We start from the raw sequence: 72,089 nt of genomic DNA, 5'->3' as shown, positions 1-72,089 counted from the left end.
GATCTTCGAGGCCGAACACCTTCACAGTCTGTTTGTCTGGAGGAGCGTTCAGCAAACCATGCTTATTGACCATGTCCTGAGCAAACTGACTATGTCTATCAAGGATGTAACCGAAGGATGAAAGCGTTTTCATGATGTAGTCAAAGCGATAACGCATCTCCAGTTCCTTTCTGACATTGACCTTTCCCTGTTCATCCATGGCTTCCTTCCGTATCATCTCTCCCACATTGGAAATGCTATATCCGTAATATCGCTTACGGTTCTCTTTATCGGGCACAAATTTCTTCGAGAATACATACTCCAGGATTCGTCTGTCCAACTGGAAAGCTATCTCCCCAATCAATCTCTTACTGGACTTAATTTTCGCCAGTTTCTGACAACGAGACTCCGTCAGAGTGGGCTTAAACCCCATCACATTGTCAATTGGACGGTGTAGCACATTGCTGTGAGCTGAAAGAAAATAATTCAATTTTTTGTTTACATGTATCAAATATATGATTATAAGCTAAAATACCACACAAAACCAAATCCAGTTACCGTATATTATACTATAAGTTTTATCACAAGCATGATGTGGTAGGTTTGGTACCTGCGACCCGAGAAGCCATGTCAGACTGCTGTTGCGAACTTCGGCTCTGCTCTAAACTATCTGAAAATACAGAAACAAAACAAAACTAGAACCTGCTTATATTTATAAAACTATTACAGACACACAAGACCAACTGATGGGTGTGGAGGTAGTTATATAGGATCGACTATTAAACGAAAGATTTAGTCACAGAGGGCCAACTGTCGGTGAGCGAGGAAGTCACACTTGACCAACTGTCTGTTGGATGAAGTAGTCACACAGGTACAACTTTCGGCGAATGGGAAAGTCACACAAGACCATCTGTCAGACGAGTTATGATGTCGCACTGGACCATCTGTCAGACAAGTTATGATGTCTCACTGGACCATCTGTCAGACAAGTTATGATGTCGCACTGGACCATCTGTCAGACAAGTTATGATGTCGCACTGGACCATCTGTCAGACAAGCTATGATGTCGCACTAGACCATCTGTCAGACAAGTTATGATGTCGCACTGGACCAACTCTCAGACAAGTTATGATGTCGCACTGGACCATCTGTCAGACAAGTTATGATGTCGCACTGGACCAACTCTCAGACAAGTTATGATGTCGCACTGGACCAACTCTCAGACAAGTTATGATGTCGCACTGGACCATCTGTCAGACAAGCTATGATGTCACACTGGACCATCAGTCAGACAAGCTATGATGTCTCACTAGACCATCTGTCAGACAAGTTATGATGTCGCACTGGACCATCTGTCAGACAAGCTATGGTGTCTCACTGGACCATCTGTCAGACACGTTATGATGTCGCACTTGACCATCTGTCAGACAAGCTATGGTGTCTCACTGGACCATCTGTCAGACAAGTTATGATGTCACACAGGACCAACTGTCAGACAAGGTGTGATATCGCACTGGACCCTCTTTGAGACAAGCTATGATGTCGCACTGGACCATCTGTCAGACAAGCTATGATGTCGCACTAGACCATCTGTCAGACAAGTTATGATGTCGCACTGGACCATCTGTCAGACAAGTTATGATGTCGCACTGGACCAACTCTCAGACAAATTATGATGTCGCAAGTTGATGATGGACCATCTGTCAGACAAGCTATGATGTCACACTGGACCAACTCTCAGACAAGTTATGATGTCGCACTGGACCATCTGTCAGACACGTTATGATGTCGCACTTGACCATCTGTCAGACAAGCTATGGTGTCACACTGGACCAACTCTCAGACAAGTTATGATGTCGCACTGGACCATCTGTCAGACAAGTTATGATGTCGCACTGGACCATCTGTCAGACAAGTTATGACGCCACTCTGGACCAACTGTCAGACAAGCTATGATGTCACACTGGACCAACTATCAGACAAGCTATGTTGTCACTGAGTGCCAACTGTCGGCGAGCGAGGAAGTGGCACAGGACCAACGAACTGTCCGGTAAGTGAAGAAGTCATTCAGAACTAACAGTTGTCAATCACATAACTGTATGACGATAGCCTGTCTGCTCCCCACCCATTTGGGGTATTTGTTTTCTCCTCTAAGGACCATACGGTGTTTGTTGTCAAATTTTACATGATTTTCTAATTCAAGGATGGTCATATTTTAACGCAAATATAAGTTTTTGTTTCTTCGAAACAGTTGTGCGGTTATTCTTTACATAGTGATCCAAACTGGAGAGTAAATAATGCCGACATTTATAAAAAAAAAAACATCTGTTATAAAGTCTTTATATATAAGTCTTGTCAGGAGTCAGTTAAAATGTTGTTGTCAGATCTGGTATCCTTAGCAAACTTCTTAATTTACCAAGTGGAAATAGTCCAGCACAAAGATTTTTGATTTTTTTGTTTTTTTTTTTTGTTTTAAGGCACAGGTTGACTCCACTTCCCTGTCATACGCTGACACTTGTAGACATCTAGTCTTCCTGGCCTCAAACACAGGCGGGCGATTTTTAGACAATCTCTTTCTTTCAAATATTTAAATAGTGCTTTTGACTGCCCATATTTAATCAATCAGGCCCCACTAGTATAAAACATCTCAACTTGAGATTTCCTCAAGCCCAGATTTTCCTCAGCTAATATCTCCTTGCAACTATCTTGTATAAAATTCCTCAAGGAATTTCAGGACATCCTAGCCGATGCCTTCCTCCTGTTCCTTGAGAAAATTTTATACAAGCCGTTTTGTAGGAGATATCAGCTTAGGAAAATCTCGACTTGAGGAAATCTCAAATTGAGGTGTTTTATACAAGTGGGGCCAGGTGTGTTTTTCAGTACCTGGTCGTATTTGCGGTCAATTCGTTTTAATCAATTTGATTGCCAGAAAAGTCGAATAAACGTTACAAAGTGTTTTAAACAGAATTTTAGCTCTCTTCATTTCGCACAAGTCTGTACTATGTTTTGTTTATATCTAGAACAGTTCAAAGTACATTTAAAGAATATTTCTATCTCTTGTTTTACCTACATTACCCAAACAAATCTTTAGTCTATGTTACATGCATAAGTGATTGTGATTTTTCATACTGGTGTTGTATCGTTGTTTTGCATTCTGTAAGTGAACCCTTGGGTCTGGAAATAAATGACTTCCTTAATGCGATCTCAGGGTACAATGAGATTTTTTACTTATTTATTTTCTTTTATTGTTATTGAATATATATATATATCTCAAGTGTATCACCTTATGAGCAATGACAGTTGGTTTTCGCTGAAATATGCACATAAAGAGGTTAATTACTATTTATAAAAAGGAAATCCTTATCTGTTGGTCAACAGTCTCAATATGTAATTTTTGCGTCAAATATGATAGCACCATCGCCTCACAACAATTTGGCTTTCCGCCTAAATCAGTCGCAAGGATGTTGGCGATTAATGTCACCTATTTCTTAATTCTGAATAGACTTTGAGTTATCAAATAACATTTGCTACACCAATAACAAAATCCGGTGCTGAAAAAAGGGATTTTAATCACTGTGTCACCACTGCCCCTGTCATTTCGGCACGGCATCGTGTGTTCGTGTTTACAAAACGAACTGCCTCGTTTTCAAAACTATTACATAACCTCATCAGCGCTAAATTTGAGAGGGGATTCCCGAACGAAGAACTCAATAACAAAATTAATGTTTTTATCCTGATATCCCTTAAACGATAAAACGCAAAACATGGCTGCGCTCGCGGTCTAGTTCTACAGAAGAAAATACAATGCAGCGCAAGACATCGATATCGGTATGTGGCTTGTTTCGCTTCCTTCTCGCCAAACTTACGTAATTACGAGATTCTGTTTTCCATTTTTTCTCTATCTCTACAGATCTTATTTAGTTGAAATAATTGCTCTGTCAATGTATTATCATTAAGATTTGGGTTGCTCTTTCATTAGAATCTGCGACAGTGTAAACATCTCTTTCAAAATTTAATCACAGTATGAAGTAACAGATTCCGCGGGACAGGTATAAGACAAACATTTTAGCAATAACAGCTAAGGTTAAATTTACTGATATTCAATTTTCACTTGGGACACAGGAACCAGTGCAATCTAATATACGTTTAGAATGATCGACATCTGTGTGACCTCGTTTACTTTTACTTCGATTTAGAGCTACTGAGTAAGCTTCTACTCGTTACATTTAACCAAAACCTACCTGTGTATGGGCCAGCGTTTTCAGTGCTACCCGGCATTGCTGGTCTGACTGGCGTGGACGTGGCTATCGGGTCGCCTACAGCTTTACTGGCAACGCTGACAGGAATGCTTTGTGCTCCAACGGAACTTCCAGCACTTTGACCAACGCCTAAATCATATTGGATACCATCTGAATAACCACGTTCAGACTGATCTCCGCCAAATTGGCCAAGACTCGACGGAACACTTCCATATCCCTCACTTCTGGTTTGATCAAGGACTCCACTGACCGCGACACGCCTGTCTCCAACGCCTACACTGAAGGAAGACCCAGGCATCTCAAAGCGTGATTGATATTGACCTTGACCTGGTGCAATCTTAGATGTATACTCCCCAGGGGCTATTTGTCGCGATAATAGATATTCCAGGCCATCGTCAATGCTCGACGCCGAATCCGGGTATCTTTGATTTGATATACCATCTGCTCCAACCTCTTTGGTATTACGGAAACTGGGACTTTCCTTAGAATCTGTGGAATTTCGGAGATTCGGACGTTCTTTAGTTCCTGTGGTATTTCCGAGGCTGGAACTTCCCTTTTCTCTATATGACTGCACACTTCCTCTGTTAGTGGTAGGGGTGAGTACTTTATTCCTCGCCTCTCCTGTCGAGATAGAGGGCTGGCTGAAGGGTCCATTTCGTGGTATAGGAGATTTGTTCGGTGGAACAGGACTTCGAGATATTTGACGATTATTAGCGGGTGACGGTGAGCTGGGAACAACATTTACGGTAGGCACATCATCAGTGTAGTTACTAGGGGAATAGCGGCGAGGGGTGTCTTTCTGAGACGTCCCAGAGGCTTTTAAATACTGAGCGCTTTTTCTATCGCCATGCTGTGGTGTCGGTGTTGACGGCTTTACTTCCTTACTTGGACTATGCGTGTAGTGGCTGTCAAGGTGAACCAGATTAGAAGAATGTTGACCATGTGGATTTGGAACAGACACGTTTCGGTTAATCTGACTGTTATGTGTATTCCCTTTCGACCCTGTTGGAACTTGCTGGTTTATAGGGCGGATCTGCTGAATTGGTCCCGGCGATATTGGCCTGAACGGACTGACACGTGATGACGATTTCAATTTTGTATCGTTGTTATTCAGTATATCTGATGAGAGGAACTCTAAAATTGAAACAAACACAAGACTTTCTTTTATGTTCTTATTTTTTTTCGACATCGTTACTAGTTGTTCTTCTAGCTGGAACTTCTAGATTGTCATTATTCACGGTGTGTGCTAAAGTGAAAAGTTGTTAAATGTTGAAAAGTTGAATTGTAGTTGAAAGTAGGGTTGATGATGAAGAATTCCAATTCTTGTTTGACGTATTTTAATTTTTTGATATATGTATCTATATACAACACACATTTAAACTATATACACTAAAGAAGTCAACAGTGTGGTAAGCATTTGCAATAATCTGGCCTTTACGAAAATTCAGTAGAGTTGTACTAGCTCGGACAAAATCCCGAGAGAGCGGGCGTCCCGCCAGTGAGGATTAGCCTCTCTCCTGTCAGGCCTCCCCTCTTCTTACTAGCAGACAATGATAGGTCTATTTATAATAGATGTTTGATAATGTGTAAAACGTGTCATGTACTAATCTGGTTGTAAGATTACAGTAGTATATAAACATATTTATAGTTCAGGGTAGCGTATTAAAAACTTGGAATTAAAAGAGATTATACGCCAACAGTTATCAAGAAGGGACAGGTAAAGTTTGTAGCTTGTGTTTCTTGTTGTGTGGAGGAGTGTTCCAGCGATTTACTTCTCTCCTTACAATCATTCTTGATGTTACAGAATTCCTGTTTAAATTGTTATCTGTTACAAGAGATGATTCAATGTTGACTAACTCATATTTAGGTTCCTCTAGTTGTTCAAGTCTCTAAATCCTAACTGTCGTATTGCAGCAAAGTTTAGTCACATCACTGTTACTGGAGAGAGGATCTAACCGAGGTAGTAACCAGGTAAGCTTTATTTTTTAAGAAATATTGGCTATAATATACACTTCAGTAAAACTAGGATTACAACTTAATTAAAAGTATTCCGTTGCAACATAACATCATCATATTTTCTTAAGGTGAGAATTTTACATACTATTGGCCTGACCAGTCAGCTGCTCATCACTCCAGACCAATAGACTAGCCAGTACGTGAGCCGTCCTCCGGGTGGCATTCTCACTCATGGTCACCAAGCATTGCCGTAGCTCTTCGTTTTCTTTTTTCAGACGGGCGTTCTCTTCTCGGAAAACTCCATCGTTCGAATCCTTCAGACGAACGTTCTCCGGCCTGAAAACTTCGGCGGTATTCGGTAATGTCCGATCAGTCAGATCGTCAGAAGCAAGTGTTTGAAACCTTTCATTCCACACCGACATTCTCTTCTGTTGGCATGGCTAATTCCGCTTCGCCAAACTCAGAATCCCGAAAACACGTATCTATGGACCAGCGGTGACGTCACAATCAAGACAATTCGGCCTACACCCAACTGTGACGTCACTGTTCTGACTTATTATCTCGTCTAATTTTAAGGCGATACTTTTTTGTCGCAGTTACCTTTAAACCTGAATATCTAAGTATTTCTTCAATACCGATAACTCTAGATTACCGTACCGGCTTCTGTAATGATGACTAGCATCCAAACCATGGGACTATAAACCTAGCAAACAAAACTGAATATGAATTATGGAAAAGCTAAGTGGAGCAATCGAGCGTAGAGTTACCCAGTATGCCTATTAAAGACTTAAAGATTGTAATCAATGGTACTTCCATATTAGGCATTTTTCGGAAGTTAGCGAAATATAATTAGGGATAGACTTATTTATACCAAGTCACCGCCTTAAAGACTTTCCTGACAGTAATGTAGCGGCCTGGTATACGCTTTGTGGTAAAAATAACCCTGTCTCCAGGTAAAATGTCACTGACATGTATAATACATGTAGATGATTACCGTCCAAGCTGACACAAACCCATTATATTGAAACATAGCGGTCGGTCGTAGTTACAACTTACGTAAAACATTTTGGTGTGCACGAAGCTCTTTATTCATGGTGCAAATTGGATAATAAATCTAGATTTTACTAAACACGCGTATTGCTGTGTAACTCCATTGTTTTAATGTGGAAATACACACACAGACGACATCTCCCATCTCTCCGATATAGATTCCGTGCAGTGTAGAATAGCAAACATTTTCTATCTGATATGGTTGGTCAGTGAACAGGTTAGGGTATAGAATAATGAGGTTTTTCGGCTTACAGTCAGTATGAACCATGTCTGATATATATTCCTGTAGAATTTGTTGTAAACGTGATTTGATGTTTGGGGTTGCCATCAATTTCAATTACTTATTCACTTATTTACTTATTACGCGGTTATAAATTGACACTAAAATTGAATTATATTGTGTGTTGTGTCATCGTTTCCAAATATTTCGTGACTTTTATGATCACTTATTTGCTAGATATACCTATTCTATCCTGCTGTTTCAGCTATTGTTCTAAATATACTAATCCGGGGTTGCGTTGTTATCAACAATATAATAATAACGAGTATATTACCTCATTACATCCTGTTATTGCACGGGGTTACTGTTCTGGTGCTCTTTTCTTATTTTTCTATGGCATTTCAAGTAGTCTATTTCATATCTACAAGTGAACAGGTCTTGCCAAAATGTTTCCGATCATTTGAGATCTATAAAACGATTAGATTTTTTAATGTGTTTTAATACATCCTTAAAATTACAAGTTGCATTGGAAATGATTTTTTCGTGACTGTACTGCTATCTTCTTTTCCCGGCAACTGTAGTTGATAGTACTTGTGGTAATATACAGAGAGGTAAAGAGTATGTGTGTTGTAGTAGGTAAGGCAGAGGTTTTGTATGTAGTAATGTGGAGTCTGTATATCATAAAAGGGAAAAGTCTGTACGTTATACCACATGTAAAGTGATTCACGGTTATGTTTTTCTCTGTACCATTAACCTCGGTGCGGGGGAGCCCGGGATAGTTACATGCGAACGCGCCTGTGACACTGAGGAATGGGTGAATATTTTTAATGCAATTAATTACGTTTACACCAGGGATCTAGCCAATAGTATACTTATTTAGAAAAAAGCATGCATAATGGACAACTGTCAGAAAAAAGCCCAGCTTTCATTTGACAAAACCCTCATCATAACAAATGAATACTTAAACCTATGCGAACGTGCCTGTTTCAGAGTGGATGTTAGAAGTGTATGTGTAAAATATTTGAAGTTGCCGTGTTAAGTGGGAGATAGATGCTGTTTTTCATATTGGAGAAGTCCGAGAGTGTACTAAGGTGTCTTTTGGTAAGTAAATAGAATTCCATATCTTATTGGGTCCGTTAGTGAGATCCTGTTAATGGAAGACCGAGTGGCTCGGACTGGTCATTTCAAAGGCTTTCGCGTTTCTAAATGCTATTTCTGGCGAATCTGTACTGTTAACAAAGGCGCTAACGTATCGCATACGCGTGTGTGCCTTTGAAAGCAGCGCGAGCGCACACACAGCGCATTGAATCTGACCTAAAATAATAGATATTTTCGTGCGTTAAAACACTAGCTGGCACGAAATCTCTTCTCAGTATTCTGTTTATACGGCGAACAAGGCGACAAATACACATGCAAAAAAATGCTGCAGTTGACACGGAGAGAACTGGGTCACCCGGAGTAACAGTAGAATCCTTTAAGGGTGGGTGGGGACATTGTCAAAGAAATCATGGAGTTAATAGCTTTCTAACGGCAAAAAGGGTCCTGTGGTTCGCTCCTGAAATCTAAACGTATTCGAGGCAGTGTGTTTTAGTTTACAACATAATTGAAACTAGGACAAACAATGTTTTGAGGTTACGTTACATATAATGAGCAGGATTGGCACGGCGTTGGTTTGAAACAATTCATAGACAGAAAAACGTTATCACGAGTGCAGCAGCTTTTTTTGTGTATTTGAAAAAGAGAAATTTAAGTTTTAGCCAACTTGCTCACCGTCATCAGCAATAAAAAAAATCTTATTTATACAAAGGAGATATTATATTCCATTGTGTCAGTAACACTAAAACACATTTTCATGTTTTATAAAACCATGGTAAGGCTGGCGAGTATGACTTGTAATGAAATTACGTGCCTAGAAGGAAATTACCCCTGCTTGGAGGCTGCTGTGTTGTTTAATTTGTCAAAATATAGTATACTTCGAATAAACCAGTGCCTAATAACGGACTTATCATGCTATTTTTCGATACATTTCTCCTTTAAGCGTTTTCAAGATGAATACGGTCTTGTCGAATTATCATTATGTTTTAATCTAAACCATATGTAATTTGTGCCGAATGTGACTCTTCATTTCGTTCAATTAGATAAATACAAAATTATAATAATCTTTGTGTATATTTGCTGTATTGTAAGATAAAAAAATATGTGATATAAACTTAAATTAAATATCATGTTGATTTGTTTGTAGACCAATCTTACTAAAATGCAGATCCTAATTCTCTATCCATTACTCTCCATAAAGGATTTCTTCAAATCCTGGACTTCGAGGATAGTTTGTCGTCAAAAATAGATGTAAGAGTTGTCTCTCTTCGCTCAGTTGCAAATGATAAGTCGTCCTTTGTATCGAGAATAGGGAGATGACGACATCCGGTAGCGGTTGCTTCACCGACACGATTTAAAGTGTTTCGCGACTTTAAAAATTGAATTCAGTATGATATGTGTAAATGATCTGAGTTAAACAGTTTTTCATAAATTACAATTAAGTTGAATCAATTCATGCATTCGCCTCCACGGTCATTTCTTCTCTAGTCACACACAAACTACTGTTGTCTGTTCTCTAGTCACACAAACTACTGTTGTCTGTTCTCTAGTCACACAAACTACTGTTGTCTGTTCTCTAGTCACACAAACTACTGTTGTCTGTTCTCTAGTCACACAAACTACTGTTGTCTGTTCTCTAGTCACACACAAACTACTGTTGTCTGTTCTCAAGTCACACACAAAATACTGCCATCTGTTCATTAGACACACACAGATTTTACTATCAAGTGTTCTGTATAGTCGCACACAAACTACTTTTAAATGTTCCGTATTTTCACACACAAACTACTATCAAATGTTCCGTATATTCACACACAAACTGCTGTCAGATGTTCCGTATATTCACACACAAACTGCTGTCAGATGTTCCGTATATTCACACACAAACTGCTGTCAAATGTTCCGTATATTCACACACAAACTGCTGTCAGATGTTCTGAATATTCACACAAACTATTAATTAGTGATCTTTAACGTAACATGCCAACTGCCATCAAGTGTTCTTTATTGTCACACACAAACTATTGATAAAGAAATAAAACATTTGATTGTTTTGATTTTCTCAGGAAGATGAACCCAGAGATCTTGAAACATCCTTCAGAGGGAAAGCCATTACACTCTGATAGTAGTGACTCGTACGTCCATGACGACAGCAGAGGCGTTACACGTGAAGTATGGGCGAGGAAAACCGAATATATGTTATCTCTGATTGGTTACTCAGTAGGTCTAGGTGTTCTCTGGAGATTTCCTTACCTGTGTATGAGGAACGGAGGAGGTGAGTAACACGTGACATATATCAAACAAGATTCTGATAGCCAGGATAAAATCGGACGATTAAGGAAATATCCATATAGGGAAATTTTGAATCAAACAAAGCATCTGAAGCATAATTAACATCTCCAACAGGCCTAAGTATAATTAACGTCTCCAACAGGCCTAAGTATAATTAACGTCTCCAACAGGCCTAAGTATAATTAACGTCTCCAACAGGCCTAAGTATAATTAACGTCTCCAACAGGCCTAAGTATAATTAACGTCTCCAACAGGCCTAAGTATAATTAACGTCTCCAACAGGCCTAAGTATAATTAACGTCTCCAACAGGCCTAAGTATAATTAACATCTCCTACAGGCCTAAGTATAATTAACGTCTCCAACAGGCCTAAGTATAATTAACATCTCCTACAGGCCTAAGTATAATTAACGTCTCCAACAGGCCTAAGTATAATTAACGTCTCCAACAGGCCTAAGTATAATTAACGTCTCCAACAGGCCTAAGTATAATTAACATCTCCTACAGGCCTAAGTATAATTAACGTCTCCAACAGGCCTAAGTATAATTAACATCTCCTACAGGCCTAAGTATAATTAACGTCTCCAACAGGCTTAAGCATAATTAACATCTCCAACAGGCCTAAGTATAATTAACGTCTCCAACAGGCCTAAGTATAATTAACGTCTCCAACAGGCCTAAGTATAATTAACGTCTCCAACAGGCTTAAGCATAATTAACGTCTCCAACAGGCCTAAGTATAATTAACGTCTCCAACAGGCTTAAGCATAATTAACGTCTCCAACAGGCTTAAGCATAATTAACGTCTCCAACAGGCCTAAGTATAATTAACGTCTCCAACAGGCTTAAGTATAATTAACGTCTCCAACAGGCTTAAGCATAATTAACGTCTCCAACAGGCCTAAGTATAATTAACGTCTCCAACAGGCTTAAGCATAATTAACGTCTCCAACAGGCTTAAGCATAATTAACGTCTCCAACAGGCCTAAGCATAATTAACGTCTCCAACAGGCTTAAGCATAATTAACGTCTCCAACAGGCCTAAGTATAATTAACGTCTCCAACAGGCTTAAGCATAATTAACGTCTCCAACAGGCTTAAGCATAATTAACGTCTCCAACAGGCCTAAGTATAATTAACGTCTCCAACAGGCTTAAGCATAATTAACGTCTCCAACAGGCCTAAGTATAATTAACGTCTCCAACAGGCCTAAGTATAATTAACGTCTCCAACAGGCCTAAGTATAATTAACGTCTCCAACAGGCTTAAGCATAATTAACATCTCCAACAGGCCTAAGTATAATTAACGTCTCCAACAGGCCTAAGTATAATTAACATCTCCTACAGGCCTAAGTATAATTAACGTCTCCAACAGGCTTAAGCATAATTAACGTCTCCAACAGGCCTAAGTATAATTAACGTCTCCAACAGGCTTAAGTATAATTAACGTCTCCAACAGGCCTAAGTATAATTAACGTCTCCAACAGGCTTAAGTATAATTAACGTCTCCAACAGGCTTAAGTATAATTAACGTCTCAAACAGGCTTAAGTATAATTAACGTCTCAAACAGGCTTAAGTATAATTAACGTCTCAAACAGGCCCGAGCAAGGGAGACATTAGGAGGAAGAAAGGCATCCAGAAGAGAACAAATATGATTCCAAATTAAGCTGTCTCTTCGATCATACAATTGTGGTAGTCAGTAGTCTTACACCCTTCCTGCAGGGTTACCCAGTTCGGTTTACATCTAACAGAGTAATGACCATCCACACTATAGACTATTAGGACCTAGGGCCTAAATATCGTTTGAGTTCTTAATAAGTTACATAAATCATCTTATTAACTGTGTAAGATAACTAGAACTACATTGTACATGTAATGTAAATATGAAAAATATATAAAACATCAACTGCCATCCGGTTTGTGTTCTTCAAAACTGTAAGTTTCCTTAAAGAACTTGGATAAAGTTACTTCTCACCTGTAGGAAAACCTGTAGGAAATGTGAAAAAACTTAAATTAAATTCACAATTTCACAATAAAGCATATTGAGAACCTTCCATCCATGAAATATATATAATTCTACCATAAGTGCGTCTTGATATAAAGAGTTTTTAAAAAATGAGAGAATACGATACCCTTTGGCCACTGGGAAAGGGGTTGGGGTGGGGAAGTAGGGGTGGGGTGAGGGGTGGGCTACATGATTCACGATTTTTGTTCATCTTTGGCCATGTTCGGTTTAAGTATCATTGCTTTAAAATGTTTATAGGTTCAGGGTTCATTTGATATGTCGGAAATGTCAATTGTTACTTGTTATTCAGGCATTCCTATTTTTTTTTTCCGCCGATACATCTAGTTTGTTTTATTTGCGCTAATTCCTCAAACGATGCAAATGTCATTGATTAAACTACCTGTTTACCATCTACGTCTTACTACTGCACAGACATAATCACTTCGTGTATTTGTAATATAGGTGCACCAGAAATGAATTTAGTGCATCTCTGTGAAGAGCCAGACGGTCAGCTCTTTTGAAAGGTTTTTGCCGGGACCTGCCTGACTATCTTTTTAAGAACGCAAGAGTCAAACGTGCTAAGAAATAATGCTTTGGAAACGGACTTTAAAGTATAGAAAGCGACCTATTCAGGACCATTGGATTTCATGTTTTAATAACTATCCTTTAAATGGTTAGCATTACAATTCAATCGGTAAAGCAGTTGGAAAAGAAAAGATTAGTTATCGAGTGCTAAAGGCCACGGCGAGACCAAAATGTTCACCCTTAGCCATGTTCGTTTTGTATGGTAACAGAGCGGTACATGGGTACAACATTGTGTGACATCCTGGTAATCACACTGTATGGTATCAGAGCGGTACATGGGTACAACATTGTGTGACATCCTGGTAATCACACTGTATGGTATCAGAGCGGTACATGGGTACAACATTGTGTGACATCCTGGCAATCACACTGTATGGTATCAGAGCGGTACATGGGTACAACAAATTTCGACCCATGAAGATAATTAGCTATCCGGTATCAGCTATACATTCACAGCTCATGATGTGATATTTTGGTAATCACGAGACTTCAAGATCTGAGATAATTATGAATTAATATGTCTACATTGACTTGTTACAGGTGCCTTTTTGATACCATTTTTCTTCTTCGTGTCTGTTTGCGGGTTCCCTTTGTACTACATGGAGTTATGTCTGGGACAGTTTTCGGGGAAAAGTCCCCTGGTGGTTTGGTGCATCTGTCCGCTGTTTAAAGGTAGGCGATCTGTGTACATTTGACTGGCGAACTATATAGAGTACGACGTTGTAGTAATGTTACGACAAACTGACATTAACGTTAAATATATATTAGTTCATAAAAAATAGCCAGCAGTATACAATATTTCCATAGTATTATGAGATATACGGGAGGATATTTAGATGAAGACCTGGATGTCACAATATATAAAATAACATTGGTTATTTGCAGTCATATTTGGTACCAGTATAGTTAACGTGATATTTGTCGAGGCTATTTAGAACGTATTTTTTTCAGGTTTGGGTTTCTGTATGGTGATCCTGTCCTTCATTGTGACGTGGTATTACAACCTGGTAGTGGCGTGGGTCTTGTGTTATTTCTACTACTCATTCTACCCGACTCAACCCTGGGCCTCGTGTGACAATCACTGGAACTCTCCTGAGTGTGTAGTTATTCGCTCAAATTCGCCAGCACCGTCCAATTCATCACTGACAGATCAGAATGTATCCAACACTACTGGATTAAATGGAACGCTCACCAATCTGACCCAGTCACAGGTCCCTGTTGCTTCTAACGCTACGTTAGATAAGGCACCAGTCCTACCGACAGCGGCTACAGAGTTCTGGAGGTATGCTTCTGATGTACTGCCAGTCAAAAGTTCAATCTCCTTTAGATTTAAGTAGTAACAGTATGGAGGTCAGTGATCTTTTAGAAGAGTATCAGTAGGATTCGATGTCAATATATTACTATAGAAACATTCGGTCGGATTTTGAAACTATGGATAGGGAATTTTCCCTTGACTCCTATAGGATACTTAAAATTGAGTCAAATTACCAGTGACTTTTAGACGAAAAATATTCTTGTCGTCGTAAGACGGTGTTTATTTAGATCCCTACACATCGTTCTTCTTACACATCCTGCCTTGTAGTAAATTCCAAAATATCGAACTGCTAGACATGGAGAATCTTAGACGTGTAATATACAGAGAGAAGGAAGGTCGGAAAAAACGGACGATAAATACCTCGGTCACTGTACTGTCCAAGTCTTGTATCGAAAAATGTCTCCACTTGTGTACACGTTTTTTATACAACGATGACCAAGCTATTGTAAACAAATTAAAACTAGTTATGACAAAATTACTATACATTGGCCGGGATCTGCATTATACAGAACACCGTGGACGTATCCCATGATACTAAAAGCTAACTTCTGTAGACTTTTGATGAACGTTATCTAGTGATATTCTCTGCATTGTTTTATTAGGAGGGATGTTTTTCTCTACCTGCCTAGACTAATTCGACTTTACTTAATGACTAAATTGTCTGGTAAAATGTACAAATACATCCCTTCGAGCTCGTGCTATCGATGTGTTGAAGAGTGTCGTAAATTTTCTTATTTTCTTCATGATAAAATTGATAGACTGTCTATGTCATTTTTGGTAGGTACGGTATCCTGGGTATATCCCCTGGAATTGACCAGGTCGGAGGGCCACAGTGGCACCTGGTGGTCACCATTTTCCTTGCGGCTGTCATTACATTTCTTTGTGTGGTGAGAGGTGTACGCTCTGCCGGTAAGGTAAGACAAAAAGGTTTACACCAAATCCATCTCTGATGACAAATTTAGAAGGAAAGCATGTTACCTTTACTGATTTTCAATTGACCATTCAATATGTTGGACGATGTTCGAAGATTATTGGGCCACTAAATTATGTTTTTATAGTTTTGTCACACCGAAATGCGATACTGTTGATTTTTAGTACTGCAAAATGAATTAAAGTGAACGTCAGGAGGCATACCCTGATCTTTAAGAAATCTAAAAATTAAAAAAAAATTTAAAAAGCGATTGACATCATTTGTGAAATCTTGCCCTACGAAGATATGGATATCGTAACTTGTAACAGTGTAAGATGCAATCTACTTTACGCGTGTGTGTTTCTCCGCCAGGTGGCGTACGTCACGGCCATTCTGCCATATTTTCTCCTGTTGGTGCTACTGATACGCAGTCTGACGCTAGAGGGATCACTCGAAGGTGTCATATATTTCATAAAACCAGATTTCTCCAAGCTGCTAAATTTCCAGGTAAAATTAAATGTAGGTCGTGTAAGTTATTGTAACATCGGTACATACAATTCGTTAGGAATGGAATGCAATTAAGTACAGATGGCAAGGATGTCTACCCTGTATTGGTATATATGATTTATTATAAAGTGCAAATGGGGTATACTCTTCTCTATGTGTTGAATTCTTCTTTTTTTAGAAAAAGTTTTACTGTTCATGTGTCAGTATCGATAAGAGGGGAATTGAGAAAGATTTACGGACGAGTTATTTTATTTCAAATTTCATTCTTCTTCTTTTTTATTTTCTTATAGCAAAATGTAAATCCTGATTAATTGTAATATTCAAGGTGTGGTTCGAGGCGGCCCTGCAGGTGTTTTTCTCGTTGGGTCCTGCCTGGGGAGGTGTCATCACCATGGCTAGCTACAACAAGTTCAACAATAAAAGTTTTAAGTAAGTTTATCCATAAATCCGTTTTAGTCAACGTGTTTTTATAACACGTTGATGCCATTGCTTTTCGTTCAATCGTTTCAACGCCCAATTTCAAAGTTATTTTATTTCGTATGAAATGGCATATTGAATTGCATTATACGTACTTATGATATCACATTTCATTTGTGTAAGATGGCGGGAAAACTTCATTACAATTAAAAATCACATTACACGGAACACTTTCAAAATGGCGAAGATCACAGCAAATAGTTTATCACATAATATTCTGTGTAACAGACGTTTAATTTGGTTGAGGTTTTAAATATTTTTTAGATTTTATTCCACGAATAATTTACTGTGTTGCAGCGATGCCGCATTGGTCTCCATCATGGACACATTCAGCAATTTCTTCTGTGGGTTCGTGGTATTCAGTATCCTGGGATTCCTAGCTCACCAGTCTGGTAGTACCATAGAAGATGTGGCCGAATCAGGTGATTATCATTTTCATACGCGCGTATCGAACAGAATACGATTATTAAGAAGGCGATGTAATTGCCATGACCGCACACTAAAACAATGTTGCCTCCTCAGGGCCGGGCCTCGTATTCCAAGTCTATCCCGAGGCCATATCGCGTCTGCCCCTTCCCAACCTGTGGGCAGTCCTCTTCTTTGTCATGCTTATTGCTGTGGGTCTCGACAGTCAGGTATTTTTGTGCATTGTAATGAAAAAAATATCGGTTATTATAGAGTGAGTATGTTTTGTTGTAATTTTGGATTCACTATCAAAATAAAACATGTCGTAACTACATCAATTTTTTTATGATTGAACGGTAGAAAAATTAAACACACTCATTATTAAAATAGTTTGTTTCACTGTCAAAAACTTTTGAAAATATTCCTTAATTGAGTATAATCACTTTTTTGAGTATCAGCGTAGATAATAAAGATCAGTCTCTAGAGTATATTGTCTTATTCATAAAAATTGATATAATACTGTCGTTACAGCAGTATGTTTTGTGGGAAGTTATACCTACCACTGTGTAGTATCGTTTATAAGATAGTAATTATATGTTCTACAGTTTGCTCAGCTAGAGACGGTTTTGGGAGGTCTACGGGATGTATTCCCAGGGACTCTGGGGAAAAGGAAGAACCTACTTCTGGTCTCAGTATTCGTCTGTTTCTTCCTACTTAGCCTTGTATTTGCCACCCCGGTAAGTGAACACCAAGTAGCTGTGTAGATGGTGTAAGTGAATACAATGTATTTATCAATTTAGCAGTTAAACTTTAATCAAGGTCTTGTTTATAACTTACAGGTTTGTCATATCTTGTTCCTCACTTTTAAAGATTGTACAACAGACACTCAAATGAATAGTACCTTTTAATACAATATCACAGTTAGATAGAGAAGAGTCAAACAGTGAATTAAACTGCATCATAAAGCTGCTCCGTCCTTCTAGGACTCGTCAGTGGTTCTAAAAGCCTAATGCTAAACCTATGAGGTGACAGGAAAATAAAAATTGATCGAAAGAAATGTCATAATCTAGATAAGGAGGTGTTGTGTCTACTGTTTAGTAATATGTTAAAAATACTACTGTTTGTTATGATTCTACATAAGTTTTTGAATTTACACAGTAAATGAATTCCAATAAGTAAAGTGGAACTAGCCAAGTTTGAATGTATTAGCCATCATGACAACTAAAAAACATACAGAACAGACATGTTTAAAATTTAATTCTGTATTTCAACTACATGTAATTAATTTTTAATCTGATGAACAATATGATCACGGTTTATATCATTATTTTAAAAATATCAGTGCAGCTATTATCATAAAAAGAGAAATAATTGAATACTGGAAGAAACAACTTAAAACAAAACTGTTATTGTGTTTTTTCTTCCTGATTGAGTTATCTACCCTGACATCTGAAAATACTTTGAAAAAACTTTTTCAATAGATAAGAAGTTAAAAATGTGTATAAAATAACTTTGCATTCAATGCTTTACGAGTTAAATTGTTTATAAACACAGTATTTTTAGCTCTCCTGACTCGTAGGGCCAAGTGAACTTATGCTGTGGCGCAGCGCCCGTCGTTCGTCCATCGGCCATCGTTCGTCCGGCGTCCGGCGTCAACTTTTTCCTTTAACCAATTTTTTTCTCAATACTCAGTTGACCAAATGTTTTAATATTTGGCTGGTATGTTCATAGGATGAGGCCTGACAAAGTTTGACCTTGACATATATTCAAGGTGACAGGGGTCAAATTTGTTTAAACCTTTAAACGAATTCTTCCCATGAACTTAAAGGTCTAGAGGAGTGATATTTGGCTGGTATGTTCCTAGAATGAAGCCCGACAAAGTTTGCGAAAAGAAATGGCCTTCACATATATTCAAGGTCACAGGGGTCAATTTTGTTAAAAACTTTCAACGACTTCTACTCATGAAGTATAAGGCATAGAGGGATGATATTTGGCTGGTATGTTCCTTTGTTGAAGCGTCTTCCTAGAAGAAGGATATATATAGCTGATATGTTCCCAAGGATGTAGCTCGACATACCAGATGAGCTCTGCAGACCAATTGGGCATTTTGATAAAAAAATCAAATTTTGGTCGCCATGGCAACATAAGGATGCAAAAATACATTACTGTAAAATTTCAACACATAAGATTTTTCAGATTCCTATTATATATTCTGGTGGTTGACTAAATTGTTAATTCTGTTATACAAAGCTTTTCTTATGTAATGAAATTTGGGCAGACAGAAATAAAATTTGCTAATTTCAACCGTGAATCAGTAAATTTCTGGCATGTACATGTCCTTAGATTCCTACTTCAATAGTTGACAATGCCATGAAGTTTGAAATTTGGTTACTAGAAACATTACTCTTTCTAGTAACACTTATCGGGATTCAAATGACATCAGTGATATTAAGATTGAAGTTAGCACTTCAGTACAAGATGTAAATCATGAGTTTAAGACCACTTCTATATGGATGTTTACAGGCTGGAATGTACATATTTGTATTGGTTGACTGGTACGCCACGGCTTACTGTTTCTTCATCATTGCCATCTGTGAGTGCCTCGTCGTCGGCTGGTTCTATGGTGAGTCGCAATCTTTGTCCGTCTCTGATTGTCGGTCTGTCCGTTTGTCGATATTTTCTTTCTTTCATATTATTGACCTTAAGATGTTGGAGGTAAAACTACACACAAGGAATACGATATAACTGATTGTTGGTACGAACGAAGAAACAATAAATAGGCTTTACACTTTCGTGTTTTGTCTTCAAATGAATTTCCGGTGATATTATATTGAGGTCAATACAAGAATTTTTCTGAAATGTTGTTCGACTGAGTCTTAAGGAAGGAATAGCACCCTAGAACAAAGTCGCGTGAAAAAGTAAAACACGGACAGTAAGAATTATACTGTTTTTAAGTAGGTTTAGATACGACAACCAGATTCATACGAGATAGGTCATACATAAGATTTACTTTGTGAAGCATGATGTTTTAGCATAGTTTCTATGATGTTGTCATCTTTCATTAAATAAGCTGCAGTGTTGTGTACCAACAAATACTTGTTACCAGCTGGTAATAAGTAAAAGTAATTATTACTGTGATAAACATATTTAGTAATACACTTCGAGTGTAAATTAATGAGTAATGATTGATTGCAGGAGCGGAGCGGTTTAGTCATGACATCCAGATGATGACGGGTAGGAGTGTCCACTACGTCATCAGGTTATCGTGGTGTATCATTACACCTATAGCCCTCTTTGTAAGTAATCTTAGTCCGATAGACTTATCTTGTCTGTTCACGTTGGAGAATTTTAGATATTATACATATATATAATTTTCATGTATAATTTCTTTAGCGTTCGGTGCATTGACAGCGTACTCAAATTCAGCAATATGTGCGTCATATGTTCGCATCATTTACTTACACATTCCTACAACCTGAAGATGAAAATCACTTAAAAATATTCAACTATTTAAGCATGAATTCTACATGGATCACGTACGCGTGATGTTCCGCTTCAATACATTGGTAGCTGTTTTGTTTTTAGCTCGCTTGTCAAAGACAACGAAAGCTTATACTTCAACCCGGCATCAGCGTCAGTGCTAGTTTCTTAAAAAGCCTGCTTTCTTTTAAATGTTTTGGACTTTTAATGTCAAATCCAAGATTTTGGTAGAAGTATTGTAAGGTATCAGCATTTATAAGTGCAGTAGGCTACTGATATTTAATTGGGGAGTACTGAGGGAGTTAACTATTACATATCTGTATACGTGTATCAGGATACTGACATTTGGTTTTAGGGTTTCTTTGTGTGTATGTATATATATATATATATTCTATTACTTCATGGATTCGTCATAAACTATTATTGAGAAAAAAGTGGGTTTTTTTATTATTTTTTAAACATTTTGGACCTTTTGTGTCAAATCTAATGTAATCAAAGCTAATGTAATCAAATCTAATGTCATCTGTTTGGTGCCAGTGTTGAAAGACATTATTCCCTGTTCAAATAACAGTATATTGGAATATGGATTCTAGTTGACGTAACACATGCCATTATGTTATGTTTTTTCTATACTCAATATGTTATGTGGAGGTGAAATTTATCCTTAACATAATTTTACGCTAATCTTTCAACCCTATTATCAACAGATAGCCTTGCTTGGAACAGTTCTTGCCTTCAAACCACCTGTTCACAATGGGTATTTGTTTCCTGAACACGCTAAAGCTATTGGGGTTGTTATAGGATTGGTATCCATAGTACCCCTCCCAGTGATGGCCCTTCATGGGTTCTACTGCACATCAGGATCACCAGCAAAGGTAGGTAATAAAGAAAATTCTCCTGTCCGAGATAAAGCTTCGTCATACCGTCTAAGATAAGTAGTAAGGTTCTTTTAAATATCCTTGTATTTTACAAACGACATACAAACTGAATAGCCCTTTAGAATTAGATACAGTATAGGAAATAAACTGCATTATACCATTGTTTCTACTTCGTCAGCGATGCTATGAGCCTAAATTTCTGAAATATAGAAGGCGACTGAAGAAAATGAAAAAAAATCGAACAAGGTTTGAAAAAAACCCCCAAAAAATCCCCAACAAAATCTTAAGTTCATACTGTTCAATATTGAAGAGATATCACAGGAAGGTAGCTATTTATCCTTTTCCTATCCCGCCGACTACTCCTGATCCTTCTCTCCCGCCGACGATTCTTGATCCTTCTCCTCTCCCACCGACGATGCCTGATCCTTCTCCTCTCCCGCCGACGACTCGTGATCCTTCTCCTTTCCCGCCGACTACTCCTGATCCTTCTCTCCCGCCGACGATTCGTGATCCTTCTCCTTTCCCGCCGACGATTCTTGATCCTTCTCCTCTCCCGCCGACGACTCATGATCCTTCTCTCCCGCCGACGATTCTTGATCCTTCTCCTCTCCCGCCGACGACTCCTGATCCTTCTCTCCCGCCGACGATTCTTGATCCTTCTCCTCTCCCGCCGACAACTCCTGATCCTTCTCCTCCCCCGCCGACGATTCTTGATCCTTCTCCTCTCCCGCCGACGATTCCTGATCCTTCTCCTCTCCCGCCCACGATTCTTGATCCTTCACCTCTCTCGCCAACGACTCCTGATCCTTCTCCTCCCCCGCCGACGATTCTTGATCCTTCTCCTCTCCCGCCGACAACTCCTGATCCTTCTCCTCCCCCGCCGACGATTCTTGATCCTTCTCCTCTCCCGCCCACGATTCTTGATCCTTCACCTCTCTCGCCAACGACTCCTGATCCTTCTCCTCCCCCGCCGACGATTCTTGATCCTTCTCCTCTCCCGCCGACAACTCCTGATCCTTCTCCTCTCCCGCCCACGATTCTTGATCCTTCACCTCTCTCGCCAACGACTCCTGATCCTTCTCCTCCCCCGCCGACGATTCTTGATCCTTCTCCTCTCCCGCCGACAACTCCTGATCCTTCTCCTCCCCCGCCGACGATTCTTGATCCTTCTCCTCTCCCGCCGACGATTCCTGATCCTTCTCCTCTCCCGCCCACGATTCTTGATCCTTCACCTCTCTCGCCAACGACTCCTGATCCCTCTCTTCTCCCGCCGACAACTCGTGATCCTTCTCCTGATGACGCTCTCATTTGGAAATACTCTATTTCTTTGATGCTCGTATTGTGTGATTTGGTTTTGTTGTTGTTTACCTTGTTCACATTTGCTTACGTTGCTTTCTTTGATCGACTAAGATTTACACGGCGAGTGCCGTAAAAGAAGACGACTACGTTACCCTTCCGGAACACCTAGTCTTATTCTTTAGGAGTTTCATATTTCTGTTGTTGTTTTGTCCATGCTTCATTTGAATTTTGTTGTTTTTAAGACAAACGTCTACAGATAAACAACCAAAATTTGTCTTTTACTGTTGCAGAGACTGAAGGTTTTGTTGAACCCCAACCAAGAATGGGGTCCTAACAACAAGACAGTTGGTTCTGTGTACGAGTATTATCGTAATCAAGGCAGTCTCTGGACGCGTGCCAAGACCAACGTTTTTGGAGTGGGTCACTGATGCCTTGGCAACCTTACGACAAACATCTTTATTTACGGAAGTGTGGCATATCTACGCTGACGAGTGTATGATACATCCACAGTGAGGAGGGCAGGACACACATTGACAGAGAGGAGTGCACGACACACATTAACAGTGGGGAGAGAGTGACACACATTGACAGTGAGGAGTAAGTGACATACATTGACAGTGGGGCGTGAGTGACACACATTGACAGTGGGGCGTGAGTGACATACATTGACAGTGAGGAGTGAGTGACATACATTGACAGTGGGGCGTGAGTGACACACATTGACAGTGGGGCGTGAGTGACATACATTGACAGTGAGGAGTGAGTGACATACATTGACAGTGGGGCGTGAGTGACACACATTGAAAGTAAGGAGTGAGTGACAAATCTATCATGCCGACTGCACAACACATATTAACAGTGTTGAATGTACGGCATATCTGCAGTGACGAGAGTATCGCTCGCATCTACTGCGACGGAATGATGAATCATCTACGGTGACGATATTACGAATCATCTACAGTGTCGAAAGTCCGACGCACGCCTTTAGTGAAGAGAATACTACACATATATACATTGTCGAATTTACGACATATTTATATTGACGAAGGTACGACATACATTTACAGTGAAGAGAGAGTAGCATTTCTAAAGTGAAGACAGTACAATATTTCTACAGTGAAGACAGTACATTTATACAGTGAAGAGAGTACGATATGTCTGGAGTGAAGAGAATGTGACATACATTTACAGTGAAGAGAGAACGATATGTCTAAAGTGAAGAGAATGTGACATACATTCACAGTGAAGAGAGAACGATATGTCTAACGTGAAGAGAATGTGACATACATTTACAGTGAAGAGAGAACGATATGTCTAGAGTGAAGATAATGTGATATACATTCACAGTGAAGAGAGAACGATATGTCTAGAGTGAAGAGAATGTGACATACGTTTACAGTGAAGAGAGAACGATATGTCTAAAGTGAAGAGAATGTGACATACATTCACAGTGAAGAGAGAACGATATGTCTAACGTGAAGAGAATGTGACATACATTTACAGTGAAGAGAGAACTATATGTCTAGAGTGAAGAGAATGTGACATACATTTACAGTGAAGAGAGAACGATATGTCTAGAGTGAAGATAATGTGATATACATTCACAGTGAAGAGAGAACGATATGTCTAGAGTGAAGAGAATGTGACATACATTTACAGTGAAGAGAGAACGATATGTCTAAAGTGAAGAGAATGTGACATACATTCACAGTGAAGAGAGAACGATATGTCTAACGTGAAGAGAATGTGACATACATTTACAGTGAAGAGAGAACTATATGTCTAGAGTGAAGAGAATGTGACATACATTTACAGTGAAGAGAGAACGATATGTCTAGAGTGAAGATAATGTGATATACATTCACAGTGAAGAGAGAACGATATGTCTAGAGTGAAGAGAATGTGACATACATTTACAGTGAAGAGAGAACGATATGTCTAAAGTGAAGAGAATGTGACATACATTCACAGTGAAGAGAGAACGATATGTCTAACGTGAAGAGAATGTGACATACATTTACAGTGAAGAGAGAACTATATGTCTAGAATGAAGGGAATGTGACATACATTCACAGTGAAGAGAGAACGATATTTCTACAATGAAGAGAATACGACATGTATAGAGTGAAGAGACTACGACATACATTCACAGTGAAGAGAGAACGACATTTTTATAGTGAAGAGAGAACGACACATCTTCAGTGAAGAGAGAACGACACATCTACAGTGAAGAGAGAACGACACATCTACAGTGAAGAGAGAACGACACATCTTCATTGATGAATTTATGACAGATCTACATTGATCAGTGCACGACACGGTGGCTGGTATTCTACACATCTGAGGAGAGTACTACGAACATCTACAGTCATGAGTACAGGGTTTGACAATTATCTTCCATGTAAAGCGTACGATATACTGCTATTGTGTCCAGATTCTTGAGACGATACCGTGTGATGAAAGAGAAACTTTACATCTATATATATTTTTTGCATTAATCAGAATGTTTATTTTGTACGTAGAACATTAGCTTCTAACATATATTTAACAAAGTGTTAAAATGCTTTGTTTTTTTTTATCTCGCCATCATCTGATAGTGGGTTTTTCAAGTCGCGTTTCGTCCTCTGTTCGTTATGGCATTCCATCTCGTCATTCCCATCAATTGCTCTAATATGGACCATTGTGCGTGCTTCTACAAATGACATTTTGAAACTGATCAGGTATGGTCGATAGGCAGCAGCCCGGGAACACTGTATGTAACCCTTTACATGTTTTTTTTCTACACCCGTTGCCATATAGATCTTTTTACGAGTTAAACCTCTTTGTCGCTATAGCGTAGTATTGACTGTGTATTTATGTTTAGTAGCTGTGTGTATTGAATTGTTTTACTAATCGAGAAAGATATTAAGTAACAGATTTGTTTGTATCTTAAAAAGATTTTTTGAGCTGTAGTCTATTGCTCTGATAGAGAAAATACTGATATGAACTTTCTAAGAATTTACTAATATGTTCCCAAACAGTATGTTATATTTATCATATTTAGTATAATAGATAGTGAGTGGGAAAAGTCCATCCAAAACTCTTAATAGTACAATAAAGATCATGGCGCATACCAATGGCTGTCAGGGATACACCAGATATTTTCTTTTTTCTGAAATTTTTCTTTTAATTTTGATCAGTGTGTTTATATCCTATGTATTCTGAACTAAAATATTCCCACCATTATTGGACTTTTTACTACTAATATGATCAGGGTCACTTCTCTTAGAGTTAGTAATATCATTATGTACTTCAAGGTAAAAATACACGTTTTTCGTACATGTGTGTGATGAGGGTTTTATTCGTTTATTCAAGGTAACACGTACTATCAACACATTTACCTTATGTCCAACACAACAGTTCATTAGCAATACTGATGAGGAGATGATAGTAGAGATGATGATGTGGATGTACAGTCAGTATAGGTAGTATAGTAAATGTAGTATAGTAAAGATAGTATAGTTAAGGTAGTGTAGTAAAGGTAGTATAGTAAAGGTAGTATAAGTATAGTAAAGGTAGTATAGATAGTATAGTTAAGGTAGTATAGTAAAGGTAGTATAGTAAAGGTAGTATAGTTAAGGTAGTATAGATAGTATAGTTAAGGTAGTATAGTAAAGGTAGTATAGTAAAGGTAGTATTGTAAAGGTTGTATAGATAGTATAGTTAAGGTAGTGTAGTAAAGGAAGTATAGGTAGTATAGTAAAGGTAGTATAGTAAAGGTAGTATATGTAGTATAGTAAAGGTAGTATATGTAGTATAGTAAAGGTAGTATAGTAAAGGTAGTAAAGGTAGTATAGTAAAGGTAGTATAGGTAGTATAGTAAAGGTAGTATAGTAAAGGTAGTATAGTAAAGATAGTATAGTGAAGATAGTATAGTAAAGGTAATATAGTAAAGGTAGTATAGTATAGATAGTATAGTAAAGGTAATATAGTAAAGGTAATATAGATAGTATAGTAAAGGTAGTAGTATAGTAAAGGTAATATAGTAAAGGTAATATAGATAGTATAGTAAAGGTAGTATAGATAGTATAGTAAAGGTAGTATAGTAAAGCTAGTATAGATTTATATTTTTATGTTCCTTGGCTTCCAAAGATGTTATAATATTTTAGAAATATTTAGCTAGATATCAGATAAATTCCTTAATGAGATTTCCCTTCAACACAAATTTGACAGATATATGGTATCGTAATTGATGTCATGGTGTTTGCAATGTTCTAGTATTGCTCATTCTCTGCAGTAAACTTATTTTTAATTTATTGGAACATGTACCTATGGATAATTTGATCCTTTAGTCTTAACTTGGCGTTTTTGTATTACATTCTCAGTCACAGGAATTTTTCAGAAGAACAACTGTTCTAAACCTTGTACAAAAGACAAACAAATGGATAGCACATTTCAATACAAATTTTGAAAGATTACGTGTATATAGTAGAGTCAAATTATAAAGTAAAGTGCATCACACAGCTGTTTCATCCTTCTAGGAATCGTCAGTGATACTACATCATACAGCTGTTTCGTCCTATGACTCGTCAGTGATACTACATCATACAGCTGTTTCGTCCTTCTAGGACTCGTCAGTGATACTACATCATACAGCTGTTTCGTCCTTCTAGGTCTCGTCAGTGATACTACATCACACAGCTGTTTCATCCTTCTAGGACTCGTCATTGGTGCTACATCATACAGCGGTTTCGTCCTTCTAGGACTCGTCAGTGATACTACATTATACAGCTGTTTTGTCCTTCTAGGACTCGTCGGTGATACTACATCATACAGCTGTGTTTCGTCCTTCTAGGACTCGTCATCTGTGCTATATCATACAGCGGTTTCGTCCTTCTAGGACTCGTCAGTGGTACTACATCAAACAGCTGTTTCATCCTTGAAGGACTCGTCAGGGATGCTACATCATACAGCTGTTTCATCCTTGAAGGACTCGTCAGTGATGCTTAGGGCCTAAATATGGAAATCGAAGAGGCAACTGAGGAAAATCAAAATTGATCGAAAGAAATGTCAAGATGTAAATATAAGCATTGGCTCCACAATTCATTATGTTTCATAATTTTTATATACTGCCCCCAGTACATGTCTATATTTACTTTTTCAATATAAATTAAAATGTTTCTTTCATGTTATAAGGTTACTGAGTTCATAAGTATTGTCAACCGTCCAGGATTAGCATCTCTCTATACAAAATTAGATATAGATGCGTTAGAATCATGCAATAAGAATCGAACTTTACCTTACAGCTGTTTCGTCAGGACTCGCCAGTGTTGTTAAGAATCTAAATTTTGAATCCCAGGAGACAATCGAGAAAGATAAAAAAAATATAAAGAAACATCGTAGATTTCACCATAATTGTTCAACACAACTAAGAAATTCAGAATACTGAATTCTGACTCGAGAGATTAATCTCCTTAATGCTAAGGAATCGGCAATTAAATATTTAAATTTGTCTCTTACTCTCAGAAAAAAAAAGAAATAGCACAGCAACTTTAAGAGGCTTTAAAAATATACCTTTTTAATTTTGTATCAATTAGTAAATTTCAGTGAAATAGCCAAACATCGTCTAATGAAGGATTTAAAACATTTTTGTTTTCAAAATATTAATGGTGAGTGTAGAATTCTTAAAAACTCTTCCTTCCGCACAAGGATATTGTCCAAAGCTGAGGCATTCCTTGGAAAATGAGACTCGATTTTGTATGAACAGTGGAATTCCATTCGGCAAAAAGGCCGGGGTCTAATAGGGGAATTATTTAAAAAAATAATATTCCTTTCCGAAATTCTTTGTTGAATAGTTGAATTAGCCAGGTGAACGATACATGCCTCGTGTGCCTTTTGTTCACTTAAAAAATGTATTGATTGTGGTGTATTGAATTAAAAAAACCTCTTTTGATTGGGTTTATTATAATGAATTTGATAAATCGTGTATAAGATTGTTTAGATGCAATGAGGTATAGTTTTTCCTGTGAGAAATTGACAATAAGAATTAAGAATAAACCCTGTGTCAGTATCACATTATATAGAGACTACAATATTTCTGTAATTAAGGCATTCTGTCAAATTATATAGAGACTGCAATATTTCTGTAATTAAGGCTTTGTGGTATAGCTTTCCGTAAACAGAAGTATTTACCGACAACCTTGATGATATCAGATTTTCTAATTTTATGGCTCCATTGATAATATTCATACTTTTAAACCTAACTTCCAAAGTAACCAGATGAAATTTCTTATGATTAATGTAGCTTACGTAATGTTTCGATGAAAATTATTTTCTACGCCAAAAGTTTTCAATAAAAGCATTTTCTTTGTCAATTTAAAGGTTATTTTATACAGCAATACTGTCTGTCTACTGTTTCTGCTTTTCTATTAATGTCATAAATTGTCAGATACATTTTCGTCTTTGTAGCCGGAGTATAACAAACAAACTTTACAAAAAACTACCATGTTTATATTTGTACGTGAAGTAATATTTCAAAACACTTCCATATTGATAATAATTGATTCGAACTTTAATATTCCTTGCAAATCTTCGAAAACGACGTATCGACAAGTCGACAAAAGAGCAATACTCAAAACCATAGAATAAAATAGTAAAATAAAATGGAACTTGATAGACTGAATAAAGATAGGCAATAGCGGGCCTCGTTTTAACATTGGGTAGGTATTCGTCATAAGTGATAACTTATCATAAAACAGGTGATTCTAACTTCATTTTACAAATGGTGACCATACATGTGTCAAGTGAACGAACTTAAGTTTCAGGTAAAGATTTAACAGGGCTAACTGTTTAGGGTTTTAGTTTTTCTCCTCGTGAACAGCCAATGTCATTATGAGGCTGGTCTCCTACTGGTAGCTGATGGCTACCGCGCTTAAGAACATACGGGAGGTCCGTCTCATACCGTCCATAGCATGTAAGGTAAAGTTTGGACAGAGGACAGTCACAACAGTACAGACAGATCCGCTCTCTGAGAAACACAAACCCCCGCGGTCAATGACGAGTAAAGAATGAAAAACTGGCTGTTTGATGCGGTTTATTTCTGTCTACTTTAACTCATTCTGTATTGAAATGTATTACCAACTCATGTGCACAATCCTCGGCTGAGTAACATAGATCAACGCTCTAACCGATAGAGCTTTCAGTGACTTTATATAGTGGCACAGAATGTCACGGATATGACAATGATAAATCGACTTATTTTTTTTATATCATACAAATATATCCTAGTTTAGAATTATTAATTGTGATCAAACCTTTCCGTATTTCCTCTTTTTAGGACCATTGGTTCGTCGGAAGGATTTATTAAACACATATTCCCTAGATACACACGCTTCCCGTGGCTACGTCAGGCCTCCCCGGCGTTATCTCAACTAATGAAAAGCTGCTTCCTTCATGTGACTGACGTATGTTAAAAAAATAAGTACGGTGCGGACTTGTACACCTATATAGTATACTAAGCAAGGAAAAAAGGGTTACTGACAGATGATCTGACACGAGAACCGAAGTCATGAATTCAGGAATACTACTCATTGTTGTGATAGCATTGCATCTGAGTCATATAACTGAAGGTGGGTTGACTTATTTCTTTTACGTAAAAAATATATTTTTCATGTAGCACGTGACGTGATTGTTTAACGCAAGTACAGAAATTATGGTTTTTGAAATGGCCAACGTACAGATAAATATATATATATAAATTAAGAGAGAGAGAGAGAGAGTGGAAGGGGGGGGGGGGGTAAAAAGATACAAAACATGATGTTTCATCCTTTTAAACTACGAGGATTTCAGCGTCTGTTTGTTTACTAATAACGAAGTTAATCTTCAAGAGCATTCATCTCTGTGGAAAAATTCCAGTACAACTCTAATAAACAATGCTATTAAAACTGTTGTAGACTATAATAGTGTGTCCTTTAACATATTTGTTTTTTTTTTCTTGTCCAAAACGGTTTAAAGGTAACACCCAACACTGTTGATCCCTTGTAATGACTAGTAAACCTATTAATTGACACAATTCGGGACATGTCGTTGAATCATTGAAATACATACACGCCCCAGTCTCACACTACATTAACAACAATACACATTCTAAACGAGATACTGATGTCGGTCCAATGGAATCTTCTTCTGATATCTATCTTTTCATTTCGCTAAATTTTCAACAACCCTAAGAAATAGACAAAACTATATTCCAAATGCATGCAGCGTTATTAGTGTAACAAAACTTTTCGTTACTGAATATGTGGTCGAATATATATGTATTGTTTGATACATTTTCTATAATGTCGGCACACTGGAAGGGAGCGCCACAAACGATGTACAAGTTATGCCTAATTACCAGGTTAAACGAAGAAATTATATTTATATACCTTATTACAGATACGGTAACCTTTTATTTGATTTCAACCATGAAGGTTAATTAAAGTTTGAACAGTTTTGTGCCGTCTACGTTTTATAAAGACCGTGATATTTTTCTATCTGATATGATTTTAGCTCAAATTTTACAAAAATGTGTGATGTAGTCTCAATGCACAAACGACAGCAATTTTCAGGTTGTGGTAAACTAATGGTACATTTAGATTTGTAACATCGCTAAATCATTCAGATCTATAAAGCAGTTTCACTACGCGGCGGATTGGGATTGTCTCCGTCTTTAATCATTGGTAAAATCGGAAGGGTTTCAAACAGTTACTTCTGGATGTTTTGTTTCGATGTTTCGAAGTTCAAGGGACTAGCAAAATACTTTGATACATCGAGACTTCGAACCATTCGTGGTGGGTTATATCGACATTTTCATGTTCATTGTTGATGACATGATATATATATATATGATATGTAGATGAAGTGAACAAATACAACAAATACCAAAACACAAGTTTAAATGAAATGAGACTTTTTTCATTTAAAAATGAATTAATTTCATGAAAAAAATAACTAAATATAATTCAATGATAAATCGACATTGCGAGCTTACGTTTATATCAAACGTTTATATTCGCGCCTGTGTATTTTACGGATTTCTTTAAAATGAAACGACGCGCAGCATTAAAATGGTCTTCATGTGTTAAAGAAATTCTTTCAAGACCGAAACATAAACGTTATAGATACCAATGAATTTAATAGAAAGCAAATGAATATAATAATTTATTCTGTTCAGAAACGACAGAACTTACCAATGGTGTAGCAAATGTTTCTAGGTGTATGCTTTCAAAAGAGGGTCCAGGGGCGGAGCCCCGGTGGGGTTCTGGGGATGAAGTAAATAAAAACCAAAGTAAGAACTAACATATCAATGGAGTTTGAGTGTATGCTTAAACACACAGGCATACATTGTTGCTACGTTACTACTCGCATCATAAATATTTAATGGTGGTAGCCGATGTTCTGAAGACAGCTAGTCTGAATCAATAGGAGAACGTAAGGTTGACATATTAACCATCGTGTTTCTGTTATGCTTATAACTGAAAAGTGTCGCTTAGGGAATGAGTAAAATCGTCATAAAATGTACAGGTTTTCCTCCGATTGTTTTCACCAATCCTATTTATTTATTTATTTTTATTTTAACGGGTTTTACGTCCACTATTACGATCTTTCGCTCTTTCAGCGGACGAGTCACCATTCGGTAAATTAAACCTAATTATATGCTACTACCGCAACGACATCTCATTATCTTTAAATGAACGTCGAGGCTTGTAATTAAACAATTGAATTTTAATCTGTGTCCAGTAATTAATTAACAAAATACCTGTATAGTATAGGTAAAATATTTTGTTAGAATCTTAAGGTATCAAGAACTGTTATCAAAATTAACGGTCCGTGAAAAACTGTGATACATTGAAAAGTTTGATTTATAAAACTTCGATTCATAAAGCTTGTAATACATAGGCATAAAACTCGGGACCAGACGAAAACTTCGATACATCGAGATAAATCGAATAATCAAAGTACAATTCATAAAATTTTTACCTTTTTTTTGCTTGTTTGTTCTTTTGTTTTAGTTAAGTTTTTTTGTCTTTGTTCTGTTTTGTTTGTTTTTTATTTTTGTTCTTTTTGTGCTGTTTTTGTTTTTTTGATGAGCTTTTTAAATCCCACAGAATATTAATTCTCTTGAAGTTGGCAATTAATGTATACACGACTCTAGGTTAACTCTGAGGAAAAAAAGTGTACAGTTTATACTTCATTTCACTTTTAACACTGGTTTTCATATTGTGTACCTTGTTATTGATTATAGTTTTATCAGCTGCTATAAAAGGTAGCACGTGGAGTAGATTACATTTCAAATGTTTATTCAATACCGTATTTTGATAACGTAGCATTACATCAAATTCCACGTACAGAGTTACAGTGTGACGATTTAATAATGAATAAAGGTCAAACTAACTTCTGTAAGGTCACACCAGAAACTACAAACGTAACTCTGATTCAAAATCGATTAAATGATTGGGAGGAGAAATAGCTTCAGTGGAAGATTTATCTTAATACCGAGGCTATTTAACAGGGTGTTGTATAAAACTTCAAATAGGTATTAACCTTCAGGTGACATAAGTTTTCTCCAAATTTCTCTCCCCCCACAGCCCAAAAAAAGCAAAAAAAACAACGTGTTATTGTTGCAAGTTAATGTATTTTCCTGGTGATTAGGCAAGTCTTATCCGGAAGTATTTCAACATACGTTACGCAACTGTTTTCTTAGATGTTAATGAAGAAACACAGTGACGAGAGAGAAACATCACATTTCGACCGAAATGTCCCTACTTACCGATGCGCAGTTGTATAGTAAGTAGAGGAGGTATATAGATATACATGTCACCGGTAAAGTCGTAGTGTTATATCCATTATGATTTATCTTCCTTGAGTGGATTTCCATAGTTTACCATTACAGTGTAGTTACATCATTACTAGCAAACAAACTGACAACATAGAACAACTTTTGAATAATGCACAAATGTTTTGAAGCTTTGACATTACAATTGTGCCACATCTCTTTAATGCATGATCTTCTGTGACATTTACCTAACGTTTGACGCTGAAGTATACAACAAAATTTTCCCATTACCCTCTATATGCCTTCCCATCAAATACATTATATATATGATTAAGAAGACACGGTACCAGTTTATTACAACGAACAAAAGGGATATCAACACCGTAACTTCCGAAAAATTACAAGGAGAATAAGATCAGGGGCTCCGGAAGAGTAAGCGTTTTATGCTTCTTTGCCAATCCGAGTAAGTAATGCCACGTTCTCAAATATGAAGAAGGTATATAACAACGGAACTGAAAGGCAACCTAACGAGCAATATACATGTCCTGTTTCATATTACACAAAAAACAAAATGTTTCTCAATGCTATCTCTGTGACGACTGTAAAATGTCTCCCTCATTTTCATCAACCCACATCGTTTGAAATTGTTTTACGAGTATATTAAACTCAAACATGATGAAATGATGGTATACCGAAACTTTAAGCAACTTTTTAAATACACCATTTCATCGTGATTAGAAATACCAGATTAAATGGCATCTTGAATTAAATACCCATTTAGATTGGGGATCAATATGGAGAATTATAAGTGTGAACCCGTCCCGTGTTAAATAAACACTTAAGTGTTTTATTGTTAAAGTGTCTGTATGCAGAAAATAATTAAAGAATGAACAAACCCAACGGGCTATCCACTTCTGTTTTCCCGAAATAGAAGATCAATATCCGTTTTTTCTTCAATATCACGAATAAAAATATAACTGACCTTGGGAAGTTACTGGATACCTAATTTCTAGATATGAAGAATAAAGGTAAACCAATGACGATTATCGGGTTTTGTGACAACGGTGAAATAAATAGCGAAACGTACATAATTTGTAACACAGTGAAATAAAATAAAATTCTGCTTATTCCGACGATGTTTAATGGGGCTTGATCAACTGCGAAATTCACAATATCAACTAAATTTTAATCAAAAAGAAAGAAAATTTTAAATGAACTACTACCTGATAAATACTGTAAAACATAACACAATGAAATTAGTCTATTTTGTATTCACTATTTATGATAAGACATTGTCTGAGTTATGGTGAATAGGATAAAAAACCACAATACTAAGTCCGCGCACATGTTCGTCAGGGGTGAACGAGTGCGAGTTAAAAACATTCTCAGTCAAGCATAAAACAAGCATGACTGTTCGAGAAACGTTAATTCTCAACAGAGCACAGACAATAGATAAAATGTAATTTTATGTCACGACATCACTTTAAGAGATTATATTAAGACAGACATTATTTTTGAAACTGAAATAATTATGCTGTAAAGATGATATAGACCCATGGTTGTTTGATTGACAAGTATAGAGCAGGAACATAGTCCTGTGATCTTTGGACTTTCTTAGAAATAGACCTTACTACAGTTTAACCTTTAAACGACAATTTTACTGGTTCTCGATTTTTCTGAATTTTTCGCATTGGCCTCCCTATATAATTCGCCAAACAATCTATAGAACTTTTGTTTTTTAATCCTAGGAGGACGAAGAACGAAACAGCTTGTTTGATATAGTTTACTTCATATTCGTTCTCTGTTAAATCTAATTGTAAAATTGTACCGAAAACTATCGATCCATATTTTTAACATTCACTTCAGTGGGATTTGATTGAAGTACGTCGCCTTGTGGAATGTTACATTTAGAACCCTAGCACCAATGATGGGACCAAGAAGGACGAGACTGATGTAAAATGCCACTATTTTTGTCAGCATTTTCTACCTATTACTAAATTTGCCTGGAAAGCAGTAATTCATTTGGTGCAATCCTTTATGCACTGATATATATATATATATTGTATGTATACTGTAATATATATATTGTATATGGACTGTTATTTCCAATCAGCAATTCAATAAATCGCTTCACAGATAAAACAATGTGAAGAAGATATACTCTCCCTTTGTGATATAAAACCTCCTCAGAGGGTAGGGAAGGTCCCCAAATATATCATAACTCAAGTACAATATATGAGACAGGTAGGTATAAACTTATCTTCATTAATAATCACCAGCTTTGTCTTCACTGAAGTTTAAATACATTTATAAAATAACTTTTCTATATCCTTTCTCGATATCATAGACCATCAAGAGACACTTAACGTTATAAATTGAGCCCGTATCACGTCCCGGCAAGCTACAACAGTAGGCTTTACGTCAAGTAGACCGTATTATATTGCTTACCCCGGATCTCTGACACAGCAGGGGAATGTAACAACCAATATACAGTTAGAGGTTTAGAAACAGATAGATGAATAAGTCACAGCTTGGATAGGTCAAGGAATTACCTTTCTGGTTTGATATAACACCAAGAAAACAAAATCTTGAAAATGATATATTCACAAAATATACATGTCGATAGGTAATGGATCAACTACTCTTTAATTCTCGTTGTTTCTCAAGGGGTCCAATATGTATAACAGGCAGTTGAAAAGTGTCCTTCCATCAAGGACCCAACCCGCGAAATCCACAGCTTCCCGCTGCTTTTATGTTCTAACTAAAAGGAGATTTCCTCCAGCGTGACGCTAGAATTTAATATTTATATTTGTTTCAATTTAGGGTCCAAGACGACGAAGAGAAGCATAACACTCTATCCCATAGGTATTTTATTGACCTCTCGAGAATGATAATCCGAAACATGCCGTTCTCTTCAAAGAGATCGATATTTCAAAATGACATGACAAGGAACTAATCTCTAGTCGTATGATTTCTTTCAAAAAAGAAATGCACCTGTCATGATTTATCAGATCAAGTTATTTAGAAAATCCTACTTGATAGAGGATAGCTCTAAATATCTTACATGATCCTACTGAGGATAGGAGACCGAAAGGAATGATGGGTCACGTGACTTAACCTCGCGTTCCAATGAAGGCAAATTAAGACATTTATTCAATATGTGGCGTATTCATCGAATACTAGAAACGACAGGTTCCATGGGGCGAAGCCATATGTAGTGACCTTAGAGAAAGTAAAGGTCGGAAGGGGCGGAATATATTGAATATCTTGACATCGAGAAATCATAACCATTTGTCAGCGGTCTATCTCCTGTCTGATGCAAAGGAGACAAATAGGAGGGTCTAATCTATTCATATGCCCAGTAAACCTAGCTAGGTTATGAAAAGACAATATTCCATTCTATATAATCTCTATATTAACATTGTGCATTATTACTGTGCCAGAATACCTGCCCCCACATTAATCCCAGTAAACCGTCTTTTAGCAAAATGGTTGTGCAGCAATATACACACATACTTTACGAACAAAGGAAATACGTGTGAAAGTAGATTTGCCGCGCGGGAAACAACATCATATCCAACTCCCCTACCTTTTTTTACCGGACCATCCTGTCAGTTCAGGACTATCATGCGTACATCATTTTACATAATTCAATTTCAAAAAGACCGTCGCAGAAACTGCAACGATAAGTAAGCTGATTGTAATGGTTGTAGAATCCTTACCATTGCGGAGCATAAAAAGAAATGGGTCAAAATTGGTTGTAAACTGTCAAGTCATATAAGATTGTACAAAAGATGCAAGTGAATAACACCTTTTAATACAAATTTAAAATAAGATACAGTGGAGCTAAGAAATACATTTACTTTGTCCTTCTAGGACTCGTCAGTGAAGCTGAAGGTCAAAATGTTAAAATCTTACAGGCGGTTGAGGAAAATCTAAGGTGATCGAAAGAATTGTCAAAATCTAGAATGGGAAGTGTACTTCCCCAATTATTCAATACATTTCGTAATTTTTATGTCTGATAAGCATATAAGAACGTCAAGCGCGTGTGTATATTCTGAAGCGTGCCACTATTCGAATGTTTTAAATGAATTTTTAATGTATTGTTGTTTCCATTTCAATATCGTGATGTCTTTCCTTAATTTTTCTCCAGGCTTGTCGTCAGCGTGTGGGTCATGTTACAAGAAACCGACCTTTACCAGCGGTAAAACAGTTTTGGAGGCACAGATATCCCCGTCAGAAGCTGTGTTTGAGCACGAGCTAAATGTTATTCCAGTCAAGGTCGATGTTCAAGTGACACCGAAATCTGACCCTCAATCTATCTTTCCGGGTGTAGGTTCGGCACAACGAGATGATGACGAAGACGGTCCTTATGGAGGGGTAGTGTACAAGTACAACGACGGGTCGGTCATCGTTTACGCCCCGAACAGATGGGATGGATTCTCTACAGGATCTGTCATTTATACTGGTAAAACTGTAAAATCGTTAATTTTTTTTATGGAATTTAATTTCAATGATTTCGTGGATCCTCTGAATTCATACTATTACTGTCAACGAAGTGCAAAGACTAGTTTAGAAACAAGAAAATATCAACATGTGAACGTTATCATAATCCAAACTCAAACTCATTTAATCAAATTTGAGTTTGGATTATGATTATGTTCAGATGTTATTTCATTTTCTGCTTCTTTTTTTCTCTCTCGTGAAAACTAAGTAAAAAGAAAGACAAACATGGAGACTCCCGAAATTAATAATTAGCCAGGTGTTCTGGAAGAGTAAGTGTCTTCCGCTTCATCGACGACACTCGGCGTGTGAATCTTGGTTTATCCGAGTAAGTGATAACAAGGTATGCAACAAAGGAACCAACATGCAAAGTAATGAACATCAAACACGTCCAGCCTCATGGTGCACAAAGAGTTAAAATATTTCTCATTGAGATCACAATGACGACCGTAAAACTTCCCAATAATTTTCTTCGATCTACATCTTTTGAAACCCTGTAGTAGACGATATCTTGCACGAAAATCGTGATATTAGGAACAGACTCTTGAATAACGAATCAACTGTGACATGCTTACATCATAGGTTAGGTTTGCAGAGATATTACTATCCAGGAATGGAAAATTTCTCAATACAGAAATTGAAATCATCACGCTAACAGTTTAATGGAAATCGTCAATGTTAATTGTAGGAAAAAGATCGAGATAAACGGCTGATGTAGAAGAGCCATCGTATCCTTGATTTCCAATTGTGATGGGTATATACGATGGATGTGGACAATAAATCTCTTCTTATTCAAAGACAAGACGTCTTCGTTATATTGAGAGTTAAATTAATGGACTTTGAAAGGTCTTTGTGTTTTGATATGCTCTTCGATAATTTCAGCCTCGTATGGAAACAAAAATGCAAGTCAGCCAACTGAAAGACATAGTTAGTTCCATTGTGTATATATTCTAATAGTCTGTAGGAAGATCTTACCACCAACCTCGACGAAGTAGATTTATTGAGCTATCTTGAGCCACAAAAGCAAGTGTAACGAAATTGTGACTTTTCATGAAAACCATTTTTCTAATGTATGTTTTGTACTAACTAAACAACAGATAAATGATGTTCCTATATCACTATGGTTAGTACCAAGGCTATCACTACTACCATTTACAGCCACGAAATAACACTGCCCGTAGATAATAAATGTTTCCCACATCAATTGAGGTAGTTTCAAAAGTACGCGTTACATCAGTGATTTTTATATCAACATGTTTGTAAAATGCAGGTGGCAGCACTTGGACCGGCCCTACTCAGATGAAAGAGAATAGGGCGAACGTGCGCGTGCGTGTCTGGTCTCCGATGGACTTCCCTTGTCCAGACTACGTCAAAACCACCGCTGTACAGGCGGGTCCAGGTAAAATAATCTGTCCATCATTTGTCATTTTACTTTCAACTCCTTAATGTTTATAAACCAATGATAAGTGCTTGATGAGGCCTGCTTTGTTTATCTCCAGGGAGAGGAACATTCAAGGAATTGGCCCATGGTTTGGGCACAGTCCCGGAGTATGTAACGGTCCAAGTCATACACGGCAGTTCCAAATGGGTTTCGGATGGAATAGGTAAATGTTACACTACTGGAGCTCAGAAAACTGTTCACATTAATATCAATAAATATTTTTTTTTATTTCGAACATCATAAATGATTAATAAATAATTCATTATGCAAGCCGTAAGTTACAGCGAAGTTTTTTTTTTGTTTTGTTTTTAATTTTTGTGAATTCTTCTGGGGATTTGCGAGTTTTCATCTGAACCATTTCGACCGAAAGCTCGCCATTTCCTTCCTTTTATTGAGAATATTGCACCACTGTTTTGTTATTTACAGGATATGTGATGACGTCATCAATGACATCCATTAATACGTCATGGGGAGGTGTATTATACGCATACAATGAGAGTCATATCCGGATCTGGACGCCCAGTACGGATTCTGGTACGAAAATGGCTGAATGGTATCATAGTTCCAATAATGAACATAGAAATCCAACTTTTGAGTTAGGAAATAATAATAATAGACTTCTTTATTTCACGAGGATTAAAGTACGAGGTTAATCTTCCACAGGTTCCTCTTTTTAGTAAAACATGGTTAAAATACATGCTTATTTACAACATAATCATAAGATTTTCATACATTTATCACAGATACATAATTAAGAACATCACAGATTGCACAAAAGTTCATGAAAATATATTTATCATTAAAGGACATTTTTTTTAATTATACATTCATAATAATATATTAAAGTGTAAAAACTGACAAAGTTATACACTTATATAGCATACAGTAAAGAATTATGGAGTTGGAAAGAAAATCAGAAAAATAGTTCGTTAAGAGTTCAAATAATAGCATACTAGTTTTTGTTTTGTTTGAACATAGAAAATTATGTTTCAGTTTTGATTTTATTTGGAATTTTGTTCCATTCCTGACAACCAGATACATAAAAATGTTTTGCATGGTTAATTTTCCTGTGTTAAGGAACTAATCCATTTTTACTGTAGATAGTGTGGTACCATACCATTTTTACATTTATATGTCAACCTTAACTTTTTGAATTGAAAATATTTAATTAAATAATCAACATACATTTGGTTTGATTTACATTAACTATCCTTTTGTTATCGTTATACACGCATCCACATTTTCAAGGCCTTTCTGTAGTTTATTAGGTACAGACGATCCCGAGTTGGTTAGAGTGGAGTCGTCGGCATATATGTCCTGTTCAGATCTGAGGTATCATGGCAAATTATTGATTAGAAGTAAAAACATCAAGGAGCCGAAAATTTATCCTTGAGGTATCCCATAGGTCATTTCATGTTAGTGGATATATTTCCTGAAATAATTAGTTTTCGCGACCAGTCATTGAAATATGAATCAACGGTATTTGAATCACATTTGTTTAATTTTAGCTTCTAAAACATTGTTGACTAAATCAAAAGGTTTCCTAAAATCTAGGAAAATAACACTGTTTACAAGACTTTTTTTTGCCCATGAATTAACTTTTTTTGAATATTTATGTAAAAAGAAATCTTATATTTTAGTTTATCCCGCATTTCACACATGTAATTTTGTTTCTCCTTTGAAATATTATGAAAGTTGATAGTACGTCCAGTTATTATTCCAGTTGATGTTCCGAAACGGGTATAGTCTCACTTCAGATATCAATTCATTTACGTTGATTCCTCTGCAAAGCTAAAAATTGGCCTGTTTTATTTATATAATACATCATTATATCAAAATTATTCCAACAAATCAAAATAATTAAATACACACAATGTCATATACTACAGTTTCAATCCTCGAAGCAAACAATAATAGTATACAATGCATCTAAAGGATTTGGCATAATCCTTTAAATCATACACCATTAAAATCAAGTTGTAAATTTTTCAGAACTTGGATAAAATGTGGTCTTTCAAAATAGCAGTTGGAACAATTGGAAAAAGAACAATACCAACATGTCAACAGAATCATAGTTTATACACAAATTCAATACAACTAGAGCAAAATATGAACAAACGAAAAATTTACGAAGACTCCTGAAAAAGAACAAGTAGAGTAAGGCCAGGTGTTCCAGAAGGCTAAGCTTCTTCTGCTTTATCGACGACACCCATCATGTCAATTTTGGTCGGTTTAAGTTATGTTAATATCATGTTCCCAAATGAGAACAAATGATATACTAACACCTATCTTATAAAGAAACAGAATTTTTCTCAATCAGATCAGAATTACACTTTGGTCTGTTCACTCATGTTCAATATACCGAACAGAAATTTGACAACTTCCCATGCGTACATACAATAGACTAATTGATAGCAAGTAATAGAGTTAAGATTTTAGTGAATTACCATCTATATTGAATTAATAACTTGATTATAAAGGCAGCTTATACAGTTCAGCAGACGGCTGGGGTCGAAAGCATGACGAAACCGTGAATTCTGGTAGTCTTGTCGTGAAAATGTGGAAGTTCTTCAATGGTGTCGACGTGTTCAGCAAAAGCCAACTAATCGGAAATAAAGCAACAATTGTTGAGAAAGAGATGAGTTTTACACCTTCGACTTTTGATACGGACCATGGACTACTCACAGCTATGGTATTCTGTAGTTACTTGACTTTCCGTTTCGATAATATCTTTCTCATTTATGAAATCATCCATTACAATAACGATGAATGATATTTTTTTTTTACAAATTATAACACAGATTCGCATTGGAAGTGTACTTGACGTTATTCTTAAATAACTAATATTAAACTTTTACGGTATTATCAACAATTTCTTCAGTCGATTTTGATTTTCTTCAATGCTTTCAAGTTTCCAATATTAGACCCTGGCTTCACTGACGAGTTCTAGGAAGAAGGTTCAATATGTCTGTTGCAGTTTGACTAAATATTCCGAACATACTGTATGAGATTTTTAATCTATATTTTTCATTTGTGTGTCGTTTGTCTAACCAGGTTCCATAACAGATCACATTCAAGAGATCGAACACTCACTCTGTAATCATTGTCAGAACGTGACGGTAATGTATTACATTGTAGGTAAAATCAACGGATGGACCAAACGCCAACTTCCTCTTTCCTGCCACTGGAGCAGTACAGAATGCCGAGACCATCGGATCTTACGGAGGTCTTGTCTATTCCTATTCCACTTTCGGTATAAAACTGTGGCAGCCACCCAGTAGGAATGGTTACCTGATTTATATCAGCGACAACTGGGGAGGAGGTGTCTATAAACAGAGTTCCAACTCAGCGCAGTTGGAAGTTCGAGCCTGGAACGTCTATGACATATGTAAGATGATAGCCATACATATTCGTAAACGTTGATTTATAGCGTATCTCATCATATTCAGATCCCCTTACGCCTCATAACAAATTATGTACCCAAATATACATAAGATTTGCTTATAATGTCTAAATATCTTGAATATACTATTTCGATCTATTTGCTTCATCAAGTTAAAATGCGTTAGGATAAAAAGAAACTGATTTCATGAATACGCGCTTTGTTAGGTTGATTCCTCTTTAGACAGATGAAGTTTTATCAGTGGGGGGTGGGGTGTGTGTGTGTGTGTGGGGGGGGGGGGGGGGGGTAGAGGTTGGGTTGAGGTGTTTGCTCAGGTAACAACTGTTCGAAAACTTACAAATGATATTACAATAGTAGTGTTCTATTTGAAGGTCCCACCACTGTAGCAACCTCGTCTACTTTGGTTCCTGCTTCCACACCCACACGAGCTCCGGTCAACAACATAAGAGCGACATCTGTCGGACAAAGGTCATCAAGTTTTGTTGGGAAGTACACCAAAACAAACACCAATTCTCCTGTCGTAATCTTCTCTAATGCAAGCACTAATCCCCAATTAGCCGGAGATACGAGTACGTTAACTGTGGTCAATATGAACGGAGGTAATACCAGACGAAACGCTACAGCAAAAGCACAAAACCGGTTCAAAGGACGTAAGTGTTACTCAATTGGTGAAACGTATTTTTTTCAAATTATTGTTTTGTACTCTATACCACTTTTTAGAGACGACATTTTGTAAGTAATGCACTTGTTGCATTGGCAGTAAACATTTATTGTTTTGTATTTTGTTGCTTTTGGGAGGTAGGGGGAGAGAGGGCGGAGGGAGGTCTTAATGTACATCAGTCCTTGAATGCCACTCATAAAACATAAACATATTCACCATTAGATTTTGATCCAACCATTCCTAAAGGACTTATTACTAAACCTATTTATTCTTGTCATAGCATCGCCTTTAGATCCTGAGGTGTGTTATTTTAAACTTAATGCAAAACAGTATTGATTCAGTATAGAATAGAATAAATCCGACTGATATAGGTGCTTTTCGACATAACAACATGACGTCCTACGTCTAGTTTTCTGATCATCGTGGTCACCTTAATCACAGTTTATACAGATGATCGCAAGACCAATTTATTGGTCACGCACTGATTTAATCTAATCATGTTTTGTTTGAATCCGTACCAATATTAAAAATACTCTCCCTAATTGACCTGTACTGTGTTTCCAGTCACTGTAGACTTACCCTGGTGGGCTGTGGGCGTTATCAGTGGCGCCATCTTACTATTGCTTATTGGCAGTATCAGTGGAGTAGTTCTAGGCATACTGCGCGCCAAGGACAAGGGCAAAGTTCGGAGCAAGGAAAAAGAAAAAGTGTCACGTTTCCCGCCAAAAGACCACGTGAATGGAAAGGTCAGTGTGTATAACTTAACTGTTTCAACAACACCATGTACCAGAATTTTATACAACGTATCTCCAAGATTGTACGAAATATTAAGCTTTATGTTTTTCCTCAACATATGTACATACGTCTATCAAGCAAGTGAATATCGCCTTTATATATGAATTAAGAGTAAGATATAGTACAGCCAAACAATGATTTAAACTACATCATACAGCTGTTTCATCTTTAAAAGACTCGTCAGCGATGCCAAAAGCCTGCACTTTGAAACCTTGGTGGTGGCTGAGGACAATCCACAGTAATCGAAAAACCTAGATAGGAAAGTGCACTAGCCTCATTATTCAATAAATTAAGTAATTTTCATAATCATTTTGGAACAAAGTCAAGCACAGTATTCGAATGTTCGAATGAAATAATAATTAAGTATGCTAGTTACGGCAACCCTTGGGGACTGAACAATTGACAACTTAGTAAATACGATGTCATAAAATAACACTATATACTATTATACGGGAATGTCCAATTATAATATATCGTATTTATTTCTTCGCATTTTCAGAAACAAGCTTGGGACATCTAACCGTAAGGAAAAACCTGCATTTTCCTATTACATCAACGACTTATCTAGTACATTACATACATTCAATGGTGTTTCTACGAGCTACTTAATAATTTTTACCATGGTTGTAACTTGAAAATCACAAGGAAAAAACGGCAGAAATTTACGGTTCTATTATGGATTCCATTTGTTAGTTTGTCTGCCTTTTATACAATTATGCACCAGGCAAATATTGTGGTATACTGGATTTTTTCACGTCTTAAAAGTGTCATGAAATCTGTACTTGTTGAAAAAATGTTTTTGCGTCTTATACTTCAAAAAGTATTTTTCAGATTTCCGTGCGATGCCACGACTTTTGTGTCTATTTATCACAGGTACCGGCTATAAATATAATATACATTTTTCGTAATAATAAAACAATTTATCCTTAACTCCTATACTGTAGTACATTTGTTTAAACGAGATAGGATAATTTCCTGCGTAAAATCATTTAAAAATATTATTTAGAGAAATAATAAAAAATATTAACATTATTGCGCCATGCATCCTCCTGTTCGAAAGTAAAGCATGATAAACACGTAATAAAAATGAAATTCCGTTCCATTCTTGCTACCCCTTTTGCAAATAACTGTGAAATATGAAGACAGATATTCGAACGATAATTTCCATCGACCGCCCCTCTCCCTCCCACATACACTGCGGTACCGTGTACATGCTAAATAACCGATTAAAGATTCAGACACTTAATACTTTAACATCACCAATTGGAAAGTGAAAGCTGAAATTCGCAAGAAACCTGGTAAGAAGACTAACAGAATCACATAAGAATACGTGTTTATTTTTCTTAAATCTAAAATCAACATATATTGTATAAAATACTATTTGGAAAGTTCTAACATGGATGGCATTTTCTATCAGGTTTACCATCGAACACCGTTTTATAGTACAAATAAATAAGATGCTCAGATGCTCGATCGTTCTTACAAAAGAAACATTAATAATCGCAAACAAATCATGCACTTTGTAACAATTAAACTCATTCTCACTATATTAAACATATTACCCGTTTTCCATCTTTTTCAGGCATAAATTATTGCGGAGAAAATTTGGTACATCATCAATATCAAAGGTTTTTAATCAAATAAAGTTATCATTCACAGATATTATGAAATAATTTCTCCTATGGAAAACAAAACTCTGGACATACATGAAGATCGAAAGTTGTTGGATCTGACACATTCAGAGTTGAGAAACCTCTGATTATATTCTGAAGTGAGGATTCTCCCCATCTGCCTATGTGGGATACACTCCATATCGTGATCAATATAAATTATCACATGAACTCCAGATGAAGACATTGCAGAGTTATTAAATTAAAGTATACGTACAGTATCCTATGGCTTTAGTTTATATATTCAGCATTGTATTAGCATTGTGTTTACCAAACATTCACGTAAAAGGTGGAAGAGAAAATGGTCAACCATATACATGAATATTCTAACCTTTGATATTGCATTGTGTTCAGAATTTTGGCAAAGCCTCGGTCATTATCCAAATTCCATTTCTACATATCCCACCCACTTACATATAGTTGACTCTATTGGTCAACAACGTCAAGGCCAACATCATCACCGATCTTTAATATCCGTATGTTTTCAGTTAGATTTTAAAACACAAGTATGTAAATAAACCACCATGTAGAATGGACTGTACAAGGTGGTTACAAGCAGTAGGGAAAGCCCGTTGGCGAGCAGTACAACCTGTATGTCTTCATCAGACCAGGTAGACTGCAGATAATTTTCTTCTGACAAACATCATTATAACCAGACAATGCAATGTAATCGGGGTGTTCTCAAAAACTCATACAGGTATATATCATAATGTCTGTTTACAAACATTGTAATAGAATTATAACGTATCACAGGTTATTGGAGTCAATGATCTGAATTTCCTAATGTAATCGAAGGCACTCAGTTCTGCTTAGACGGGCATCTGGGAGGAACACATGTACTATTCCCAAACCGTGACCAGATGCGATAATGAAATTTCTTCTCACAGGTATATCTCACAATTTGGACGCCTTTACATTTGTTCCCGGTAGGAAGGGCTTGTTCCCTAATGGTCTGACGTATAAATCTTGCTTCATGCGTTGTAACATGTCCCTGTCAATGCCGTTGGGTCCAAGTGCTTCAAACGCCATTTGTTTGGCTTTAGGTATCAAGTCGGATATGTCTGTCATTGCATCCACAAGGAACAGCTCTTTAGCTTCACCGGCAGTTACCCGTTTACCAAATAGCACAGCCTCTCGTATAGACTTCATGGCAAGCACCTTTTTACTGAAAGCATAATTCTTTATAGTTAAATTGATTAACAATTTCTGATGCGTACAATACATATAAATAAAGTTCATTTTTCAGATAACGTTTCAATATTAAAAATGTTGTAGTTTAAAAACAAATTATTCACCATCGAGTGGAGTCATAAATTACGAATGGGGCAACCAACTGTCTGCCTCTGTTTGATTTTCTATTTTTATTTTGACTATAAAACCTGTCAAAATGTAACTTTTCTGAGTAATGTGATAAAAGATATCTATTTTTTTCCATTTCATATGAGATTTTTTGAAAGTTATCTCAAGATCAAATTTTTTGCTCGTCAAAGTTTGCAAAAATAAAATCTGCTTAGATTCCTTTTATTATACATCATATGAAATAAAACCTCATGTAAGATCATATATATGATTTCATGAGAACATACAAGATGATTGTACAAAAGACACACAAGTTCAATACAAATTTATAGTTCGATAATTAGAGTCAAACAATCAATTAAAATGCAGATATCAGAATCTTTTTTTTACTTACCAGAGAAGGTAAGAGGGGCCATAAGGTACATAGTAGTTTTCCAGAAAATAATGAAATATCCAAATGTGTTTACCTGAGAAGGTCTAACAGCATATCTCCAAAACGCATCTTGAGATGAGTCTCGTTCCAAGAAATCCAGCCCCTATCTGACCGCATCACTCGATAGTCGTGTGACATCGCCAAAAACGCACCACCAGCAAATGCATGACCTGTAATCCAAATGTCAAAATGAGATCTGTAATTCAACAGAGAAAATCATGTACACGAATAATAAACTGCTGGACCAAGAACAAAAATATAAATATACCACCTGTATCTGAGGGAAGGGACGGGGTTGTTACGTAAGTATTGTACATTAATTGATAGGGCAGAGGTATGTTTATAAATCTACTTAAAGTGTATACATCTGGTGGTAGGGAGGGGATATTCGATAAATATAATGGTAGAGAGAAGGTACATGTGTACATCTACAGACAGTTTATACATCTGGTGGTAGTGAAGGGTACATGTGTAAATCTACAGACAGTTTACACATCTGGTGGTAGGGAGGTGGTATATGTGTAAATCTACTGACAGTTTACACATCTGGTTGTAGTGAAGGGTACATGTGTAAATCTACAGACAGTTTACACATCTGGTGGTAGGGAGTGGTATATGTGTAAATCTACAGACAGTTTACACATCTGGTGGCAGTGAAGGGTACATGTGTAAATATATAGACAGTTTACACATCTGGTGGTAGTGAAGGGTACATGTGTAAATCTACAGACAGTATACACATCTGGTGGTAGGGAGTGGTATATGTGTAAATCTACAGACAGTTTACATATTTGGTGGTAGTGAAGGGTACATGTGTAAATCTACGGATAATTTACACATCTGGTGGTAGTGAAGGGTACATGTGTAAATCTACTGAAGGGGACATGTGTAAATCTACAGACAGTTTACACATCTGGTGGTAGGGAGGTGGTATATGTGTAAATCTACAGACAGTTTACACATCTGGTGGCAGTGAAGGGTACATGTGTAAATATACAGACAGTTTACACATCTGGTGGTAGTGAAGTGTACATGTGTAAATCTACAGACAGTATACACATCTGGTGGTAGGGAGTGGTATATGTGTAAATCTACAGACAGTTTACATATTTGGTGGTAGTGAAGGGTACATGTGTAAATCTACGGATAATTTACACATCTGGTGGTAGTGAAGGGTACATGTGTAAATCTACTGAAGGGGAGATGTGTAAATCTACAGACAGTTTACACATCTGGTGGTAGGGAGGTGGTATATGTGTAAATCTACAGACAGTTTACACATCTGGTGGCAGTGAAGGGTACATGTGTAAATATACAGACAGTTTACACATCTGGTGGTAGTGAAGTGTACATGTGTAAATCTACTGAAGGGGACATGTGTAAATCTACAGACAGTTTACACATCTGGTGGTAGGGAGGTGGTATATGTGTAAATCTAAACAGTTTACACATCTGGTGGCAGTGAAGGGTACATGTGTAAATATACAGACAGTTTACACATCTGGTGGTAGTGAAGTGTACGTGTAAATCTACAGACAGTTTACACATCTGGTGGTAGTGAAGGGTACATGTGTAAATCTACTGACAGTTTACACATCTGGTTGTAATGAAGGGTACATGTGTAAATCTACAGACAGTTAACACATCTGGTGGTAGGGAGTGGTATATGTGTAAATCTACAGAGAGTTTACACATCTGGTGGCAGTGAAGGGTACATGTGTAAATATATAGACAGTTTACACGTCTGCTGGTAGTGAAGTGTACATGTGTAAATCTACTGACAGTTTACACATCTGGTGGTAGTGAAGGGTACATGTGTAAATCTACAGACAGTATACACATCTGGTGGTAGGGAGTGGTATATGTGTAAATCTACAGACAGTTCACATATCTGGTGGTAGTGAAGGGTACATGTGTAAATCTACGGACAGTTTACACGTCTGGTGGTAGTGAAGTGTACATGTGTAAATCTACTGACAGTTTACACATCTGGTTGTAGTGAAGGGTACATGTGTAAATATACAGACAGTATACACATCTGGTGGTAGGGAGTGGCATATGTGTAAATCTACAGACAGTTTACACATCTGGTGGTAGGGAGTGGTATATGTGTAAATCTACAGACAGTTTACACATCTGGTGGTAGGGAGGTGGTATATGTGTAAATCTACAGACTGTTTACACATCTGGTGGTAGGGAGTGGTATATGTGTAAATCTACAGACAGTTTGCACATCTGGTGGTAGGGAGGTGGTATATGTAAATCTCCTGACATTTTATTAGGGATAGAGTATATAGATATGTTCTGATTATTTATATGACAATGGAAGGGGAAGGTGTATCATATGTATAATAGAAAGATGAAATAAGTAATGTAGTAAAATGCCTAATAAGAATGTGATAATCACTATGAATGTTTACCGTTTATAGCCGCTACTGTCGGTAGAGGGAAATGCATAACCCTCCACAACGTGTTTTCAAGAGTCTTGCTAAATCTGTCAACGGTTGCACCATCCTGACCCATCAACCAGTCCAGATCGATTCCGTTACTGTAAAACTTTCCCTCTCCTGTTGTAATCAACGCCTTGCATTCCTTATTTCTATTGATAAAAAGTGCCATTTGCAATAACTGAATTACTGAGATACACTGTACATAAACGGCGTAACATAGGTTTGATATTGCATTGCGATAGATATATGCCTTCAAGAATGAAGTCAACAGACTTTAATAGAAATTCCGGAGAGAAGTTAAAAGAAATCTGTGCTGAATTGTACAATGATATGAAAAAAACATTTAATACAAACTCCTATTATACATGTACATGTAATGATACAGAGATCTATAGTTATGGAAAATAAACACATTTTCTTCCAGAGATGGCGGGACACGTAATTGTAAATAATAAACTCTTTTTACTGAAATTGTAACAATATGTTATTGCTTTTTTTTGGATACTATTTGTGAATCAGTTGGAAGTGTGTATTGAGGATCTGCACAGATCGCATTGATAAAATGTTTCCTATAATTTACGTGATGCATTTTTAACAAAAAAAGTTGTTCCGTTCAACCCTTCAAGATGCTGTGCAATTACAAAACGGCAATGAAAATGAATTCAACCGGTAGAACTTGTTACAATGTATTTAGTAAACATTCACAAGGACGTTTCTGGAATTCCGAACTTAACACTACGAACTTCTACATTTTGCTTCATGTTTGGTTACTGGTACTACGGCTGATTATAAACTATATTCATATAATAATTGATTTTACAAAGTTACATATTTCTCTTGTCCTATACAAAAAATACACCAAAATAGCTGCTTTTAGTACATTCTTACATATGCTTTTACTGATAAGTACAAAAAAGTATACTTTGTTTTGTACTTTTCAAAGCAAGCTATCATGACCGTTCTACTTTTTTGTGTACAAAGTTTCGATTCTGAATTTTTTGCGATGTACTATTTTTCTACTTCTCCCGGGGCAAAGAAATTTTGCAGAGTACTTTTTTGTACTGAAATCTGATTTAGTCATTTTTCAGAGTACTTTTGTTTTACCTAATTCTAACTTATGAATTTAACAACATTGCTCATAACTTTAGTAGTACCTTTTCACTTCTTTATTTTTCAACTTTGGATAGTTTGACAAATAGTGTGAAACACAGTGTACTTTTCCCTTACTTATATCTGACCTTAGACTGATATAAACTTTCCCACACAGACTCACGTTTTCAAAGTCTATCTAAAATGCATTTTTTTTGGTTTACTTTTTAAATCAAGAAAATAAAGTTTTACAAAACGATGGTTTTTTCATTATTAATTTTCTGTTAAAGAGTAACATAACCTGTTTCATATTTTATTTTGGTATTATATCATTATCATTGAGAGGAAAGGGTTGGGAAGAGAGAAAATTGTTCATTATATTTGAAAACTTGTTGATGCAACTGGGAAACAGGTGTCTCATGCGTAACGGCACCGATCGACAGACCGTGTATAGACGTCATGTGACAGGCATCGCAAGAAAGGATGCTTAAGTCAGAACAAATTTCTACGATATTAATAAACGAAATATGTAAAGGCATATCAATTAACGAAATAGAATTTTGTAAATTCACCATCATCTGATGTAAAAAAAAAAACACATAGAAAATACCAACATTGCAATATATTCATAATTCAAGCTCAAATTCCACAAAACTAGAGCAAAACATGAACAAAAGAAAGATTTACACGTAGACTCCCGCAAAAGTGCAAGGAAAATAAGACCAGATGTTCCGGAAGAGTAAACGCGTCTTCTGCTTCATTGACGACACCCGTCATGTAAACCTTGGTCAATCCAAGTAAGTATTGTCACGTTCTCTCTCATATGAGAAGAAGGTATACAACTACGGAACCAAAAGACAAAGTAACGAGCATCAAATACGTCCAGCCTTGTGTCGCACAAAAAATAGAATTTTTCTGTAAGAGATCACTATGGAGATAATTAAACTTCCCCATTATTTTCATCAATCTGTATCTTTTGAACCCTTGCACGAAAATCGTGATAATGGGAACAGGCTCTTGAATATCGAATCGTGACATGTACATTTAAATACCATAAGTTGGAGATTCAGGGATATTGCTATCCAGAAATGAAAAATCCACAATAGGGAAATTGAAATAACTAGCAAGCTTATCATACAGCTTGATGGAATGCTGTCCATGTTGGTTTCGTTGTATGAAAAAATCGAGATAAACGAGGCCAAGGAGGATGGCGGTCGCCTTGAATTCGCTCCGGCAATCTTTTGTATTCTCACCTACATTTATACGGTCTTCCTGGAGATACAAGGTATATACATATATACGGTTGATAAAGTGTTGAATTTGACTCATTGTGTCATTTTGGAAAAACTTCTGATCTGCTATTGAGTGTTTTTTGGTGTGACTATATGACTTCATACACTCTATATTTAGCCTCGCTATATAGGTAGTTTTGTATATACACACCATATTACAGTAGAGTGGGTACGCTGGAATTTTCGTCACGGTCTGATGATCCGCTATTATTAAGCTGTGTTGCCCGTTGTGCTCACGGAGGCGAAACTGCGTCTCCCTTTATTGGTCGCAATAACTTTATATTTTCACGTACGTGTTTGTAGTTTCAAGCATTATTACCAGTTCCGATCATGGCGTCAATCAGTGAGTCCTCTCAAGACCCGTCTCCTGCTGCGAAATCGTTTGACGATTCTTTATTCAAGCTTCCCAAAAATGAGTACATTGCCAAACTCTGTGAACTTTCATCAAATGCTGAAAGTAAAATTGCCTGGTACCGGGCCATTCTTTTCGACCGCGCTAAGGGTATTGACGGTTGCCCGACCTCTACTCTCGTTACTCGTAAGAATACCCTCAAGTGTCAAGCCTACTTGAAATATGCAAAAGACTGTTTCGCTTTACAACAGTTCTTGGATGGCGAATCCGTTTGTGAGATAGTAGATCTTTTCTCCTCTCAAAAACTTCCAAGGATGAATAGTCAGCTAGAAACTTCGGTTTTGGACTGTTCGAGCAACGTTATAGAGCAGCCTGCCCCTATCTCGCGCTCCGAGTTTGAATCACTTAAGCTTGAGGTGGCAAATTTGCACGCTTTGCTTCACGAATCCAGGGAGACTTCCAAAGTCCGTATTGACTCGGCGTTGGAGCTTCAAAAGAAACTGGACCAAGAAATGTCATCCCTTAAATCACAGTTAAATAAAGCTTGTGTGTCTATTAATAAAGTGTTTGACATTGACATTAAGCAAAGTTCTCCCCAGTCGTATTTTGCTGATAATATCCACTTGATAGCTTCCAAATTACTTTCTCTGGAAAAATTTAGGAAGTCGACTGCTTCTGAGATCGGCAACATTTCGAAGTTAATCAACGATAACAGCAGCGGTATCTCGCGCCTGAACGACGTCCGCTTTGGCAATTCGTCGGCTGTTCACAAAGACATTCGAGATATGAACGATCAGATCGCTACCTTCGCTAAGGACGTCCAGACTGCCTTAACCAATGCCTCCTCGGCTTCTAGTGGTGTTTCGTCTCTTAAATCTCGCATCCGGCAAATGGACTCAGAGATGAAAAATATTGCAGGAAAAGCAAAACACACAACTGACATTGCTGTGAAAGCTTTCGCCGAGGAACTTAGTGCTCAGTTAACCAAGTTTGAGGAATTTGTCCACGATGGCTTAAAGCCGCTCCCGACTGAGAAAGGCATTTCGCCTCCTAACATTCCTCATATAGCCCCACATGCAGCTCGTCTTGATCCTTCTCAGGCTTTTCACCGTCATGATGTCCAAACCTCCTCTGTACAGGATGAAGGAAGGACCGTTTCATGTGATGAGACCACTTCTCAAGGTTATGCTCTGTCATCGCCTAATGATGGTTCGTCTTCTCATACAAACCCATCTTGTGGCCAGCTGTCATCTCAGTTAATACAGTCGCCTCCCAGCTCACTTAGTCCAGATGGTCTCCAAAGAGCGAGAACTCCTCCGCCGGCAAATTCTCATGGATCATCTTGTGGTTTTGTGGCGGTTTCCAGACACAAAACTACACGTTTATTTCTTACCGGTATGTCAGCGGAATCTTGTTCTGTTGACGATATAAGAAGTTACCTACATGACCGTGGGGTCAATACCACTTTTGTTCGCCTTCTTAGAAGTAAGCGAAAGTTCTGTGTCTCTGCTAGGGTGAACGTTATTTCTTCTGATTTCCCCAAAACGAAGGAAGACAACTTCTGGCCCAAAGGTATCAGGTGTCGGAAATGGGTTTCCAATAACCGGTTCTACGGAAACGAGGCTGAAAACGCGCCCACACCTGATGGCGGGTTCGACTAGATCGGTTTACATTCTCAGTTTATCCATCTTTGCCCTGGTTATGTCAAACATTCGCTTGATGTCGTGGAACGTTACTGGCATAATGTCAGCTGCCTCTCATCTTCATGACGCGCTGACGACGGAACGCGTGGACATATGTGGAATATCTGAACACTGGCTTTATGAAGAGAACCTACATTTATTCGGTAGTATTCATCATAACTACCATTATTTCGCCATTTCAGACTTTTCACTGCATCCGCTAGCTGACCATCGTTCTCGTAAAGGAGGCGTCGCGTTGATGTGGCACAGTAAATTTAACGATCGTGTGTCAGTTGTGGACTCCGATGATGACAGGATTGTCATTATCAAACTCGTCCTTGACTTCGAAACTATTCATATCCTGCAAGTTTATTTTCCGACATCCCGATACGGCATGGACATGTACATCGAATATGTTCAAAAGCTAGATGAGCTCTGCTCGACTTTTTCCTTGTATGGCCCTGTAATTATCATGGGGGATTTTAATGCCCGTTTACAAGGCTCACGTGTTCCCGGATACGAAGATCAACGTGGAAGAATTCTTCAAAATTGTCTAGACCGTTTACAGTTGTTTGCGCTGTCAACTTCCAACCTCTGTAAAGGTCCTTTACATTCATATGTTCACTCAAAGGACGGTCCTACCTCCCTTATTGACCACATTATAATTAACACTAACTTGTTAGATCTTGTGAGTGAATGCTCTATTTTAGAACGTGGTTACCTTGACGTGTCGAACCACAGACCGATGATTTGTGAATTGGTATTTCCTAAGTTGGCTTCAGACGAAAATTCTTGTGAAAAACACTATCGTTTGTCTTTCAAATGGATCACCACAGGAGTCGCAAGGAATGTTGATGACTACCGTCAAGATCTTGTCTCACGTATCAATCTTTCATCCCTCCACACTGTACAGGAATTTAATTCCAAGGAAGCGGTTGACGATTACTCACGCGAGCTTCTGTCGTGTTTGCTAAAAGCATCAGAGCATACTTTGCCAAAACGTAAATTTTGTAAATTCTTGAAACCTTATTGGAACGATAAGCTCAGAGATCTTCATCGTAACATGTGGAAGTGTCGTCAAGTGTGGGTCAGTCAAGGTCGACCCCGTAATTCCTTATCCTACCGTAATTATAAGGAAGCCAAACGTGTTTTCAGAAACAGACACAGACAGGTGTCCGAGGAACACATTGTTAATTTAAATACTGAAATTGAAAACTATGCTGATCTGAATCAGAAGTCTTTTTGGTCGATGGTAAGAAAACGTTGCTCAAAAACATCGGGCGTCGCTGGGGCTGAAATGAATTTTAACGGCGACGTTATCCGAGATCCTAGCCGACTTGCGCTTCACTGGGGAAAATATTTTGCAGATGTTTATTCCTATTCATCCTGCGAGTGTTTCGATGCCCAGTTTAAGGAAAAAATTGACGACTCTGTAAAACGTATTCTTTCTACCCATGATTTAGGTAATGTCTCTTTTGAAGATTTCTCTTTGGATGAGGTCAAACGCGTCTGCAAGACACTCCCTACAGGCAAGGCGGCGGGATATGATCACATAGTCTATGAACACTTAATTTTTGCTGATGATATTTTGTACTATTGCCTATGCATGTTGTTCAACGCCTTCCACAGATTAGAATATGTTCCACCTTTGCTCACCAAGGGGCTTATTTGTACTTTATACAAAGGTCATAACAAACCTAAATGTGACCCTGATAGTTATCGAGCAATTTCCTTACTTCCTGTTCTTTCAAAAGTTTTTGAAAAATTACTACTGGTGCGTTTAGAGGCAACAGATCTCTTCAAGATTAATCCTTTGCAAAATGGTTTTCAAAAGAATGTCAGTAGTACAATGACCTCTTTCTTAGTACATGAATCGATTTCCTATGCCCGTGAAAACGAAAGTAAGTTGTTTGCTTGCTTCCTTGACGCTGCCAAAGCCTTTGATTGCGTCTGGCATAATGGCCTTTTGTTTAAATTGGCTAATATTGGTTTTAACTCGAAATTCGTCCATATTATTGCTTCACTATACGAAAATATGTTTAGTGCCGTTCTTCATCAAGGGTTTGTTTCCGATTGGTTCAAAGTTTGCCAGGGCACGCGTCAGGGAAGCATTATCTCCCCTTGGCTGTACACTGTTTTTATTAATGATTTACTGAATGAACTGTGCTCATCAAGTTATTCATTTTCTATCCATGGCACCAACGTCACTTGCCCGACGCAAGCCGACGATATCACATTGCTCTCACTTTGTAAACGTGGCCTGGACAATCTTATGGATGTCTGCTATGCGTACAGCATTAAGTGGCGTTTTATGTATAATGCATCTAAGTCAACTGTCATTGTCTTTAATGAAAGCAAAAATGCCTATTCCAAAAACACCCGAAAATGGGTTCTGGGTAATGGGATTGTTTCGGAGTCAGCCAATACGAAACATGTCGGCATTTTTCTTAACAAGTTCAAAATTGGATCTCCAGATATCCATGACATTGTTAACAGGCTACGCAGTCAATGTTTTGCGCTACTTAACTGCAACTTTTTTGATACTGGTATGAACCCTATCACGGGTGTGAAATTATACAAGTCTGTTGTTATGCCAAGATGCCTCTTCGGCTGTGAACTCTGGTTTTCTCTGACAGATTCAGACTGGTCTCGCATTGAAACTGTACATCACCTTTGTGCAAAACTCATTCAAAGGTTCTCTCGTCGCACACGTTCAGACATCGCTCTAAGCATGTTAGGTCTTACTTCTATACAAGTCGAGGTCGATTTAGCCAAACTTCGTTTTTTTGCTAGTCTATGTAGACTTGATACTCATTTTTCCGCTAAAAGATTGTTTATGCTTCGTCTTTTTCATAGTTATTTTGAAGTCTGTAAAGAAGAAAAAGATCTTGTCTCAGATGTTTTGAACATATTTCATGAGCATGATTTACTTGATGTGTTACATACATTTTTGCAATCAGGGTACTTTCCATCGAAACAAAAATGGAAATTTTTGACAAAAAATGTCTTATTGCGTAATTACACTACTGACTGGAAACAACGTCTTCTTCTCAGCAGTGACTTTTCTAGGTTTAACTATTTGCAAATCGAAATTAGGCCTTCAAATATCTGGCTTCTTTCAAAACGTTTCCCATCTTTGGATAACATTTGTGCTAGCGTTGCTAAATTATGGACTATGTCTCCTTCTTGTCAGCTAATGTGTGCAAAGTGCAGCACGTTTGTAAATGACGCAGTCGCACATTGTTTATTAGACTGCTCACATATAGATATTTTGTCTCTACGTGATGATATATTTACCAAAATTGTAAATGATTACCCTGTACATGTTTATATAACTGTTGACCAGGCTTCTCGTGAGGCTCAGGTAGCCACATTTCTCTGTTCTCCTCCCGAAAATATTCAAGACATTTTCGGAGGATACGATGACCTTTTCTTCCACTTTTTACGTGATTGTTGTGTGTTCTCCGAAAAGGTGTCTCGCCTTACATTTCAGTAACTTCTTTTGATAAAAGGTTGCTATCATCGACTGCATTGGTGTCATTTGGAATGCTTTAGTAATTTAATTGCTCACTTTCTCTTTCTGGATATTTACTTCTTTATTTGATCGACAACTAATCTCACTATCTTGTGTACATGTATCTTAAAATATGTTAATATCTTTTTCATTTATTTGTAACTCTTCATCTTTTGGAGGAATAAAGAAATGAATGAATGAACATTTAAATACCATAAGTTGGAGATTCAGGGATATTGCTATCCAGAAATGAAAAATCCACAATAGGGAAATTGAAATAACTAGCAAGCTTATCATACAGCTTGATGGAATGCTGTCCATGTTGGTTTCGTTGTATGAAAAAATCGAGATAACCAGCTGACGTAAAAGAGTCTGTCGTATCTTTCATTTTTCTTATTATTTCTTTTCATTTAAAGACAAGACGTCATCAATATATCTGAAGGTGAACTCAAACGATTTTTCAGGGTCTTTTTGTCCGGTTTTGTTTAGTTCTTCAATAAATTCAGTCTCGTATGAAAACAAAAACTGTCTGTTGGAAGATCTTACCATCAAACTAAACGAAGACATTGTCAACCAAATACTCGATCATTTTAAAGAATTCGTCCTCCGTATATTTCTTCTTTGATTTGACATCAATTATACGAACTGTTTACGATGATTTACTTTTCACTGGAAAACGGATTTTTATTTCATGATTCGCTGAAGATGGTCAATGAACTTGAAGGAGAATTAGCTCTCTGCAAGTCTAGATATGATAATTACGGAGTGCTTTTATCTTCAACTGTAACGATATTTTTGTCTTTTTTTTCTTCGTTTATGGAACGAATCAGAGGAAAGGTAATCACTGCATGTTTCGATCTCGTACATGGAAAAGTTTATAAAAGTAAACATACAGACAACGAGCGGTATGTTTGAGTCAAAACTCTTAGTGGTACTGATAATGATGTACAACTCACTGATCTCATGTAGAGCAGGTTGGGACAGGCGATCGTGAGGGACAACAAAGACGAAAATTGATTTCATATATAGATGTTACAAACACCAATAATTAAATTTTCATCAGTTGATTGAAAATTGGCATCATACTAATTGAACCTTTAGTCAGGTTAATTATATACATGGAATTAAATCATTTTGCATCACCTATTTGTTTGAGGTAATTATGTTTTTAGGCAGTGCCGATTGCATACTAATTTTTGTTTCAAATATTTATACAGAGTTCTTTTTAATAAATATACAACTCAGTATATATGTGTTGATATTATTGTCGCGTTTTACTCGCATCAATGTTTCTGCTGAAAGCAACTAGCAACAAGGCTAAAACAATCATTGTGATCATAAATGTATATATGCTTAACGACAGGCCTATTGAATCATAATACAATTTTCAAGTGATGGATTTTGATCCACTTTATTCAGATACCCATTGCCGACTTAGTTTTATCAACACAACATGAGAAAACGAGCACATTGCATGATTTTTCGTTTTCTTTTCATTTTAAATATCTCGTTATTCTCCCTTTTTACCAATTAACTCCCAGGCATTTTTATGACACTAAGGAAAATCTGTCATTTGCATCAACATGAATTTTCACCCTTTCCCAGTCAACTATTTGGCAAGCAACCCCCATATATTTAGAAACATGGGGATACAAAATTTTAAAACATTTTGACAAAAATCATGTTTTAAGAATAATGATGTTACCATAGCAACCAGAATAATAAACATTTGAAAAAAATATCAATTTCCTATCATTAGCAATATTTTTCGACGATGGAAGATGATAATGAAAATACATCCGAAATTCATAGCATTGTGAAGTACTGGAGTAGGAACCTAAAAATATGTATATGCCAGAAATTTACTGAATCATGGTTGTTGCCACGATTACTAGCTCGTTTTTCGAAAATTTGATGTAGTTGAAATTAGCGACTTTCATTTTGGTCTGCGCAATTTTCATTACATAAGAAATGTTCTGTATAATAGTATTCACAGTTTAGTCAGCCACCAGAATATATAATAGGAAACTGGACAAACTTATTTGTTTCACTGCAAAATTATTTCTTTTCATATATCGGTATTTGTATTTGTGATCAAAATAATATTAATGATGGTCTATTCCAGTACGGGTAGTTGATCAAAACAAAAAAGATCTCAGATATTCCTAACTACAATTTTGTCAGGTTTTCAAAGCAATCTGGCTGTACTATCATATGATGAGGAAAACTTGTAAGACGGACTGCACTGGATGTTCACTACTTCAACTAAAACATTTATCTTGTCGTCGATTGCTATCAGCAAACGCATTGATGTGAGAAAACATCAGAATTTCAACCTATATGGCTATGCAACCATGGCGAGATATTAACAGTGACGTTAGTGATATAAACCATTTAACACAACGATTGCATTAGTGTTGTCGCCGGTCAGCATATTTTTTGACATTAGATTTTAATTTTAGTTTAATTTTGGAATTTCATGTTAACTTTTCCCTGCTGTAATTTCAACTCTGGTAAAAAGTGTCCTCACTATATTTTTTACTCCGAATACAAACCACCTGTGTTTTTTTTTCAATATTCAATTTCAAGCCGGAGATTTTGCGAAAGTATTTAATTTTGGTCACGGACTATTAAATTTTTGTAAAAATAATAACATGTATATTGCAAATGGCAGAATTGGGGAGGATAAATTCATAGGTAAATGTAAATCTGTAAGTCTTATTGGTTATTTGGTATTACAAGCTGACAGTTTTTCTTGTGAAAACAATTTTCAAGTGATGGATTTTGATCCACTTTATTCAGATACCCATTGCCGACTTAGTTTTGAAATAATTTTTGCTAATAGTAATGCTACTTCAGTTTTGCATAGCTACTGAAAACATTATACTGTGGAATAGTGACCAGAAAAATGAATTTGTTGATGATATAAGAAAGGGTGAAATAAACGTAATACATGAAATGAATAATACATTAAACAGACTGGTTGAATCTCCCATAGAGTCAATTAGTAGAGAAGATGTAAACAACATGATTGATAATATATCATGTGTATTTGCAAAGTCCGCAAAAGATGTATTTGGTGTCACGAGACGCAAATTTCCTAGGAAACATCCTAATCATAATATTACATAATATATATACTAGTAAACGATGGTTCACAACAAAATGTGCCGATAAAAGACGGGTATATCACAGTGCTAAGAAAACTTACAAAAATATCAAGACCCCCCCCTCCCGAAATGGTAAACATCTAAAACAGGTGAGTAAGAATTATAGAAAAGACTTAAATAAATCTTACCGAGAATACCAAGAGAATACTGAATCCCAGTTAAGAAGATTGTCTAAATATGACAGCAAAGAATTTTGGAATGTAATTCACCGTCTAGATGGTAAGCGCAATTCTAATGTTGATTTTGAAATTAATTTATAATACAACTGTTTTAAACAACTTAATTCTGATGATGCAAGAGAAGGTGAAGACTTTGTTATCCCTGAATTTGACAATGACATCTATGGTAACATACAGTGAAATTGAAAATGTTATTCATAAACTGCCCAATAATAAAGCATGTGGAAAAGATGGAATAGTGAATGGATACATTAAAAACACAGACGATGTCTTTATACCATTTTATATAAAGTTATTTAATATTGTATTAGATACAAGTAGCATACCAGATGCTTGGATCACAGGAATTATAAAACCAATATATAAAAATAAAGGCTATCCCAAGAACTTGGACAATTATCGAGCGATTACCCTGGTGTCTTGCCTTGTGAAGGTTTGCACATCTATATTAGATAATAGGCTGAACCTATTGGCAGATGAAATTGTGTTTGTACTATATGTATTAAGTAGTCTGTATCTTTCAACTGATAAAAAATTGCACTGTGCCTTTGTAGATTTCAGAAAGGCATTCGATTCTGTTTGGAGAACTGGTATTTGGTAAAAAGATTTAAAAAATAATAAAACTGGTAAGATATTTAAAGTCATTCATTATCTTTACCAAAATACGAAATCATGTGAAAAATGGAAATGAGTTATCCAACATGTTTGTGTCTAGTGTCGGTTTAAAACAGGGCGAAAATTTGTCACCAGGTTTATTTTCTCTGTGCTTAAATGATGTTGAGTTATTTCTTTATGAAAACAATGTAAATTTGCTTCACCATCTTGACAGCCCTAGCCTTGAGCACACTAGTATTTATCTAAAACTGTTTATTATTCTATTTGCTGGTGACACTGTCATCCTTTCAGAATCTCCTGAAAGACTACAATTTGCCTTTAACAGTTTTGAAAGATATTGTAATCAATGGAAGTTAACAGTCAATACCGATAAAACAAAGATTACAATATGTTCCAAACGGAAACATAAGGGAAATGTTACATTTAGTCTTTATGGCAAAGAGCTAGAAATTACAGAATCTTATCTAGGCGTATTGTTTAATTATAACGGAACATTTGTAAATGGCAAACATAGATTATGTAAAGAAGCTCAAAAAGCGTTGTATGCTGTTTATCGTAAGTTAAAAAACATATTAACAGTAGACTTACAATTTAAGATGTTTGATACTGTAGTTTTGCCAATATTGCTTTACTCATATGAGATATGGGGCTTGTAAATATAATAGAAAGAGTACATCTTCAGTTCTGTAAACGTTTGCTGAATGTAAGGAAAAGCACTGCCTCCTTTAAGGTGTATGGAGAAACAGGGCATTTCCCTGTGTTATGTTATATAAATCTCAGAACAATTTTATTTTGGCATAAAATGATAACATGTAATGAAAAACTGTTCAGTACATTGTATAACTTGATGTTCAGACTACACGAAAATAATGTTGTTAAATTTAAATGAATTTCTTTTGTACAGAATATACTTAATGAATCAGGGTTAAGTTATGTATGAACCTTACAAAGAGAGTATCTACCTGGTTAACCAGAGCTGAAAGTTACTCTGAAACAGAATTTAAATGATCAATTCATTTAAAAGTGGTATAGTGATATAAATAATGCTTCAAGGGGAAATGTGTATGCCTTATACAAAATGGATTTCGGTTGTGAAACTTATTTGTTGAAAATGATTCCTAAAAATAGGAAATTACTTTTTAAATTGAGAACTTCCAACATGTCCTTGCCAGTAGAAACTGGTAGGTGGACAGGTATTAGAAGAGAGGACAGGTTATGTCCCCTTTGTAACAATGGCGTAGGTGATGAATATCATTATTTATTTTTGTGTGAAAATCCAAAAACTAATAGGAGAATGTTCATACCTAATTATTATACTATTCACCCTAATATGACTAAGTTCAAAGGGTTACTGACTATATGTGATGTATACAGGCTCAGAAAATTGTGTTGTTTTTTGCTTGCTCTTGAGGGGATCTTGAAGGCGATATAATTATCTGGTTGTATCTGCTTGGATGATCTCCCCTCTCAAAATGTCAAGGTCGAATATTTTCCATCCAACTCGTCAACAATGACTCTGCTCTTTTCCCTGATATCTTTTTGTACTTTTTTCCAGTTTCCTATCAGATTCCCACACCAGATCTTGGTCACGGCATGATAACAACAAGTAGTATAGTCCCAATAAATAGATACACACGTAGAAATCACGCAAATTCCGCATTTAATTGTTAAACCACCTCTTCAATTAATACATGTGCCTAGTTCGTGTTCAGCATCCAGTGACCATCTTGCATTATCAGCTTCTTTTGAAAAAAATCTTCTGGTACTCAACCACTAAACATTACATTTCCAACACAACATCAAGAACCCATCTACTTCAAATTTAACGACGAACTTTGTGATATTTTATCGTTAACTTTCATTTTTTGTCTCGGCCTTTTTGTGCGAGATATCACGTCTTGGATAACTAGACGGTAGTACGTCAACCAAGAGCTTTAAATCATTTTCGTAACTACAGTCTCATCACGTGATGGACATTACTTTCACTTGGTTCCTTCTTCAAGACTTTCAATTTCGTATCTACGCCGTGTGAAACCATTAACTGTGGAATAACTGTACTATCCATTTATTATTACCTTTCGTTTCCAAACTTTTCATTAGTACGAAATATTTTTATTTTTATTTTATTGCAAATATTGTAAAAGTTTTACATGTAATCCGTTCTATCTAACAGTATATTTAACCCTTACAATATATATGTAAGTTACATTTTAAGCAGTACCTTGTTTTATGTCCATCAGAAAGCACTCCTTAACCTGGTAATGACAATAGTTCTTCTTTAAGGTCTAACAAAATATTCTTAATTACTAGTTCTATCAGATCTAAATGATCTAATTGTGTATTTTTGAAACATTATCCTGAAATGTTTAAAATTGTGCTGTTTTATAAATCATTATCCCCAGAGAGTTCCAAATCAATTATGAATTTCAACAGGTTCACACACAATTTTTGTTCTCTCTTTATATGGCGAGTTTCACCCACGTGATGTTACACGGGGATTTAAATGTTTAAACTCTACCATTTTATGTCAGAGTCGATGTCAGTGACGCGGTTGTACACACACAATATTTATATGAAAGACTTTGTTACTCATAAGACATATTGACATATAACAAAAATACATACTTCTATTCGGATGAAACATTCCCAAAGCATTTATATATCTATGACTTAATGATAAGGGACTTTCTGACTTTAATCCATTATCTCATCTATTGTACTAGTCATAGCCTTATAGTGGGCGTGACGTCATGGCTTAGTATAACAGTCGGTGGTACGTCGTAACTAAGTATACTGATTCATTTCTCATTAATTAATTGTAACACAGCACAATCAAAATATTTCTTGATTATCAAAATGTACCAAAGTTAAGCGATAGTCTTGCTATCCAGTTGATTTTTTTAAAAATCAAATTATACATTTTTACCAATCACAAATAAGTTTCATGGTTATAACTATTTGTTATCATTACAAAGGGACTTTATAAACTATATATATTTTCATAGATGATGTCAAATTGTAACTAATTTGAAATCAATTTTATACAAAGGGATGAATGAACTATTAAAAGTTAATATGTAAGATTAAATCATTCAATATTATGCTAGACATAAGTCAGATATTTCATCATAATGTATCTGCCTTTGTTAATCTATTCCTAACATCTACTATGAACTCTGAAATTTAAAAAAAAACTGAGATATTAATCTTAGAAAGAGCACAACATTTCATCGTTAAATCTATACAGGGATTTGAAAAAAGAATAAGACCGGATGTGTGTACATCTACTTGGTCGACCTCTATTGAGGCATATATTGACATTATAAATTATTTTTTTGGTAGATTGTGTAGAATGAATACAATGTCGCTAGTTTATAAAATTTTTATTACAAGAATATTTTTGTTTGAATTAGGTAGACCGTACCAACAGGGATTTCTTCCTGACATAGTAAGGATACTGAGAAAATATTCATTGTATCACTATCTCAGCAATTTTGTTGAAACTGGAGTATTTCCAAAGAAATGTACTTTGAAATTTGTTATGTATACTTCTGTAATGTAATATGAAGAACATAATTTAATGGAACGTATGAAAGATGATACTGATTTCTCAAGATTCGTTGAATTACATAACCAGCTTAAACCTAACGTCTTATGAAAACTAGCGCTCTAGTTTCCCCAACACCTGGAAAATACACAATATATAATGAAAATAGTAGTAACTATTCGAAACTTGACAACAATGGAATTATGTCATCAATGTGGGTTTCTATATCATGACCCAATAACACATTTAGTGCTACAGTGTAACTGTGCTTCCGAGTTGAGAGATCAACTAAGGTGCTGTATAATTAATGTCAATGATATACTGTTTAGTGTATATTTACACTCCCTATCAGACATCGAAATGCTACATATATTGATTGGAGGAAAGGTTAACCTCAATATTAGCGAAGAAGAGTTGATTGATTTTAGATTAATATCAATCACGTATGTTTACAAAATGTGCAAATATTACTATACCTAATGTATGAAACAATTATATTAATTATGTTAAAAATGAAGATATACGGTATGTGTCTGACATATTTACATAATTTTGTGTAAATTTGTGTGCCTGTAACACCTTGCTGGTAGGGGTCTCCCCAACCCTTGTGTGATACGGGCCTACAAATTTATCCTTCTAGTGCATACCTTACACATTATTGTATTATACAAGTATATCAATACTTATTTACCATTATGCTACCCATATTATAAGCCTCAAAGTGAATCCTAATTCATATAACATACACTTGACATGTAGAATTAAAACTTTATCTTACTATCTATATGTACACATATAACTCTGTGATATTATATTAATTTGATGTTTCACGGGCACGTGCAACTATATATACATGCATATACTATTTATAATGTATTTATTTTACCAAATGTTTTGTATCCATGTTCTATACTCTCTGTACTCTTCATTTTGGAGGCAATAAAGAGAATAATAATGTCCATAACTCAAATATTACTCAATGCTAGGTCACCTGTAAGCTAATGTGTAATAGTACTTAATAAGTTTATTAACACGGCTAGTATAAATACGACCACCTTTCTAGCCAGTTTGTATCGGTTCCTTAACGCATGTGAGTGTTCCATCTCTCAATAGCCTACATCTCAATAAACCTTCAACACAGTAACTTCTTCATCTCCACCCATCACCACACGAAACAAAGTATCATTTTAGTTACACAAACTTCAGAAACTCGTCACGAAAAATACACATAGTACATATGGCGTAAGTGCGTTTACATACATTTTTCTGTTTTTCGGCTTTTCTGACGTCTACGATGTTTACAAAAAGTGAATTTCAATGGCTTCTATATCAATACAGACGCACAATGTGCATGCATTAGATTTAGGATATTAGGTATCCATGTATTTACATACGAGTGAAATAGTTCGTTCTTTATGAACATATATGTGGAATACAAACCGGACCCGCGAATAGACATTTACGTCCACCGTGCATACGACGACATCAATCAAAGATGTTCGGGAAATAAATTGCCTTGTATTTTCGTCTCGCAAAAATCGTGAGAATTTTTTACCAAATCAAAATTTACTACTTACAAAAGTTGTTCAGCATTTTCAGAAAATTTTCACAAGAGCAAGTCCTTAATACCAGATCATTTATATAATACTTTCTAAATCAATAAGGAATTCCGTTATGACTGTAGGTTCGAAGCTCAGCTGGAACACTTAATTCAATTTTTATTTTGTTTCATTAATATTTACTTATTTTTTCCTCGGTCCTAATATTATTCACAATGAAACTGGTAGATACTAAATCGTTTACCACAATCGTCACGTGACCCTTGGCCCATATTAGAAACTTAAAATCATAATTTCTTAAGACACAGCAGTATTAAAATACAATAATGTATGAATACTTATTATCCGTTAGCTTATAATAATAATACGAACAAAAAACATAACAATAACAACAGGTCTTTTCACCACGTGGTAAACATCCCTATATACAGGTGGCAGTAATTGTACATCAGCTATCAAATACATATACATTGCAGGTATATAAGCTAATTCGAGAATTATTTTTGTTAAGTGGCCGAAATATACACAGTGTAAACAATAATTTAAACAACGGACTTTACCTATAGGTAAATACCTGTACACATATAGGTCCATTGGGTACACACGTGTATACGACCGGTGTTTACACACGTGTATTTCGTCTGTACAGTTCACAACTTACCTCTCTACTTCATCTAATGCTTGGTTAAGGCTACCGAGAAAGGTGGAATTTAGACGGTTTTGTCCATTTCTCATTCGCACGATGGCGAAGCCGTCCCCTGTAAACTCTAAAGTGACCAGGCGTTTCTCCATTGATCTCTGTCTGTAGGCAAAGTCTGAATGTAAACAACCCTTGAACCGGAAGTGGCAATATGGGTGTTTGTTGGGGAGTAATCATTTACGGTACTTCATTTGTCACATCATTTAAACACAAAATGGCATAGTAAATCTATGATATTTCCATAAAATGAAATTGATCTTGCTGAGAATAAGAGATATTTATTATGTTTCACGAATTGCAGCATATATTATGAAGACGCATACCATAGGAGTCTGCATAATTTGGAATATATTTATATATAAAATATAATAATGTTTGAAAATAACGAGAAGTGTAAACGTTTATGTATACATGTCATTCACAGTAAAATAATTGTTCCGAAGACACAGTCTTTGTTTAATACCTCGATCGAACCTTAGTTGTTCCACTATAATAACTGTTTCTTCAACGTCGTTGATTTCTATGTTGAAAAACACCGCACGGAATATATGTTATTTTTATGTGTAAATATTACTTTTTCACTCAATGTTGATATGAGGTGTTCAAGTTCCGAAGATTTAAATTTAAGCTTGATATCTCTTGAACATCTTTTTTAAATGGGTACAAATGCTGTAAATATATACATAAAAGGACATAATTACCGAGGTTTTAGATGTAGGAAAAAGATCTGTTTATAGATATAATGGCTGCTTTTACAGTGAACGTGGGCAATTATCAACATAGTGACAATACCGACAGAGCAGACAGATTTTTACTATCTCTAAAATGTCTACTGCACTGAATTTGAAGAGCACCGCAGGGAACATGTATTTTTATATGTAAATATTACTTTTTCACTCAATGTTGATCTGAGGTGTTCCAGTTCGGAAGATTTTAATTTGCCTTTGTATGTACGTGGGAAAGGAATTAATATAAGCTCTAAACTTGTTTTACCACCCCATAAAATTATCTGTATATGTCAAATTGCTGATTATTGATAAAGCATTCTTTAAACTACCTCACGGAATTCTGAATTTCTGCAACAGCTGTATAATAATCACTGACGTATCTTTGCATGTTTATGTATGTTTCAAAACCACTATAGAAAATTAGTTCCATTTTTTTGGGGGAAAATTCAGTGGAGCTAACAGGCCATAGGATATGTATAATTATAGATTGCTAATTGACTGTAAAACTGCAGATGGTAAAATTGGAGATGTTAATGACATTTAAGTGACAATGATTGAAAAAAAATCAAAAACAAAATGTGTAGCTTCTTAACATATACAAATCAAAATAAGGATGAAACTGACCGATATAGACGAAAAAACTGTTGAGATAAGATATAGTTGGAACTAAATAAAGATGATGACTATTACTTCACGTGATTAATGATACTAAGGCAAACATTATCTCTGATCAAACCGTTCCTCCTGATAAATGGTGATATATTATCTAGCTTATTTGTATTGTTTTCCACGCAATACAACTATCTTCATATATCTCTCTTAAAGGTGATGACAGCATATTAATTAATCCCGTGTATTAAACATTTTTTGTTTGACATACTGTAAGTGATAATAATTCGACAGATACTGATTTATCAGGCCTTACTCGCCAATTACTTTCTGATATGCTTGCCGGTAAAAATGATGAAAAAAAACCCCAATATATAACATTCGTTTTAAATGCTAATTCTTGAATATCTTTTTTTTTTAAATGGGTACAAATGTGATATGAATATGTAAATGTATACGTAAAAGGACATAATTACTGTAGGAAAAAGATCTGTTTATAGATATAATGGCTGCTTTTACAATGAATGTGGGCAATACCGACAATACCGAGTTTGATTGGGTATGAAAAGAGCAGACAGAGTTTTACTATCTCAAAAATGTCTACTGTACTGAATTTGAGCATATTTACACTAAATTTACAATTCAGAAATGTCTTTTAATAGGTCACCTGAGACGAAGTCTGAAGAGATGTAATTGCGATCATCTTTTGCACGGCGTCAATTGTGCGTTGTGCATCATGCTTCGTAAACGATTTACATTTTTGCCTTCTACTCAAAATCCAAAAGGCCCAGAGTGCTGATATTAGGCGTGTAGAATGCTTGGATAAAGAACTACAACATATTACTTCCAACTATAGACCAATATCCCTTTTTAGCTGTGTAGGCAAATTGTTCCACATCTATAACTTATTGACTGAAGACGATACAATTCACAAATATGAATTAGGTTTTTAACATCACTCAGTAATTAAATCTTTAGAAAATGATGAGCATTCTGTTGTGATATTTTGTGATTTTTCTAAGGCATTTGACGGAGTTTGGTATACAGGTCTCCTATATAAACTAAACTATTATGGTATCTCAGCACCACTTCTTCAATGGATAAAAATATATCTGTGAATCAGAAATCAAGCAGTTTTTATCAAGGACTCGTTATCTTCATTCAAAATTATCAATGCCGTTATTCTACAATGTCCTGTTCTTGGATATCTCTTTTTCCTAATATACGTTAATGTCCTGTAATCCAGATTCTCTATCTAGTCATTTTGCTGGTTATATCTCTCTATCCTATTCATCTCAAGATTTAAACTTGATAGAGAATAAGGCAAATTCTGTTTAAAAAAAACTCGAAGTTTCGAATAAATGGCATATGACTTTTAATCCAAATAAAATGGAGGCTCTAGCTATTTCTTACAGACAACTTCCCTACCTTCCGATTCAAATCTCAATAACCAGTATAAACACTTAAGTGTTACTCTTCCTGATAATTGTAAATATAATATACATATATAATATATTGTTAGCAAAGTAACCAAGTATATAGCAACCTCACGCAAACTTAAACTTATTTTAAAAAGAAGTAACTTGGAAAAAATATCTGTCTTATATCCGACCTTTACTCGAATATGCAAGCATATGCAGTTAATTATTCAATACTGCAAAAAATCCAGCTAGAAGTTACAATAATAGTCAAAGAGCTGCCCACATACACGTTTTAGGTATGTCGAGTAGAATCTCTCCTTTTTAATATTATCGTCGTTGGTGTGATTCTAGGAAATATTTGTGTTTATTCTTGTTTGATTTTAATTATCAATTATTTTATTTTTGGAACATATACTCTTTAAAATCTTTAAAATGAATGTGTTGGAAGTTATAGCCCGGGAGAGGTGGTGGAGTTGACTGAACGCCTCTGACCTGTGTTCCCTGCTGAATGGATGGCCTGTGAGGTAGCCCGGTGTGGGCCCCTTATTTACCTAACTCTGGCAAGGTTCTTGGGCCACTGGTCAGCTGTCCATAGGCCCACAAAGGAGGAGTGCCAATTTGGGCCTTCTGGCGGCCATGACCGATATTTTTTATTTCTTGTGTAGGAATTCCTTGGGGTTAGGCGGTCATGATATGACATAAAATTAAGGTCAGATCTGAGCCATTCATGAGTTATGGGGGGATAAAGTGGGGGGTAAAATTCATAAACAGCTCCATTATGACAAACCTACATTATATTTTTGGATTTTTTCTTCTTAATTTTCATGTAATAATCCATATCAAAACATTCATTAGTAAAATTGATTGAAAAAAATATTCCATTGTTGAAAAGTAGGTCATGGTAATTAAGCTCATTAATTGCTAATTATATTAAAGATGAACTTAATTTTCTGCCTTAATGCACATAAAAACAATACCTTTATCATGTACCATGTTTTAATAAGAAATATTTTTGCATACTTTAAAGAAAACAAAGAAGAGGCGGTGCTTTGAATTTTAGTTCGACAACTTTGACCATATGTCTGTATCTAGTGGTTTTACCGAAGTATTAACACAGAAATGGCTAATGAAAGATATCAATCTTAACCTCTAGTGTTGCATTTCACTCCACTATACATACAATGGTCGTACACATAGTTAGTTACTCATTGTCACTGTCAGACTCAGACCAGTCCTCAATCATCATTGCGTCATCAGCACAGCTGAGGTAGCTTGATGAGGCAGTTGGGTGTGCTATCCTAGGCCGGTGTCGCTCATAAGAAAGGTACCAGAGAACAGATGCAATATGGGCACAGCAGCCCACTACCCTGGCACCAACCTTACACTGGCAATACCAACCAGATATAGGAGTCAAACCAGGGGAATACTCAATCCACAGGTTGTACAGTTTCGAAGCAACATGTCTGGAAC

General features: G+C 36.3%; 4 protein-coding genes across 4 annotated transcripts in view; 2 read left to right on the top strand and 2 right to left on the bottom strand.

Moving 5' to 3' along the window:
- LOC132563888 (uncharacterized) overlaps positions 1-6,616 on the bottom strand; it is a 6,744-nt gene extending 128 nt beyond the window's left edge. Inside the window, exons 1-5 of the mRNA XM_060228649.1 lie at positions 6,340-6,616; positions 4,788-5,372; positions 4,221-4,727; positions 590-649; positions 1-450 (exon numbers count right to left, since the gene is read on the bottom strand). The exon at positions 1-450 is cut by the window's left edge and continues 128 nt beyond it. Of these exons, the coding sequence (XP_060084632.1) occupies positions 1-450; positions 590-649; positions 4,221-4,727; positions 4,788-5,372; positions 6,340-6,616 (1,879 nt within the window). The remainder of the gene's footprint in view (positions 451-589; positions 650-4,220; positions 4,728-4,787; positions 5,373-6,339) is intronic.
- Positions 6,617-10,629: 4,013 nt separating this feature from the next.
- LOC132563887 (sodium-dependent dopamine transporter-like) lies at positions 10,630-23,140 on the top strand. The gene is made up of 13 exons (XM_060228648.1): positions 10,630-10,834; positions 13,982-14,113; positions 14,393-14,723; positions 15,538-15,670; positions 16,039-16,173; positions 16,499-16,602; positions 16,948-17,072; positions 17,173-17,285; positions 17,661-17,792; positions 19,579-19,678; positions 20,251-20,351; positions 21,243-21,410; positions 23,003-23,140. The coding sequence occupies exons 1-13, from the start codon at positions 10,630-10,632 to the stop codon at positions 23,138-23,140; spliced, it is 1,917 nt and encodes a 638-aa protein (XP_060084631.1).
- A 14,495-nt stretch (positions 23,141-37,635) lies between these two features.
- On the top strand, positions 37,636-44,830 carry LOC132563886 (uncharacterized). The gene is made up of 9 exons (XM_060228646.1): positions 37,636-37,975; positions 39,281-39,409; positions 39,510-39,614; positions 39,878-39,985; positions 41,932-42,143; positions 42,590-42,839; positions 43,226-43,504; positions 44,080-44,261; positions 44,810-44,830. The coding sequence occupies exons 1-9, from the start codon at positions 37,636-37,638 to the stop codon at positions 44,828-44,830; spliced, it is 1,626 nt and encodes a 541-aa protein (XP_060084629.1).
- Positions 44,831-45,648: 818 nt separating this feature from the next.
- LOC132563889 (uncharacterized) lies at positions 45,649-67,953 on the bottom strand. Its single transcript, XM_060228650.1, has 4 exons — positions 67,823-67,953; positions 50,133-50,311; positions 47,747-47,882; positions 45,649-47,145 (listed from the first exon to the last, which is right to left on the bottom strand). Exons 1-4 carry the CDS (start codon positions 67,951-67,953, stop codon positions 46,875-46,877), a joined length of 717 nt encoding a protein of 238 aa, XP_060084633.1. The 3' UTR covers positions 45,649-46,874.
- Positions 67,954-72,089: the final 4,136 nt, after the last annotated feature.

This window comes from Ylistrum balloti, unplaced genomic scaffold, assembly GCF_031769215.1.
Source record: "Ylistrum balloti isolate Yb309-2 unplaced genomic scaffold, AGI_CSIRO_Ybal_v1 Utg371896, whole genome shotgun sequence".
NCBI classification, from domain to species: domain Eukaryota; kingdom Metazoa; phylum Mollusca; class Bivalvia; order Pectinida; family Pectinidae; genus Ylistrum; species Ylistrum balloti.
This window is presented reverse-complemented; position numbering and strand designations above follow the sequence as displayed.

Bases quoted from the DNA above. Each gene is read 5' to 3' on its own strand.
- LOC132563889 (XM_060228650.1), bottom strand. From the start codon at position 67,953: ATGGAGAAACGCCTGGTCACTTTAGAGTTTACAGGGGACGGCTTCGCC. The intron at 50,312-67,822 runs GTAAGTTGTGAA...TTTTATCAATAG, and splicing joins GCATTAGATGAAGTAGAGAG to AAATAAGGAATGCAAGGCGT. The intron at 47,883-50,132 runs GTAAACATTCAT...TTTGGATTACAG, and splicing joins GACAGTAGCGGCTATAAACG to GTCATGCATTTGCTGGTGGT.
- LOC132563887 (XM_060228648.1), top strand. From the start codon at position 10,630: ATGAACCCAGAGATCTTGAAACATCCTTCAGAGGGAAAGCCATTACAC. The intron at 17,286-17,660 runs GTATTTTTGTGC...TATGTTCTACAG, and splicing joins CTGTGGGTCTCGACAGTCAG to TTTGCTCAGCTAGAGACGGT. The intron at 19,679-20,250 runs GTGAGTCGCAAT...GATTGATTGCAG, and splicing joins CGTCGTCGGCTGGTTCTATG to GAGCGGAGCGGTTTAGTCAT.
- LOC132563886 (XM_060228646.1), top strand. From the start codon at position 37,636: ATGTCTTTCCTTAATTTTTCTCCAGGCTTGTCGTCAGCGTGTGGGTCA. The intron at 37,976-39,280 runs GTAAAACTGTAA...TGTAAAATGCAG, and splicing joins AGGATCTGTCATTTATACTG to GTGGCAGCACTTGGACCGGC. The intron at 44,262-44,809 runs GTCAGTGTGTAT...TCGCATTTTCAG, and splicing joins AAGACCACGTGAATGGAAAG to AAACAAGCTTGGGACATCTA.